The sequence below is a fragment of the Micrasema longulum genome, unplaced genomic scaffold, assembly GCF_059751315.1.
Source record: "Micrasema longulum isolate JH-2025_06_02 unplaced genomic scaffold, ASM5975131v1 h1tg002213l, whole genome shotgun sequence".
Classification (NCBI taxonomy): domain Eukaryota; kingdom Metazoa; phylum Arthropoda; class Insecta; order Trichoptera; family Brachycentridae; genus Micrasema; species Micrasema longulum.
Window position 1 is genome coordinate 1 of NW_028279376.1, and position 72,089 is coordinate 72,089.

Below are 72,089 nucleotides of genomic sequence, written 5' to 3' on the forward strand. Positions count from 1 at the left end.
TACCATCACTGTTGCAATATGTTAAACTTGTATCTTTGTTGAATTGGCGGCCTCCGTGGAGTAATAGCTAAGACACTTACACTTATAATTAGAAATCAAACACTGATTTGAGTCTACTGAACACTTTATTTTATTTTTACAAATATAAACATATAAAAATAAAAACTTCGTGACAATTGTTTCGCCTTATTAGGGCATTTTCAAACGAATGTGAAGATTATTAGGATTGAATGTCCTTATATAGTTATATAATTCAAGGTACTTAAGTAGAAAATAAAAATAATCTTATGAACTATAGCATGTACATTAATCATAATTGAGGGAAAAACCGATGGTTAAGGGTGAGGCTAAAGCTAGGGTTTCCTAGGACAGCGGTGCCCGTATTTTAACGGCCGTAGTGAACGGTGATGCAGTAGACAGCCGTCGTAAAGGTGATTAGAGAGTGGTTTCCTAGGAAAACGTGTTAAATGATGTTGATAACACCGTTTTCCTAGAAAACCACACTCTAGTCACCTTTACGACGGCTGTCCACTGCATCACCGTTCACTACGGCCGTTAAAATACGGGCACCGCTGTCCTAGGAAACCCTAGCTTTAGTGTTTAATAATTAAAATAAAATAAAGTGTTCAGTAGACTCAAATCAGTGTTTGATTTCTAATTATAAGTTTAAATATGGAGTTCTACAAAATAAACACCAAATCAATCAATAAGACACTTACACGCGAAAAGTTACGGGTTCTACTTCCGATGAAAACATAAAAAGTATTTTTTTCTAGCCTGTGTGTCTGTGCTGTAACTGGCCCTCCAAAGGCGCAAAAAAAGTACAAAATATGTGTTAGTTATTACGGGCCACGGTGTGTTTGTGGTCAAGTCGTAAACATGCAAAATATGTATCACGTTGTATTTTTGCTGCAGAAATATTTCGCAACACATGTTTTAGTTTTTTGAATCATCATTACGAGGAAAATACACTCAGGAAGTTAGAATAATGGAACCGAGCGTGATGTTTTGAAATGCGACAAATCATTAATACAATATTGCGATTTAAAATTCATTATGTGAGTCAATTTAATACTCAACAAAAGTAAATCATTTCTGTATGTACATTAAGGTAGGCCGATATTTTTTTTTCTCCGAATTTTGAAATGAAATGGGTCTAAAAAGTTGCCTTTTGGATTACTCGGAATACAAAAAATATTAACTAGGCTAAACTAGCAGTTCACAGCGGAGTTCTAGTTCCAACTCTAATGTATGGGAGCGAAGTATGGAATTGGAAAAATAATGATGAAAGTAGGTTGAATGCTGTCGAAATGCGATCCCTCAGGCGAATGTGTGGTAAAACGATGTACGATAGGTGCACAAATGTCGAGATCCGTGAAGTGTGTAAGGCTGAGACATGCATTATTGACAGAATCAAGAAAGGGGTGCTGCGTTGGTTTGGACACGTAGAGCGAATGGACAGCGAAAGAACGACTAAAAGGATCTACGATGCGAATGTTGATGGATGCAGAAAACGAGGAAGACCGAGAAAGACATGGCACGATCAAGTCCATCAAATACTTGAAGATGGACATGTCAAAAGTAGGAATAATCGGCGTGCGTGCATAAGAAGATGTATGAATGTAGAGGAAGCGAGGTCTGTATGCCAAGATAGAGTGTTATGGCGTTCTATCCTCTCTGCCTACCCCTACGGGGAAACGGCGTGATGGTTTGTTGTTGTTGTTGTTCAAAAAATATTCGATACTTCTTTTGGCCCTCAACCAGAGCTTGAAGCTTTCGAAAAAGTCGATTTTTGGCGGTAAAACGGCTGTCGTTTCGTATTTATCAAATGCGAATGTCTCAATCAAATATGAAAAAATGACTTTAAATGCTCTTCTTAATGCTTGGCAATCGCGATGGGAATCTTCACCTTCAGGGAGGGTTACCTTTCTTTTTTTTCCTTCAATCCGTCAGCGCGTAGAATCTTCTTGGGTTATCCCCGATCACTGGACTACGCAGTTTTTATCAGGTCATGGTAAATTTAATCAAAAATTATTTGTTTTTAATATTGTTGACTCCCCTTCGTGCTGCTGCGGGTATCCTATCCAATCTTCTGAACACATCCTGCGGTGTCGTCCATTTCCCCTTCTCTATGATTAGCGAATGGAGCTTCTCGCTACAATCTTTTAAAACAAGAAAAGGACAATCGAGACTTATAAACCATGGACTGAAATTATACAATAAACTACCAGACAAAACTAAACAAAAGACTCAGACAACCTTTACAAAAGATGTTAAAAATATTATTATTAACAGTAGAATGTGAATTTTAAAAGTGACAACATTTTGTTAAATGTATGTAACACGTAAGGGTTTATCAATAAAATTTAAATAAAAAAAAAATTAAAAAATCCGTGGCCCTGTTATAGATCCTGTCGGATATACAGATCTGGTGGCTTCTAAAAATAATTTCAAGGCTTTTAAAAAGTTTTGTAATCATTTCGGCGAATTGATCATGTCCAATCAATTTAATTCCAGTCAGTGAAGAATTCACTTCCCTCTCTTCTCAATCCAATGAAGTACATATTATGTACTTCTGGATTACTTTCTTTCAGCACAAAGATGCTAAGGCTACCAGATTTCAGAGAGCTCCTACGGGGAGCTTTTCTCGTTTGACAACGAGCAAATTTTCCGTGTATGTGGGCACCTCCAAGGAGACTTATGGCCTCAGATGCGGTGTGCGGTATGTGGGGGGTAAGCTGTCATTTCGTATTTAAGTAGGAAAATCAGTCCAATTAAATTTTAAAATGTGTATTAAACCTTATTAAATAAGCATCTAAGGACGTGAGTTGCACATTATTTTCTAATAAATGGGTAGCATGGTTTTAATGAGCCATTGTTTTCGTCAATATTGGCCAGGCGCTCAACGTAATCAGTTCCGCAGAGTGCAAACTTTTTGCATTTCGGTAGTTTTAAAACGTGTTCGAATTTGTAATGTGATTAAGTTATATCTTTACCAACAAAAAAATAATTTTATCAATAAAGATAATTAACAAAATGTTCAGACTTTGATAAACTTCAAACCTCTGACAAAATGGGTATAAATGAAATATTTACCGTCAGGGAGTGAGTGAACCCAGGACCTCAAACATAGTAAGCGAATGCGCCAACCTCTACAATGCGAGGTGAACCGTCACTATATTTCCTTTTCAGGATTTTCTTATTAGAGTAGCCATCGAGTCGATGACACTCTTCCCGGGTTCTGGTTCGACTTTACAGACAGAACTGTATTCTTATAAAAATATACAGAATCGATCAACTCCGTCGGAGACGTGAAAAGATCAATGTCAAAACTAAAGTATCAATCTTCCAAAAAGATGTGGCTCTTCCATCGGCAGGTTGGACCCGTATATTGATATAGAGGACAGTCAATGTTTAAACTGACTACTTAGGTACTTCAAATAAATGTATAAACATGGAAAGAAAAAGGTATATCTTACCATTATCCTGAAGCCCTTCCATCAAGACGTTGAGAAGTCCTACGACTACATTTCCATCTCCTCCGTGATCACAATCAAAACTTTTAGGGCACTCTGGTGACTTATTTCCCAACTTGGCGGGTTCGAACAGCGTCAGGTCCAAACCGTCCAAGTCACTTCTCCCCGATATTCCATCTTCATCTCTGAGTACGGATCTATAATGGTCTTCGGGACTGTCCAAAAGCTTTGGACTCCTCGCGCAGGCTCCATCGGAATTCGGATCGCAACAGCAAGTATCAGAAAACGGCTCGAAATCCTTACAGTCAAACTCACAGCGTTCAAAACTATCGCAAGAAGAGGTAGAAACGCAATCTGAACCATCGGAAATGTCTTCTTCGAAGTAACTTTTGATATCTTGGGTTCTATTGGGGAAAAACAGACTCTGAGCAAACTGTTTGTCTTCGTCTAGTTCTTCCGTTTCCGCCGTTGCTATCTGGGGAGGGTCTTCTAAGTTCGATACGGATCCTCTGCGGTCTTCGTAATCAGCAAAGCTCGAGGAATCAGTAAGGAACGATGAGAAATCAGCTGATAAATCCGCTTCTCTGCAGAAGAAAGCAGTTTTTCCTTCGGTAAATGCGAATTTCTTGTCGCTTCCGAATTGGAAGTTCGACGTAACTGTGTCTGTCATTGCCTTGGGCTTTCGAGACCCCGTGTTAGACTTTTGGAAGGTGTCTGTTGGTAGGATAGAGATAGCATTGGTGACAAGACGTGACAGACTATTAGTGGAGTTTTGATGTTTTTTGCCGTTTTCTGTGAGAGAGAGGCTCTCTCCAGCTGACAAAAGGTTTTGTCGCCAATTTGGCATTTTGATATCATTTTACATAATTCGTTCGGTTAAAGAATGTTCGTTTGTTTTCACTTTGATTCAATATAATTTTTAAGTCGTAAACATTTAGCATTTTCGTCAGTCCACTAAACAAAAAATAACCCGTTTTTTAAAGCACAAGAGAGTAGGTTGTATTTTAGTAATTTAATACGAGTTAAGAATTAGTTCATTAAAATCCATATTTATTTAGTTCGACAGCATGAATAATCATATTGAATATACCACGTTTTGTTATAGGTAAATATAAATGAAATCATATGGTACAAAACTTAAAATACGTTTTTTACCAGTCCAATAATATCAATCACGACAAAACCCAGTCAATAATGAACAAATTAAAATTAAATGTAGTAAAAACTGAATTTTACTATGGTATGTTTTAAAAACGAGGAATATTCACATAGTTTCAGAATTCAGGTTTCTTTAAAATACTCAGGCGTTTTATTGAAAACAATTGTGCTATTTTTTTATACATGAATAGTAATGTATCTTTGGGATACTTCCGTAAAAAATAAAAAAATAAACTTTTCTAAAGTCTGTTTGTAAAAAATACTGAAAATCGGCGGTGGGGAGAATCAAAAGCGCTTGTCGAACGCCTGCGGATGTTAGTATTGTTTTTTTTTTAATTTAAAATTTGATTGATAAGCCCTTACGGGTAACATACATTTACCAAAATATTTTTACTTTTAAAATTCATATTCTACTGTTGATGATAATATTTTTAACATCTTTTGTAAAGGTTTTCTGAGTCTTTCATTTAGTTTTGTCTGGAAGTTCAGGTCTACGATGTATGCAAGAGAAGCGATTTTCTGATGAATGTCGATAAATCGAATGTGATGGTTTTTGAAAAAAATGAAAGTATGACTAAATGTGAAATCCCTTTAAACGGAGTTATACTAAAACAAGTAGAGGAATTTGTGTATCTGGGAAGAATATTTACTGGGGATGGAATGACTGAGAAAGATATTGAAGGGAGGGTGAGTGCCGGGAACAGAGTGAAAGGCGCACTTAAATCGACCTTGGCAAATAAATGTTTGTCACAAGAGGCAAAATTTGCAGTTCACAACGGAGTCCTGGTCCCGTCCCTGATGTATAGGAGCGAAGTATGGACTTGGAAAAACAGGGATGAAAGTAGGCTGAATGCAGTCGAAACGCGATCTCTCTAAAAACTCTTTAACTTCCTTAAAATCAACAAATGGAAGAATTAAATAAATATGGATGATCAAACATAGGCAAAATGGTGAATGTTACACAGTGTGTAAAGTGGCCACTTAAACCAGCCAATGACAGGTCATAAGCCCTGTAAATACCTAGACTTCAATATTCCCTTATTTAAGGTATTCTCCATCCCTGTTGTAATTTGTTAATATTTTTTCCTTTAACGCAACGAAGCTTAAACCAAAACTTGGGTCGGTCACTAAATAGTACCTATATGTTTTAAATAAATTCTTTATTTATATCACAACATTTAACTAAATTATAAAACTTCCGTTCAAGGTAATGGCACTGCACGACATCACTAACACTATTTTGAATATCATAAACTTTTCTGCTGACAAAAATTTTAAATACACATTTAATCATGGTATTCACAACCACAATACACTAAACTCTTCATGTATCTCAATTTCGCTCAACAAAGTTTGGCAAAAAGTCTCTGAAAAATATTGGCCATGCATTTTTTTTTTGTAAATGCATTCTCGGCGAATGCAACCCTGGTGATGGATAAAAAAAACATAACGGTCCTAATTTTTTTCTACTGAATAAATTGAAGATTTTAAGAGCTATAAATATGCTCATGGCAAAGAAGTACATATTAGAAATCATCCTTCTTAGGATGGATTGCCTTATTTAAAAAAAGAAGTACATTTTGCTCAAAACCGCATGTAAATCAGTTCAGTAGTTATTCAGTCTATTGAGGACACATATACAAATATTGCCTTTTATTTATTAATTAATTATACGGCACAAGTGCATTTTACAATATAAAATATAACAATATAATGAGTTAAATGAGAAAATTTAAAAACAATATTAAAACATGGGTATAAAAAGAAAAATAACAAGGAATATATATGTATGTATGTCAGCATACAAAAGGTATAAAAAATATAAAATGAATAAACACCAGATCAGTAGCATAAGTAGCTTTTGCAAATTATTTGTTAATCGTTACTATAGAACATCATAAAATATTTATAGAGATGATTTAAATTCACAGAGACTCGAGTATATATATATATATAGATATAAATATATAGATAATATATATATATATATATATATATATATAGAGATAATATGTATAGATATATATATATATATATATAGATAAAAATGTTATATATTTATATAGATATATAGATAAATATATATATATATATATATACATATATGGGGGCAAAAATATATATATATATATAGATAAAAATGTTATAACTAAATGTGAGATCAGTGTGAACGGAGATATTCTGAATCAGGTCGAAGAATTTGTGTACCTAGGAAGAATGTTTACTAGGGATGGAAAGACCGAGAAAGATATTGAAAGGAGGGTGAGTTTCGGGAACAGAGTGAACGGTGCACTGAAATCTACTTTGGCAAACAAATGTTTATCGCAGGAGGCTTAACTAGCAGTTCACGATGGAGTTCTAGTGCCAACTCTAATGTATGGGAGCGAAGTATGGAATTGGAAAAATGATGATGAAAGTAGGTTGAATGCTGTCGAAATACGATCCCTCAGGCGAATGTGTGGTAAAACGATGTATGATAGGTACACAAATGTCGAGATCCGTGAAGTGTGTAAGGCTGAGACATGCATTATCGGCAGAATCAAGAAAGGTGTGCTGCGTTGGTTTGGACATGTAGAGCGAAAGAACGGCTAAAAGGATCTACGATGCGAATGTTGATGGATGCAGAAAACGAGGAAGACCGAGAAAGACATGGCACGATCAAGTCCATCAAATACTTGAAGATGGACATGTCAAAAGTACGAATAATGGGCGTGCGTGCATGAGAAGATGTATGAATGTAGAATATGCCAAGCTATAGTGATGTGGCGTTCTATCCTCTCTGCCTACCCCTACGGGGCAACGGCGCGATGGTTTGTTGTTGTTTTGATTCAACACGCAATATTTAATACGGTACCTGCTACAATTACATGTATTTTTAATAAGAAGACGAAGAAAATCGGATACACGTGTGGATACTGTGGATTAAGCTTTATGGCCATCATTATCTATGCACATGTTCCAATAATTAAAGCGTTCTGAGTTTGAAATTCAAAGAGTGTTCCACTTAGATAAAATATGATTTTATTACACATTAATCATAGACAAATGTTCACATGACCATCCATTGAGTGTTCTGGTTTTGAAATCGTACCCGCGAGTAAGTTCGTCCAAATTTAAAAATAAAAAGAACATGAAGTCTACTAAGAACTGATGTAATATAAAATACTCCACGTTTTTTATGAATTATGACATGGAAAATCGTCGTCCGTGTCCGGGCGGACGAATAATACAGTCCCGTGTGCGAAATAAAACCAGAATCCTGGACGAGCGTTTTTGACGGAATGGCTTCTCTCATGAATTTTTAATTCTTTCTTTACTGATAATATTTCGCTGATTCGAAACTTTCAAAAGTTTTCCTTCTTTTAAAAAACACGCACTATCATGGATTCAAATTAAAGATATGAACTCTTTTTTTCTATGATATATTTTGTTGCCCTTTAATAATAAGGAATATTTTAATGTTTTTTTTCAATATTTTTTTATTTCCTTTTTTAATTACTATAAAAAAATACCATATAATCTTTTACAGAAAATTTTATTTTCTCTTTCTAATGTTACACAAAAATATTATAACTGTCCATTATTTATTATGGGGGCAAAAATTCATTAACAATTTATTGAATACCCACTAACAGGCCAAGACTTGGTAGGATTTTTTGTTTACTATTTTTACTATTAATATGTATTTCATTGCTATGTAATTATGCTTTATTATTTGAATACTCTGTTTAAAAAACAAAAAAATAAAAAAAATAAAATGTACATTGACATCTTTAATATTAGTGAAAAAAAGTTCAGGGAGGGTAAAATACTTTTTCTTTAATTGCTGGTAATTTTTATTTTACCATCTTTGTATGTTTAAATTTAAGTATAATTTTTTTTCGTGTATGTATGCCTTAAAAATATTTTTGTAATGTACATAAACGTATAAAATAAAGAAATTAAAATTGTAATTAAATGTAAAGATCCTGAATAGGGAAATCGCATGGAAATAGGTCCGTCTCGTAAAGTGGTTAGCGCGTTCGCCTACCATTCTTGAGGTACTTGCCGTGCGTCATAAGCAAAAAGCCAATTTGCAAAAGTCGTAATTTGAGATACGACACTTTTTCTTTTTCTTTTTCTTTTCCACATCCGCTCCTAAGTGGAGCCTGTGGACTTCGCGAGTTGTCTCCAGGAGACCCTATCGCCAGCCAGCATTTTTGCCTCTTTCCACGTCAATCCAACGCCCCTTAATTTCGCTGAATAAAGTCTAAAGATCATCATCGACGGCCTTCCAGGACGGCGTGAGCCCGCAGCAGCGGACACTTCGGTTTAGGTTCTCCCGAGGCATGCGCAGCACGTGTCCGAGCCAGGTCCACCGCCGCATCCTCAAGACGCTCATTATAGGAGGCTGCTGCGTCCGTTCTCGGACTTCAATGTTATTTATAAAATCGAACCACCTTATACCTAATATTCTTCTCAAGCACTTACTATCAAAACTCAGGAGTTTCGTGTTTTGAGCTTTGGTAAGGTGCCAAGATTCGCACCCATATAGGAGTACTGGCATTATTCAAGAGTTGAATAATCGGCATTTCGTTGTGACCGAGTATAGACTAGAGTTCCAGACAACACGCATCATGTTAAAAGTTGCTCCAGCGATTCCTAGGCGGATCGCGAGCTCTCTGTTCTGTGCGTGCTTCCATCCTCAGTTATGTGAACTCCCAAGTATTTAAAGCTGACAAATTTCTCAATCCTCTGCCCATTATCATAGAGGGGTTGATCAGGGTCAGGACAGGATTTGTTGCACATAATCTGAGTCTTTTTTGTATTAATATTGAGACCCAGACGAGACGAGTTTTCCTACAGTGTGTCAACAATTTCCTGAAAATCACCAACAGACTTTTCACGACACTTATTTAGTATTTATAAACTTAATGCAAATTTAAAAAAAATGTAAATGGTCGCAGGTAAATACACTACAATTGAACGTAGTTATGCAGAAAACAGCCAGCCATGGAAACGTGAAACTGAGATAATAAGCACCTTCGTGAAAAGAGTGAATAAACAAATCTCCACAACAGTTGGAATGTTTTTGACTTTCACAAATGATAAACAAGGAATATATATAAAAAAAAAACATTATAAACAAGAATTTAATTATGTATTTGACCAGTTTTCTTAATTTTGAAATTCGTTAAGATTTTCTGGTGCTGTGGGTGTTTTCTGCAAATTGAGAAATACCGTTTTTGTGATTGATACCATTTTCAGAAGGTGATCAAAACAACTATTTGTATAAAAGCAGTCTGGCTGTTTTTAGCAGAACATAGAATTGACACTACTGCACCCGATAACATTAATATGTCATTTTTTTAAATTGTGGGCTGGCTGCTTTCTGCATAACTACGTTCAATTAATTGGCTCGAAAGCATAAACCTGTGTGTGTCTGCAGTGAGTTTTTGTTTGTGGATCTCTCATCATTCCCTTCCCGCACCTAATGGTGCACAGGGCACTGCATTGGAACATTGATTGCGTATCTTGATCATTTTTGTTACATGAAGGCAAGATGATCAGTATCACGCTTCAGGTAACGGTCCAGGGACTACGAAACATTCTAGTGTGAAAACACCCTTTTAAATAAATATTTCATATCAACCATGCCGGGAATCGAACCCGAGACCTCATGCATGGTAGGCTAAAGCACTGACCATCACACCACGAGGCCGACAAATAAAAAAAATAACTGGCAATAAATAAAATAAAAAAGGGTATTTTAAAAAATGTTTATACCATAATAGGCGCTCACACACGTCGGTAAACCAGCGAGAGTTCGCAAAAGTACTAAATATGTCTGACGTCTGACGATCGCGACAAACATCCGTTTTGTTTTACCGCGATTCCAAATGTGAGGTTATGTGCAGTCGCGCGTTTGTACGCACGTGGAGTGGTCATCACTGCGCCTTTTCATCATTGGTTTTATTTCACACTCGTGAGACTATGATGTCCCATAAGGCTTTATAAAATACAAGTCTTGCTTTCATTCAATATAATAATTCTTTGTCTGAAAGCTTGAAAAATAAAAAATATATATTTTGTATTGAATTCTGTTATACCTATTACATATTTATATATATAATTCCTTTGTACGTGTGATGTCACCGTACTCCTAAACGGCTTAACCGATTTACGTGCGGTTTTCAGAGAAATATAGATCTTTGAGCTGTGCGTGTTCGTAGAATTTTAAAATCTTCAATTGAATATGTAAAAAAAAGTTAGGAGCATAAATGTTATATTCATCGATCTACCGGGGTTGCATTCGAGGAGAATGCATTTGCAAAAAAATGGAAAGATATTTTTTGTGTATAAAAAAAGTTTGTTTTTAAATATTTACAAACAGCATTTGTTTTTTGTGGATCTCAATCAGATTCTTTCCTTAAATTCCTTATATTTTCTACCCATTTATTTCTTTTTATTAGATTTTTGGTAACACTAAAAAAATATTAAATTCAATACATTTTTAAAAATCGTATTCCTACATAAGTACACCACTTTGTTGGTGAGACGACCGGATTTTAACGTTTGCAAAAAGAATGCCATATTTGCAAAAATATTTGTTTTATGTTTTGGAATTCAACCATAAACAAGTGCCTACTTAAATTCAATATTTTTCGAATAGAACAATTTTTCGGTTTGGAATTTAATCACAAACAAGTACCTAGATGAAAAGTATTTTTCCAATATGATAGCAGGCAAGCCAACGTACGGGCAGGACAACGTCTGTCGGGTCCGCTAGTACATATATAAAAATAAAATATAAAAGTACTGATAAAAAAACTTGTAAAATATATTCCTCAACACGGGATTTCCCAGTGAGGAAAAAAATATAAGAATGTGTATTTATCAATAAATTGAAGTAAATCTATTTTTAAAAAAGGTCGTATTTACTATAACAGGACATAAATTTGGTTTGACTTTTTTGATTTAAGTTTAAGTTGATTTAAACGAGCACTAAATAAATAGTAGGATCTTGTCTTCATGTCCCTTATGTTTGTCGATACTCCTTTTATTGTTTATCAATGTTTTTAACTGTTCTTATATTGTAATATTCATCCCCACAAAATGTATAAATGGATAACGTCCGTTTTATAAAATATGGAAAATAAATTGTTAAACAGTATGAATATGTGTTAGATTTTGGTTTTCAAATATTCGTTTTTCAAAATATCTCGTATTTTGCTTAATGTAACTCGACGTTATAACACCGTTTCCAGAGATATTTAATATTTTAATTATTTATTTACAAATTATGTCAAGTATTTTACAAAGTATAATATACATGGATTACATTCCCAGAAGTTACTACTACTCAATTGATATATTTTTTACTGTACTTATATTTTTTCAATTGATTTCAATGTTTGTATATTTGATTATTTGTGAATCTAAATTTTCATCACATGTATTTTAATATTTATATCTTTTTTTACATTGTCTTCTTTGGAATTTTATTATTTATATTTTTTTTTCCGGATTGTTATTGTATTGCATCAAATATTATTATGATTTAACGTAATTAATTTCACTATTTATATTTTATTGTTAATTATTATGGTTTGAGATGGGCACAGCCTAGAAAGCATTCATTAATATTTAAACGAGTGAAATTTTGAATAAATAAATAAATACATTTTGGACTTTTTTTGAAAACGCGTATTTAAAATAAAAAAGAAACAGCAAGTTTAACATCTTTATAAATGGATATATCACAACAATGCATAAGCCAAAAAACTTTTTCGACACACACAAAACAAATAAATAAAACGCTTTCAAGAAAGGAGGGAGTGGTAAATCTAGGACTCAGGGAGATAAGGTCATTAACATCACAATTTACACAGACGATGCAACCATTGTGGCAGTGAGAATTCTTGATGATTTGAACATATCTATCTCAGTTAATAAAACAACAAGTGTAAATATTACGGTTTTAAAACCTCGAACCACAGCGTCCTAAACTCTGAAGTGAGGAAACTTTAAATGAATTAAACGAAAATAGTTAATTTAAAACGCCAGGTTTATTATTTTTTAAACGTTATAGATTAGTACTCGTATGAAGGGGAGATGATATAAAAAAGTACACAAAAGGTAACAGAAAAACAGTTCAACATAACAAATCTAATATTATACAGGGTTAAAATAGTAAAGGCCATTGTTGAATTAAACAAAATGCCAAATACTTTGAAAGGTTTGTTAACGTCTGTCAATAAACCGACTTCTCCTGTACGAATTTTCTGTAGTTTTATCTTCACTAAGCATTTGCGGAGAAGTTCTTTAGCAAGGCCACAGCCGACTATCGTGCCAGATCCTCACACAATAATTAGAGCAGTTAGAAGGAAAATACCTTTTGCGGTACATAAGCAAGAAAAAGCAGCTCCAATCTATGTTGAGTCGATCTTCCTAGGAATCAAACCAGGGACCTCATCAACATTACGATACGAGGCGAATTATTCTCCATTTAATTTCCTTTTTCAGGATTGTTACCTGAGAGCGACCCACATTTTTCCAAGTACAGTTTTTTTATTAAAATTTGTTGCAACAGAGAGGGAAAACATTTTTGAGAAGTGAATATGGGAGTCTAGACATTTACAGGGTTTATGACCTGTCATTGGCTGGTTTAAGTGGCCGCTTTACACACTGAGTAACATTCACCATTCTGCATATGTTTGAACATCCACATTTCGTCAACTCTTCCGTCTGTTGACTTTTGTGAAGTAAAAGAGCTGAAACCTTTATCATGCGGGTGAGATTCATCCGGCTGAACCAATTCACGTACTAGGCAACGCCTGAAAACAATTTTCCAATTTTGTATACTTCTTTTACCGGGTAGTTAATTCGACAATGTTTTGAGTATGTCCAAATGCTTGCAGACTGGCTGGATTTTCCCCCTAGGGAGTTCTTCTTGTATAAATTTTCAAAGTTTTTTGAAGTTACCTTAAAATTGCAGTACTTTCGTATCGAAGAAATACGGGAAAGGTACTGCGTTGACAACCACCCACGTGATACAAATATTTAATTTAACAGCCATAAAACAACAGACAAACGCATCCCTTTCGAACGTTTCAAAAAAGGACAAATGAGATTCGTGCATTTAAAAAAGGAACGAAAAAGGTGCGCAAGCTGTCAAACCTCACGAGGGAAGTCTTTTGACGGATACCGTACGTCATAATATAAACTTTCAAATTGAGAGTGGAATAATTAAAAAAAATAACAAATTTATCAGTTTTGAGCTAGCAACACTGCAAATTTTACCCCGCTTTATCTGTAACATATGGTGCATAGGGCACTGCACACATCAATTTCAGTTATCGCCAGTTCGACTAAGGTGAAAAAAATCCACAAGATTTCTTAGAATATATCTAGAGGAAAAATTGACATCACGAGTATAAATATAATCATCTTTCCGCATCAAATGGTGCATAGGGCACTGCATTGGTACACCAACCCTAGAAGATCATTTTTTAAACATGAAGGTAAGATGATCAATCTTTATTACGATTCAGGCGCCAATCCAGTAGCTCAATCACAAATAACTATCGACGTGCTTAAAACATGTTAAGCATTTGAGCGATCACAATAAACAATAATGAGCAAGCTTAAGTTATCGCAGTCATAAGTCAACGCGTGTGTAAATCTCTAAGTCAACGCTCGTGTCGGTTTGTTTTTTGTTTCCCTCGTAAATAAATACAGTTCATTGGCGAAATATCGGGGTTTACTATAAAAAATAATACAATATATAGCATTTGAAAAATAGTAAGGAGTATCTAATACAAAAAAGTGAAAATTAAATAAGAATTACTATGGCGACAGCGTTTCTTGACATTTGGCTTGACAACCGCCGCCGCCGGCTGAATGTAATAAATATCATGAATAATAATAAATAAATCAATAAAAATAGCAGTTTTGGAATATTTTCCATATTTACACTGGTGAAATTCAAATGTGATTGCGCAGCAAGATTATACGTCGAAAAAAAAAATGTTTTGACATTTAATAATAGGTATTCACGGATGTTTCATTGTAATCGCGAATACGATAAACAATCATGGTGAGAAATTGTTATCACGTCGCTTATTAGTACGTCGATAATTATTTGTGATTGAGCTACAGAAAATCAGTGACGTAGGTCAACATATAAAAGCACCGACGCACTGATCGCTCCGTTTCCTCTTCACCCTTGCAGTTCGCCACCTACAACCGACTTTTGACATTTACCAAGACGGTATGCTTAATTCTTCTTCTTCTTCTAGTGCCTTGCCAGATCCCCCGAAGTTGGCGATCACTACAGCGAAAGCATATGTATCTATCTTGCGCTAATTTTACATTTCGCAGCCAGGACGACTGCTTATTGATGTACTCGCCGTAGTGATTCCTGGGAAAAGATGACCAGAGTGGTTTCCCGTTGCCTTCTCTTGTATGCTTAATGATCGTCTGTATTTATCTACCGAGCGATTACAATGCCGGCTTCTTTAACGTCTTTATACGTACACTCAGGAAGATAGTAAAACGGATGGAAAAAATGTCATAACTAAATTATTTTTTTATAGCGGCAACATTTCACGCCTAGATGCTCTTATATGTTCATCATTATCATTCCCTTTCCTCACCTAATGGTGCATAGGGCACTGCATTGGTACACCAATCGCAGCGTATCTTGATCTTTTTTTGTTACTTAAAGGTAAGGTGATCAGTCTTACGCTTCAGGTACCAGTCTAGGGTCTATGAAATATTCTAGTTTAAAAACACTATTTTGCCATGTCGAGAATCGAACCCGAGACCTCTTCCACGGTAGGCCGATGCGCTGACCTTTACTCCGCGAGGCCGAGTATATATGTTAATAGGGCAGAAACTAGCCACATTATCTGCGCATCTAGACGTTCGTTTTCAAAACTGACTGTTATGTCAGAATTCAATTCGACTTCAAAATTTACTTATATCTCCCTCATATTTTTAATAGGCTTATAAGAAAAAGTGCCAACCACAGATGTATTAATATTTTCAATTAATCGTAATTAAAGGAAAAATTGCTCGGTGGAACAAATTTTTGACAATTTCAATGCGTAGATATGCCTGAAATGGAGATTTGCGACTTTTGTGCTGGCCTGACTACATATTTCAATAAAAATGCACGATTCACACCATAAAATTTTATTCCAAATATTGCATAACGCAATATTACCACAGAGATGCGGTAATGCAAATACTGCGTATAAATATTGTGCATTATGTTCATACGGTGAATAATGGAGCATTGCAGATTATGCCTCGTTTGAATTTGGAATACCGTTGGCGTTAAGAGACCTGCCGCGTCGAGAAATGTCAACATTCGAAACGGTATTTTGAACGTGCGTTCCAAATTCGAAATATTCCGCCATCAACCGGCCTCGCATTATGTAATGCAGATCGCCGTTCGGAAAGTTAGTACATTCTGCTCCGAAACGGATCAGAAGATCAAAACATTCGTCTGAACGCCAGTGATGCGGCAAACATTAATGCACAATAAATAGACAGTTTATTCCTAGGTTATACTCAGATTCACGAAATCTGCTGGCTGACAACTACTTATAAGTTCAGTGGTTTTTAAAAAATACATATTTTTTATTAGACTATTTAACTTAGTCTCCCTCGTGGTGTAATGGTCAGCGCGAATGCCCACCATGCAAGAGGTCTCGGGTTCGATTCCCGACATGGTTGATATGAAATATTTTTTATAAATTTGAACCGAGTTGTGGTGCCGTGGTAGATTGTGGACTCACGGGCCAAGGGTCCGAGGTTCAAATCCCACTTCCACAACTCGATTTCCATTTTTCCAGCACAAGTTATTTACGACTTTTAGGAAATGGTCTGAATATTTAAATATTTGAGATATTAATAAGAACTCAAGTATTTCCCTTTTTTTTAAAAAAAAATATATTTAAAGGCGTGTACCAATACAGTGCCTTATGCTCCATTATGTGCGCAAAGGGAATTATGATGATGATGATTAAACTAAGCCAAAAGTACATATTGAAAAAAAAATACGTATCGTATTATCAGCGCTACGATTTTTTAAAGTTTTTAAATTCCATCACCTGTGACGTCACAAGTTCAAGGCAGGTCTGCCGATTTGTCCGTTATTGACTTACCGTAAACCGGAAATATATCATTATCATTGGTTGATTCGGAAGAACTAGTGTCATCATGCAAAATAGCTCGTTTTTATAAAAATGACTTTTTATTTCATACGTTTTCTATAAACTTCGCCGCACAATTAAACGCTCTAATCGTTAACATTTTGTCGACCTCGGCGTGTAATGGTCAGCGCGTTTGCCTACCGTGCAAGAGATCTCAGGTTCGATTGACGGGACATGGTTGATAAGAAATATTTATTTAAAAGGGTACTAAACATTATATTTATTTAATTTCCATCACTAGTGACATTTTTTGGCAGCTGTTATTTTAATCAAGCTGTTTTAAGGACTATAGTTTTTATTTTTTATGTTCGACAATGGCAATACAAGACCTATTTTTTTAATGGACAACAATCCAATATTTCTAATTGAGCAATTTTTTTTACATATGAACAGTAATGTATATTTGTGATACTTCCGTAAAAAGTAAAAAAAATTCAAGTAAAAAAAAACGATACGTCCGAACGTAATCCGACACACCCCGACCGCAGGTTTTGGCTGATGCGAAGTTTCGGCCAATTTTTGGTCGAAACTGAAGCTTCGGTCAGTCACTAGTAAGCATTCTTCATCTGTCCTAATAGTAATATTGTGAATCGTTGATAAGTAATAATTTTGAATATCACTTTAATTAATTAATCATAATTATTTTACCTTAATTATCAACATTTTTATCATTGAACTAATTATTTTGAATGAGTAATATCTATTTTTAACATATCTTGCCTTTTATGTCATCGTAATACATAAATTCGTGGGTCTTGTAACATAAGTTCTCGGACCACTTCTCTATCTCCTTTACACTAAAGATATAGAGAACATTATCAAAGAATGTGGATTGTGGTCGCACTGCTATGCAGATGATACGCAGATTTATTTTTATTGCAAACCAGGCGAGAGAATTGTGCTTGTCAATTTAATTGATGGATGCATCAAGAAAATAGGAAACTGGATGGCTGAAAACAGACTAACATTAAACCCATCAAAAACTGAACAACTGTGGGTGGCTTCAGCCAGACGACAGAATTTGATCCAGGATACGGCTCTACCCAATGTAGGGAGTGCCGTTTTACCCACCGTTAAACTACTGGGAGTTTTACTCAATTCTGACCTATCTCTTGACGCTCAAATTAGTAGAACGATAAGTTCATGCTTCTACCAGCTGAGACAAATTAAATGCATACGCAAAAATTTGCCGGTTGATGCCGCCCGTCAATTAATAAATGCGTTTGTAGTGTCTAGAGTCGATTATTGTAATGGTATCTATGCAGGTCTACCAATGAACAAAATGACTCGCCTACAATCTGTATTGAATGCCGCAGCGAGACTTATTTTCGGAATCTCTAAGTTCAGTCATATCACTCCACTACTTCGGGAACTACACTGGCTACGTTTTCCACATAGGGTCGAATACAAACTCTGTTGGCTTATGTATAAGTCACTGCACAACTCGGCTCCGGAATATCTAAGGGAACTATGCATTCCAGATGAACTAGCTGACGTTTTCACCTCACCAAATTTAGTGCGCAAACAGCGCACTAAATTTGGTGAGCGCGCATTTGCGGTCGCAGGCCCTATGGCATGGAATGCTTTTCCAGCAGAGGTGCGAGGCTGTGAAAGTGAAGTGATGTTTCGGAAAAAACTTAAAACCCACTTGTTCTCTAAATCATTTGAATAAATCCGTAGCACGTGACAACAAAATAAATTATTTTAATTAAATTACAAATTTAAAAGCTTCAATTAAATTAACTTAACAATAGAATCACCATGTAAAGCGCCCTTGAGGTATTTTATTACGAAAATGGCGCTATATAAGTTATCCACAATAAATAAATAAATAAATATCGGATTTCCTTATACCAAGCTTACTATGGAATATCTTTACCCGGTACATGAAAAAGTTTACTTATAAAAATATTTACGACCTAGAATCCATACTGCGCTCATTCCACTGTTAGTTTTTTACTATGCCACATTTTTGCATACATTTATAAAAAAAACTACCGGTTAAAGTTAGACGCTAATGGAATATCAATAGAATGGAAAAATCCAGTGAGAAAATACGTTTGCATGAAGAAAAGTCAGACCGCTTTTCCTATTAAATCAAGCCTGAAGAAACATCTCCTTTCTCTACCTTGATCTTAACTGTCACACGTATTATTATATAACTTTTGATTCCATTTTCGACATGTTTTATACATTTTTATTATTTATATTTTTCTATTATTATTTCGTATATTTTTCTATTTTTATTTTGTATATTGTTTTGATTATTTTGCATATTGTTTTGATTATTTTGCATATTGTTTTGATTACCTGTATATTGTTTTAATATGTAAATAAATATTTTTGATTTATATATCGAAGAGTCCCGACTTAACACGGAATTTCCTAACAAGTCGGGATATAAAAAACATATAATTGTGTCTATGTAAAAATGTGTATTTTGTGAAGAAAAAAAAAACCCCTTTTAAATTAAAGACTAGTATTGTAGTAGCGAAATTAATTCAAATGTAAACACAATAGCCCTTAAAATATAGCTTGATTAAAATGACAGCTGTCAAACTAATGTCACTAGAGATGAGAAATTAAAGATCACTGATCAAATCGATTTTATCAGTTTTTTCAGGCAAACATGAAACTCTGTTTCCGAAAATTGATAAAAAACGCAAAAACAAGCCTATTATAGTGTGTTTAAGACAATTATTGACCAGAAAATAAGACATTCATACTTTTTTCATGAACAACATCACATGAATTGTATTTTTATTCGGTCAATTTACATTGATCAATTTGTCCTATCTCTACAATTTTTACAAAATTATGTAACCTTGCAAGAACTTCGTTTTAAAACTGATTTTATACATACATGTTGATTTATATGTCAAGCATTGTATTACATTGTAAGCAGATACTAATGATTTTTCGTGTCAATATAAATCACTCCTTAGACGTAACTACAAAGTTATGTCGTCACTTTTGCTGACAACTGTCATTCTAATCAAGCTATATTTTAAGGACCATAGGTCTATTTTTGTATCTATGTTATTTTTCTCGTATAAGTTTTGTATCTAAAATTATTTAAATGACACTTTGGTTGGTTGGAAGAAATTGCCATTTGGCAATAAGCCCACCAATGTACAAATATGCATCTATAAAAAGTTGAATTCTAAAAAAACGTAGTTCCCAATGCACCACTGGGTGTGTATACTTATAGCAGTGGCAAACGGTGATTTTATTTACAAGTAAGCTGTAGTACATACTATAATGAAAGTGATATATACTAGAAATTGCTATTTTTTCTGTGGTTTTATTTAATACAACAACTCTCATCTATGAAATCAACTCAAAAGACGCCGACGTAACTTCGTAATATAATGTGTAGCCATATTTTTCATTAATTTAACACAAAACTTAAATATTTTTTTATGAAAATAGCACAATAAATTCAGTCAGTATTAGGTATTCTCATTACGATTGATTGAATGTAAACTGGGCGATTTGTTCTAGAAATTAATAATGCCAAAAACTGCCGCGTCGAGCGCCACACGTGTTGCGAGTCATATGTCAAAAGTATCATCTAAAAGAAAAATAGTCCCTGAGAAATAATGTTTTTGGAATCGAGAAGAATTTGTGTAATCTGCAAGTTTACTCTACGAGAAAAATCCCACCACTGAGTTTAAGATGTTCAAAATATAGTACACTTATTTGTATGAAGAAATAAGCTGGAGTAATCGGCTAGTTCCTTGGCTCATTGCTGGCGCTGGGCGCGCTTTATTAATATTTTTCTTTATATTTTGAGAAAAATACAAACGATGGAAACGATTTATCAGAAATAATAATTATTCGTTTGTTTTTCTGTAAATAAAGTAACCGTAAAACATTTTTATGGATAGTCAAATATAATGGTAAGCTGCGCATAATCGCTTCTATACACGATTCGCCCCTGGTATATAGGAAAATGATGCTGGCGTTATATATTTGGATAGTTCATTCAATATCCGTTCGCAGTTGGCATATTTAATGACAAGTTATAAAACTAGTTATAACCGTTACAAAGATCGAATTATTTATCTGCGAATTGGTAACTGTTGGTTGAAGATGTGCTATAATTTCAATAATTATTATTTTTACTATACTGCCGTGAGGAGCTGAAACCACCGTAAGTCACACTTTGGCATTTTTGAGGTATTTATTGATTCGCAATCAGCATTTGCGGATGATTTAAACTATTCTTAAAGGTGACAACTTCTGTAGATTTTCGTCTTCTCCAAGCGGATATATCTAATATACATATCTGAATGGGGAAGGCGAAACAAACTTGGGTTTAATGTTTCCAAGTGTTCGGTCACGTCCTTCACTAGGGCCCAAAAAACTCTTTTTTTTCGCTACAAAATGAATGACCAGAATCTGATACGAACATCGAATATTAAGGATCTGGGCGTTGGATTTGTGAGCACTCTGACATTTCATGAACACATAGAGACAATCAGTGCTAATGCATTGAAGATGTTGGGATTTGTTCTGCTCACTGCCAGGGTTTTCGAAAATACCCGCGTACTGAGAACTCTTTACAACTCCTTGGTGCGAAGTAGGCTCGAGAGTGGCTCGATGATTTGGGGGCCACATGAACTGAAGTACTCTCTTATGATAGAGAAAATCCAAAAGAAGTTTCTGAGATATCTCTCCATGAGAGAGTGCGGGTATTATCCTCGGCTCTACCCGACCGAGTTTCTCCAGGGTATGCTTGGCTACAACAGTTTAGAGACTAGAAGGAATGTGTATTCGACTACACATTTTTATCAATTGTTGCGCGGTATGATCTATAATTCTGAAATTATGATGAGCATTGGTTTGTATGTTCCTGATAATTACCTAAGACAGCGTCAGCATAGATTGTTTCATATTCCGATATTCAGGACCAACCTGCCTATGGTTATGCCTGTTGGAAGGGCTACCGCTATGCTGAACAACATCGCTCTGGATATTGATCTGTTCCATGTATCCTAAGGGGTTTTCCGGAGCAGGATTCTTCTACTACTTTGACATGAGTCTCTTTCGTGTATTGTTTTTCTTTTTTATAATATGTACGTATTGAATATATTTTTGTAATATATATGTTACGCAATTATCTGTGTTTTAAAAAAATACCTACCCTTGCAAAACATCAAGTTTTTAGCCAATAAATGATTAAAATACCATTATATACTTAACGATAGAAGAAAAGTTATAGACCTTTTAAATTTATTCAAAATTGTAAATTCAATATGGGATTGCCTTGAACTGTTATCTCTCATCAACTTCAGGGTGCCTGGAAGAATGACTAGACAGGTTCCACCGTTTTGTAGCAACAATTCACGGACAGAGTATACTTGTAATGCCGAATTGAACAGACTTCATGAACTCGGCAATAGTTATTCCCACGTATCGGATATATTTAGTGTAGGGTATTGTTCCTTTAGAACAAACCTTTTGAACTTTTTCAAAGATGGTGAATGGTAATTATATTTATTTATTTATACATTTCATAATATATACAATTTTTTGTTCACTTTGCCCAACTGTATAAAACAGTATTTACGATTTTCTAGTTGTATTACTTTAAAATATTTTATTAATTTATTTATTTTTTACATTTATTCTTAAATTGTTTCAACTTTCTACTGAATATGTAAGATAATTAATTTTTAGGTTTATTTATTTTATAATCTTAGGTAAAAGGAAATTGGTTCTTCATTTAAAAAAAAATATTAAGCCAAATATGTTAGTATTATCAATTTTTGTAAAAGGCAAATTTGTCGTTTATGTTAATAAAATAAATAAATATATTTGAAGCACTAACTTTGTGGTTATTTAGTATAATAAAATAAATAAAACAACTTTGTTTTAACCACCAATTTTTTATTTTTTATTCTACATTGGAAAAACTAAAAGAAACTTCAATATTAAAATAAAAGAACACTTAAGGTACCTAAATATTTTATTTTTTTCTGAATTCGCAAACCATCTGATAGAAAATAATCGTAATTTCAATAGACACTGGATTAAAAGCACTTCATGTTGAAAATAAAATATTAAAATTAGACAATTTGGAAATCTTAGAAATTAAAAAAGCAATTCATATTTTTTTTTTTAAATTACGAAATAAACAATATTTATTTTAGTCCACTCCTGTCTAGTTTCAAAAATATGCATCTCAAATTACAACCTTTTTGAAGGAAAAAAATAGTAGATTCATTAGCTCCACGTGTCGTATTTAGTAAACATGGATAAAATAAAATAGGAAATAATTTATTAGTTACGTAAACCTTGACAAAGAAGCTTGTTTGCTTTGAAACCGGTAATTGAAAAAAAAAATTGTGGTTAAAAACAAACTTGTTTGATTTATTTCAAGTATTTAACTAATTATATCGTTATTAAGTGTTAGTTTATTTTGAGGCATTGACAAAGGAAGATTATGTTTTGAAACCGGTCGGCATATTAAGATTTTACACAAAACAAATAAGTAGTTACATTGTGTGATGTAGTATTTGTGTTTGTGCTGTTATCATTTTGTGTGTTTTAAAAGGTGTGTGGAGTATAGTAAGTGGAATGTGGTCTAGTGTGTCTAAAACGGGAGTAGATTTTGTTTAGATAAAAAAAGTTAATGATTATTAATATCAATTAGACCCTATTGTGCAGCTTTATTATCTATTAATTTAACACATAGCTTATATAAAATTTTATTAAAAATAGCACAATGAATTCAGTCAGTATTAGGTATTCTCATTACGATTGAAATGTTAACTGGCCGATTTGTTCTAGAAATGAAAAATGCCAAAAACGGCCGCGTCGAGCGCCACACGTGTTGCGAGTCATATGTCAAAAGTATCATCTCAAAGAAAAATAGCCCTTAAGAAATAATGTTTGAAATACTGTTTTCCAAGTCGAGAATTTTCAAAGAATTTGTGTAATAAAGTATAATCTGCAAGATAACTGTAGGAGAAAAATCCCGCCACTGGGTTTAAGATGTTCAGAATATAGTACACTTATTTGTATGAAGAAATAAGCTGGAGTAATCGGCAAGTTCTTTGGCTCATTGCTGGCGCTGGGCGCGCTTTATTAATATTTTTATTTATATTTGGAGAAAAATACAAATGGTGGCAATGATTTATAAGAAATAGTAATTATTTGTTTGTTTTTCTATAAATGAAGTAAAACATTATTATGGATAGTCAAATATAATAGTAAGCTGCGCATAATCGCTTCTATACACGGTTCGCCCCTGTCCTCTAGTGAGGTGGCATTTTAGCTGTCCTTCCAACTTTTGGGAGGTTTTCCACAAGATTAACCCCGTGAGGCTGATTATGCAGTCAGAGCAATATAAGGGAGTCTGGTGGTGTCTATTTTTTAGACGTGACGTTACCAATCGCTTACTTCGCTGTCTACTCCATCTTATGGTGTCCTCAGCCTTACATATTTATCTTATCCTGGTGTTGCTCACGTGATCTCTTAGAGTTTTGCCTGCTACCATCCTCAGTGTCTTCATCTCGTAAGTTCTCAAATCTGCCCTAGCTTCAGCCCCATATGTTATTGGTCTTACGCATGCTTTGAAGATTCTCATCTTACTCTTAACAGCCATATCTTTATTTTTCCACTTGCGAATTTCAGAGGAATTTTAATTTGAAAATAGCCAAACTAATATTGCAATATGAATCAGAGAATGCAATACAGAAATAAAGACTTATGGATGATCTTTAAGTGTTGCTTTGCAATAGCGTGTACATACGTGGTAAATATAATATTATTTTAGGGTCACAAAAAGCCAGGGGCGTGTTTTTATGTCTTGTACGTACTGTCTACTTTAGGAAAAGGTCAAGACAATCATAATAATTGTAAAATACTCGCTAACAACTGACCATCATGTACGAAAATGTTGTGTTATGTGTCAGTTAGGCAATATTTAAACCGTCATCATGCAATTCGGTCATTCAATTTAAAAGTAAGACCCCCAAATAACAACGCAAGAGATAATGATTTCTCGACAAATAGTTAGAACTTCCTTAGCACAGAGACAATACTCCTACATAGGACAAAAGCTTTATAATATAATGCCAGAGTCATGGAAATGTTGCAAGAACCACAAGCTAAAGAGGTTGCTGACTACTTTCCTTGGAGAAATTGGTCGCAGGGAGTCTGAGGGGTTAATGGCGGCTGTTAGATGGCCAACACATGTTTTAATTTAAATTGTTAATATATTTTTAGTTTTTTACTGATTTAATTTTTAAGATCCTCATGACTTTTTAACTTGTTTTAACAATGTATTTATTTTTTAAAATTTTTATTACATCTTTTACTTTATTTTTTAATATGCTGTTTTTTTTTTCTTTCTTTAAATATGCTTTTTGCTATACAACATACATTCATTTTTTTATTATGACTTTAAATATGTTTCTTACTATGTATTCTGTTTTTATGTTTTCACTGCATTTATTACTTTGTTTTAATAATTTATTTTTTTGCTACGTTTTTTTTACTACATTTTTTACTATGTTTTTACTAGATTTTTACTATGTTTTTACTACAATTTTACTATGTTTTTACTACAATTTTACTATGTTTTTACAACAATTTTACTATGTTTTTACTACATTTTTTACCATGTTTTTACTCCATTTTTTACTTTGTTTTTCACTTTGTCCTGTATCTTTATAACTGCTTCTATAAATTGATTACTGTTTTTTTATATTTTTTTGACTGTTTTAGAACCGGGTAAATAGCCCTAGTTAGACAGTCACAGCAACTTTACATAAATTATAATTTTGTGTATGTAATATAATGATAATAAATAAAAAATAAAAATAAATGAAATGAGGAGAAACATTCAGTGTGCAGAATAAAACGCGTATAAAGGGGTCACTAATTATTTTTATTGTTTACCTTCATTATATTTTTTATAATTAGAAATCAAACACTGATTTGAGTCTACTGAATACTTTATTTTATTTTTACAAATATAAACATATAAAAATAAAACTTCGTGACAATTGTTTCGCCTTATTAGGGCATTTTCTATAATATCTTCACCACTATTAAACATATTTAAATAGACTGTTATTCTTCACTTTGTTCCTTTTTGTACACGCTTATATGACGCGTAATTAATTAATAGATGAATCATGTTACGATTGCATTGATATATTTTGATAAGAAATTCTTAAAAATAGAAATATTGTATGATAATACATTTATGTTTATATAAATTTCCTCATAATATTTCAATCATGTTTTAAAATTAAAATGAACAGCAACCTGTTATAATATTATTGATATTTTTTTTTTTTTTTTTTTTCGACAACAATTATCTAAATTTACAAAACTATAAGGCTTCATTAATTATCTCACAATACATACTTGTATGTCAATAAATACTTATTTTCCCCGAAATTCAAATATAAATACCTAAATTCCCCATTACCTATTAAACACTTATCCTCACCCTTAACCATCGGTTTTTCCCTCAATTATGATTAATGTACATGCTATAGTTCATAAGATTATTTTTATTTTCTACTTAAGTACCTTGAATTATATAACTATATAAGGACATTCAATCCAAATAATCTTCACATTCGTTTGAAAATGCCCTAATAAGGCGAAACAATTGTCACGAAGTTTTATTTTTATATGTTTATATTTGTAAAAATAAAATAAAGTATTCAGTAGACTCAAATCAGTGTTTGATTTCTAATTATAAGTTTAAATATGGAGTTCTACAAAATAAACACCAAATCAATCAATATTATATTTTTTGATTGAAGGAAATCGCTACGAGGTAAAAAAAACCAGTACAAGATACGATACATATGTCTAAAGCTTGCCCACTACATACCGCACACCCCTTCTGAGGACATGTCTCCTTGGCGGTGCCTACATGCGCAGAAAAAATGCTCGTCGCCGAACGAGAAAAGCTGCCTGAAAGAGCTCTCTGTAATCTTGTAGCTTTAGCATATTTGTGCTGAAAGAAGGCAATCCAAAAGTATATAATATGCACTTTATTGGATTGAGAAAAGAGGAAAGTGAATTCTTCAGTGACTGGGATTAAATTGATTGGATCAATTCGCCGAAATGATTACAAAACTTTTTAAAAGCCTTGAAATTATTTTTGAAAGCCACCAGATCTGTATATCTGACAGGACCTGTAGCAGGGCCACGGTTAGTAGCGAGAAGCTCCATTCGTTTATCAAAGAGACGGGGTAAGGGCTAAGACCACAGAATGTATTCAGAAGACTAATTTATAGACAACTGAAGACAACTCATTTGACTTCCTATTATAAAACGGGCCGTCGGCCTCGTGGAGTAATAGTCAGCGCATCTGCCTACCATGCAAGAGGTCTCGGGTTCGATTCCCGACATCAATTTAAAAGGGTGTTTTCACACTACAATATTTAACCTTAGTAACCTAATTTAGTGCATGTTCGGACATGGTGGTGTTTGCATCCCTTTTAACTGTGCATGATTTTTTTTTTTTGTAAACACTTGTATACTGCGGTGGTGGTAAAGGTGAAAGTGTATTTTAGCATTTGCATGTTGGTGTAGTGAGTGTTCTGACGAAGAGACGGGTACGTCTCGAAACCGGTAGAAACAAAAAGTCGGTAAGTGGTTATATAGTAATTATTACTAACATTAATAAAAAAACATGTTTGAAAGCCGCCTTTCAAGACGGACACAATGTTCCTTGAAATTAATCGTTCTTACATAATTATTATAATATATTCCATCCTTCTATTCTGTGAAAACTAAGAGCTAGTCAAATACAAAAGGTTGTAAAGAGCATTAATTCAAAGACGTTAAATAAGAAAGGACCAAATCTCGAGCCTTGAGCAGCTCCGTAAATGAATTGGCTGTCGTTAAACCTTTGTCAACTTTGTGACCTTTACGAACTGCCGCGCCGTCTAATACATTCCTTCGATTCTAAAAAGGAAAGGGATAAAATGTACACATTTTATACATTTCTTTTATGTTTAGAAGTCTTTCAGTCTTTTAAACGTTTAGCGGGCATACCATAAGATATATTCATACCCGAAAAATAAAATTAAAAAAACCTATTTAAGGTTCGTAGTTTAGAGATTATTCCAAAAAATCTTAGCAATTAGATTTAATTTTTCAATATCAATAAAAACGAAAGAAAAATAATGGGTGTTCAAACACAAAAAATAAAGAATTTTAATTACGCTCAAACGTTTGTAGACTGAATTTTTGATAAAAATGTATGGCAACAGAGAGAAAAAATAATTGAGAAGGGAATATAGAAGACTAGGAATTTGCAGGGCATATGAACTGTCATTGACTGGTTGTAGTGGCCAGTTAACATACTGTGTAACATTTATTATTCTGCCTGTGCTTAAATACCGACATTTCTTGACATTTAATATCTGCTGTCTTTTGTGAAAGTTTTTTAGTGTTTTTAAAAAAGCTGAAAGGTTTATTGATGCGGATGAGATTCATCCGGCCGAACTATTTCACCTATTAGGCAACGCGTAAATATAATTTTCAACTTTAAACCTTTTTTATACCAGTCAGTTGAGTCAACAATCCTCTTAAAAAGAGTTAACATATGGAAAGGTTGAGGAAATGTGGATTTTCAACATAGGTAGAATGATGAATGCTACAAAGTGTGTAGCCAATCTTCCACTAGTAGCCAATCTTCTTTTTCAGCCTTATTCTCTCCACTGCTGGATGGCGGATGGCGGCCTCTTCCAAACGTCTCCATTCCTTCCTATCACCCGTTTTCATCATCCACGTTTTACCGGCAATAGAGGAAATGTCGTCGTCAAATTATTTCTTCATTTCTTACTTTGTCTTTTAGACATACACCGAGCATCTGACTTTCCATGGATCGTTGCGTGCATTTCGATTTTCTGGCTACGTTTTTGTGTTACAGACATGGTTTCTAGTCCGTTTGTTGTCACCGGCAATTCGCACGATTCATATACTTTTCTTTTTTAGCATATAGGGGGCTTCTTTATTTTCAAAAATATATTTTAGTTTGCCGAAAGCAGCCCAACTCTCCAACCAACCTCCTAGTAGCCAATGATAGGTCTTAAACCCTGTAAATGACGACCGTACTATTCCATCCTCAAAAATATTTTCCCTCTCCGTTACTAAAAATATTAACAATATTTTGAGTTTGTCCAAATTTTTGTAGACAAGGACTGGATTCAACACCCTGGGGAGCTGTTTATATTAACATATTACAACAGAGATGAAGAACATTTAAGAAAAGGTAATATAGAAGTCTAGGCATCTACAGCGCTTATGACCTGTCAATGGCTGGTTTAAGTGGCCACTTTACACACTGTGTAACATTCACCATTCTGCCTATATTTGAACATCTATATTTCCTCAATTCTTTCATCTGTTGATGTTTGTGAAGTTAAAGAGCTGAAACCTTTATTTATGCGGGTGAGATTCATCTAATTGAATTATTTCACCTACATACTAGGCAACGCCTGAAAATATTATTTTTTCAATTTCTATACTTCTTCATGGACCAGGTAATTTATCAACAATATTTTGAGTTTGTCCAAATTTTTGTAGACAAGTGCTGGATTCAACACCCTGGGGAGCTGTTTATATTAACATATTACAACAGAGATGAAGAACATTTAAGAGAAGGTAATATAGAAGTCTAGGTATCTACAACTTCACAAACATCAACAGATGAAAGAATTGAAGAAATATAGATGTTCAAATATGGCCAGAATGGTAAATGTTACACAGTGGGTAAAGTGGTCACTTAAACCAGCCATTGACAGGTCATAAGCCCTGTAGATGCCTGGACTTCTATATTACCTTCTCTTAAATGTTCTTCATCTCTGTTGTAATATTTTAATAAAAATATTAAGATTAAAAATAAACTAGTTTATTCGTTTAATTAGTACCAAGATATGGCGAAATTGTAATTGGCGTACGTTTTTTTATTTGGCTTTAATAAATGGAAAGTAATTTTTGATGATATTTTATCGTTAAATCTTATAATAATTTAAATTTAGAACGAAATGTCATAAATTATGAAGAAAACGGCTGGTTATTAATTCATGTTTGGCATATAAAACTACCACGCATTCATTGTGAACAATTACTTATTATGTAGGCTAGTCGCTAGTGTGAAGTTTAGTGGTAATTCTTTTTTTTAAAGAAAAATAATTCATGCCGCAGTGAGTGTTTTTAAACTAACTCTTATCTTAAGTTATCTTTTAATCTTCATATAGTTAATCTATGTAATGACTCCCTTAAGATGCTTGGTTTTGTTCTTAGAAATGCCAAGATCTTTTCTAACACTCAGATTATGAGGACATTGTATAATTCCTCGGTAAGAAGTCGTTTGGAGTTTAGTTCCATTATTTGGTCGCCACATGAGACTCGATCCTCTTTGACGGTGGAGAGAGTGCAGAAAAAAATTCTGCGCTATCTGTGCCTAAAAGAGTGTGGATATTATCCTCGGCTCTTCCCAACCGACTTTTTACTGGGGATGCTAGGCTATCAGTCATTATGGAGGAGGAGGGACGTTCATTTGGGTGTTCACTTTTTCCAGGTGATCGGTGGTCGCATACATAACTCGGAAATTCTGATGGATGTAGGTCTGTTCGTACCTGATAACTATCTTCGACAAAGACAGCGTCGATTGTTTTACCTACGGCGATGCAGAACCAACCTGCCAATGGTTATGCCGGTTGCAATGTTCTAAATATCTGAATAAATAAATGAAATAAACTCTGAGAAATCGCGGTCTTGCTCTTCTTCAAACAAACGTATTCCCGTATTTTCTCCTTGGATTAGGGTAAAGCTTCAATAAAAAATATCTTCAGAGTCCCAATCAGAACTATCTCCCTCGGTGTATTTGAAAATCTTAATGTCAAATCTATAAAACAACTTTATGTAAAAGCTTTGTAACTATACGCACGTAAACATTATTCTCTACCTTCCGTTACAAATACGAGAGTTACTAGATACTCCACCCTGATGCTGCAAAAAAAAATTATATATATACAACCTTCGGTCAAAGAGGATTGGCCTACTACTCGGTTAAAGTGTACAATCTACTTCCATTATCCATAAGGACAATTAGTAAGTTCTTACAATGTAAAATTGCTATTAATTGCGGAGGTGGGTTGCGCACGGATCAAGCCAAATAGGTAAAATGTGTGTACTGTTTATGATTTTTTTTCTATTGGTCTATATTTATTTATTTATTTATTTATTAACGGACATTGTCCATGTATACAATTTATAAGGTTTAAATATTACAATAAAAGAGTAGTTTAAAACATTTAAAGAAAAAAGAAAGAAGCATTGACAAACATAAGGGACATCGAGACAAGATCTGGACTATTTATTTAGTGCTCGTTTAAATCGTTGTAAACTTAAACCAAAAAAGTCCAGATCCTGTCTTGAGTTAACAATACGACAAAGGCGGGTCATTGGAGAATTTAGGCCATAGTTTGTTCTATGCTGATCGATGAACAGTACTTCATTGTTTCTAAATCTACGAGTCGGAATATTGAATTTATATAATTTGGTTATGTTTTTTATGAATATTTTTGTTTTTTATTGTTTATTATGTTAATTATAATTAAGTTAATTGGATAAATTACGTTTTTTTTATTGTTATTATTATGTTAACTTTGTTAAATAGCTGTTTTCTATACTTCTTCATGGACCAGGTAATTTATCAACAATATTTTGAGTTTGTCCAAATTTTTGTAGACAAGGACTGGATTCAACTCCCTGGGGAGCTGTTTATATTAACAGATTACAACAGAGATGAAGAACATTTAAGAAAAGGTAATATGGAAGTCTAGGCATCTACAGGGCTTATGACTGTCAATGGCTGGTTTAAGTGACCACTTTACACACTGTGTAACATTCACCATTCTGCCTATATTTGAACATCTATATTCCTTCAATTCTTTCATCTGTTGATGTTTGTGAATTTAAAGAGCTGAAACCTTTATTTATAAAGGTGAGATTCATCTAATTGAATTATTTCACCTGCATACTAGGCAACGCCTGAAAATGTTATTTTTTCAATTTCTATACTTCTTCATGGACCAGGTAATTTATCAACAATATTTATAACCCTTTTCTTATATGTTCTTCATCTCTGTAGTAATATGTTAATATAAACAGCTCCCCAGGGAGATGAATCCAGTCCCTGTCTCCAAAAATTTGGACAAACTCAAAATATTGTTAATAATTTATTAGTTACGTAAACCTTGACGAAGACGCTTGTTTGCTTTGAAACCGGTCTGTGGGAAAAAAAAAATTAGTGGTTAAAAACAAAGTTGTTTTATTTATTTTAGTACCTATGTAAATTAATTAAAAATGCCTGTCTTTTTCTTCTAAGTCTCTTAAATGAATCATGGAGCCTACGTTTATCATGCGTTCGTTTGATTATTACATAAAATATTGAATAACAAAGCGCATACTGTTTATAAAATTGCACTTTTGACGGATAATTTATTCAATATTATTTTATTTTATTAACATAAACGGCATATCTGCCTTTTACAAACATTTATAATACTAACATATGTGGCTTAATATTTTATTTTTTTAAAAACGTAAATTTCTTTATACCCAAGATTTATGAAAAAAAAAATAACCTAAAAATTATACAGCATATTCAGTAGAAAGTTTAAATAATAAAACATTCTACAGTAATACAACAAGAAAAATATAAGCACTGTTTCATACAGCTGGGCAAAGTGAACAAAAAACTGTATGTATTATGAAATGCATGAATAAATAAATATAATCAAAAAGTTCAAAAGGTTTGTTCTATAAGAACAATACCCTACACTAAATATATCCGATAAGTGGGAATAACTATTGCCGAGTTCATGAAGTCTATTTAATACGGCATTACAAGTATACACTGTCCGTGAATTGTTGCTACAAAACGGTGGCACCTGTCTAGTCATTCTTCCAGGCACACTGAAGTTGATGAGAGATAATAGTTCAGGGCAATCCCATATTGAATTTACAATTTTGAATAAATTTAAAAGGTCTATAATTTTTCTTCTATCGTTAAGTTTTAACAAATTTAATGTTCATAATTTAAAAATTCATGACTGATTCTAAGTTTAAAATTTGTAAAACGTAAGAATTTTTTTTGGACTCCTTCAAAAGAATTTTGGTGACAGTTGTAGTAAACAAACAAAACAAACAACAAACAAACCATCACGCTGTTTCCCCGTAAGGGTAGGCAGAGAGGATAGAACGCCACAACTCTCTATCTTTGCATACAGATCTCGCTTCCTCTACATTCATACATCTTCTCATGCACGCGCGCCGATTATTCCGACTTTTGACATGTCCATCTTTAAGTATTTGTTGGATTTGGTCATGCCATGTCTTTCTCGGTCTTCCTCTATTTCTGCATCCATCAACATTCGCATTGTAAATATTCTTAGCCGTTCTCTCGCTGTCCATTCGTTCTACATGTCCAAAGATTTTGTCGATAATGCGTGTCTCAGCCTTACATAATGTACGGATCTCAACATTTGTGCATCTATCGTTGTAGTAAGGAGTCCATATTGTAGAGTTATACTCTAACTGGGTTCTCACTAATGAAGTATACATCAACTTCAAAGTGCCTATGTTTTTGAATTCCTTAGTCATAAAATAAACATGAACACGTTCGACCTCTCCCAAATAGTGTAAATGTTATCATAATACGGAAATTCAACAAAACATTGTAATTATAAAGCATATAAAAGATGTTATTTGTCAATATGAAAACAATTTTAAGCATTTGAGTCAATATTGTGCATCAATGTACTTGGCCGGATACAGAAAAATACAGGAATTTCACGTGCACAGTGCATTTACTTTACTACATTGAAAGAAAGGTGTCATTTCAATCAAGTCATCGATTTTCGTTAAATTATATGCCTGGTTAAGAAATAACAAAGAATTTCACATTTTAGGTTCCCATTTAAACAATTTACCCTATTTAGTACATAAATAAATTATTATTGGTGATGTTTTTATGAATAAATCAATTCAACAATGTTTTGGCGTATATCGAAATGTTTGCAGAGAGGCTGGATTTCCTCCCAAGGGAGTTATTTAATAATAATAATAAAAATAATCATAGTATATTAACAAAATAACAATTACTTTATCTACTACATACACACTTAGGTAATAGATTTCTCTGGATCATGTCTAGTCTGCCTAACTAGGTATGACCTGTTTTAAGGCAGACATTTTTATGCAAAAATAAATAATAACATGACTACCTGCTAGTTTATTTACTATACACCTTTACAATATTAATTTATACCAATTATTAGTTAAGAATATATTTTGGGTAAATTTTTCGATTTTTCTCGACCTAAACACAGTAACCAATTTTTTAGATTTTTTAAAAATTGAATCTGGATCATGGTTTTACAATGTTCGGGTAACATAATACATATTTTGGGGCCCAGAAACCTGAAATTTCTTTGCCCGAATTCAGAGTTTGTGATAGACCCCATGACCCATCCTCTAGTTTGACTTCTGGTAGTGTGGGAGTGTTCCTTTTAAGATTTAGTAGAGTAATTTGCATTCACAAACATTATTATTCTAAAAATATATAATTGCCTTATACTTAAAATCACAAATTCCTCAAATAAGTTGACGCTGGGGTACCTGAAGGGCTTTTTAAAAAAATATTTAAACTATTGATTTTTGAGCAGATTTGAGAGGTTTTTAATATTGATTTATTAGTGCCTCCCCATCCTATTATGCCATAAGTTAAAATTGAATTATATAAAATATAATATAGTTGTTTGAGTTTTATTAGGGATAAGATGTTACGTATCGACTTGAAGATATGGGAAGGTTTTCTAATTTTGATCTTTATTTGTTGCAATAGTGAGGGAAAACATTCTGAGAGAGGGATATGGAAGTCTAGGTATTTACAGGGCTTATGTCCTATCATATTCACCATTCTGCCTATGTTTAAACATCCACATTTTCTCATCTGTTGACTTGTGAAATGGAACACATTCTGTTTAATGTACTTCATAGTCCTAACGCTCCTATATACCTGCGTGAAAAATTTCAACGCTTATCAGTTCATGGATTACCTCTTCGTTCTGATTCTCAAAGCACTCTCTTAATACCCATCCACAATTCCTTTTTCTTCTCTTACTCATATAGCGTCCATGCGGCTCGACTGTGGAATCATCTCCCATCCACCATCAAAGATGTTACTACGGTATCTCTGTTTAAATCACGTCTGAAGAAAAATCTCCTTTCTTTTCTTTAATCTCCCCTCCTTTCCTGTTTCCTCTTTTTTCCTTTTTCCCATTGAGTATTAGTATTTATTTATATACAAATACAATTATTTATATTTTTATATATCTTCAGCTATTTTTTACTTTTATTTTGTATGGAATATGTTTTAACTTGAATTATAAAGCTAAACCAATTATTTTATTGGTTAGTTAGAAGAAATTTCCATTTGGAAATTAGCCCGTCAATGTACAATTAACATTATGTGCAAAAAGGCAAATACAAAAATAAAAAAACACGTTTTCGAATCTCGATAGAGCTGAGCTGGCTTTGTAATTCATAGGTAGATATTTATATATGTACGGAAAGTTAACTATATCGTCTTGGGAACTATCAAATGTCGTATCAAAATAATATTTAAGCTGACACTTTTTGTTTTGATTCAGATCATAGAACCGTATTGAATCAGACCTATTTAAAATTTTATTTAAGTAGGGAACGCGGAGTAAAGTTTCGGCGTCACTTATTGGTTGAATTCGATCATATGACAACAGAGACGACAAGTTGGTAGAGCATACCGAGGTAGGTGTAGGATTTTTAATTCATTTACGTTATTTTTTAAAATTGGATCGTAGGTCATTTTCGTATTTATTTAGTTCGTCAATAATGCATAATTATTTTGCTTTTTTTATAGTTTCAAGGATTATAAAAGCACTCTTCCGAATCATTGACTTCGTAAGACAATACCTACTGTCAAACTTAGCATGAATAATATATTAAAGAATCTGTCAATTAAATTCAAGTCGTGGCTTAGTAAAGATTTTAAATAAACCGAGGAAGCCCACGTCAATTTGATTTTTAAAATGAGTAATACAGTAAAACTCAGTTTATCCGAACTCGTCATCCAGTAGCGCAATCACAAATAACTATCGACGTGTTGATAAGCGACGTGATAACAATTTCTCACCGTGGTTGTTTATCGTATTCGCGATCACAATGGAGCGTCCGTGAACACCTAATATTAAATGTCAAAATATTTACGTTTCGCTACGTATAATCCTGCTGCGCAATCACATATTTCAATTTCACCGGTGTGAATATGGAAAATATTCCAAAACTGCTATTTTTATTTATTTATTTAATATTTATCACGCTACTCATTGCATTCAGCCGGCGGTTGGCAAGCCAAATGTCAAGAAAAGCAGTCGCCATAGTAATTATATTGTAATTTAATTTTCACTTTTTTGTATTAGATACTCCTTACTATTTTGCAAATGCAATAGATTTTATTATTTTTTTAGCAAACGCCGATTTTTCGCCAATGAACTGTATTTTTTTACGAGGAAAACAAAAAACAAACCGAATGAGCGTTGGCTGAAAAGTTAATGTTTTGACATTTAATATTAGGCGTTCATGGATGTTGCATTGTGATCGCGAATACAATAAACAATTATGGCGAGAAATTGTTATCACGTCGCTTATTAGCACGTCGATAGTTATTTGTGATTGAGCTACTAGGCTTGGAGGGCGAGAAATTTTCACGGGGACCCGTCACAATAGATCTTCACAAGTAGCAGAGACGTCAGGAGCTTGCATTGCACTGACCCCCCCTCTAAGAATCAGAATAGAACATATTATTTCGTATAGATTCGTTGGATTTCAATTAGTGATTTGAGTTTAAGTACTTATACAAAAGTACAATGATTGTTTTCAACCCTTTATAGGACAAATATTTTGTGTTGATTTACATATTGCATAGGTACCTAACAAAATATGTTTTTTAAAAAGATAATTAACCTATTGATTGCATTTGAAATAGCTGAGTGGAGACTGATCTAACAGTGTACGTTATTACGATGCTTTTGTGAGATGAGACATGTTATTACGAAATATTAGAAAATAAATAGGTACCTCAATTTTGGTGGTATGTTTATGTATCATTATGTTCAACGTGTCCAGACTGATTTCAAATAAGTCTAAACGTAAACTTTTTATATCTAGTTCCGTTTGTAAACATATTTTGAAGATTTTCGTTATTATGGTAGTGCATTATAATCAATTAAATGAAATTTTAATATGTCCGTATTTATAGTAATGCCGTATTAGATTCATGTTCGTAAATAAATATGGAATTCAACATGACAACGTAGTTACAAATTATCGTATTAAATCAATGCAAATGTAGGTATTTTAAATTCAAATTCAACCATTTCAAACTCAAATTGACTTTGCACCGTAAATTCATGCACTTAAAAACAGTCGTGCACTTAAAAACAGTCGTGCACTTAAAAACATTATCACAATTTGTAGATAACACAAAACTGCATTTAAATCACCTCAAGTAAGGCAAAGATTATTGCTTTGTGGTAAAATTATTCAAACATCTGCACACCGACACTTCGAACGCATTGTAAATTTTGTTTTATGAAAAAAGTAACAAATGACAAGCGAAAACATTTTTTCGAACTGTCAAACGCGTTCCACGCCGGGCGCGACACACACGACGACTTTCCGAACTAGACTGACATGAAGTTGGTCAAGTTAAAGTTGGTAGCCAGTTTCATACAAGAATCCGAGATGCTGATAGGCACATCATAAAAATTCCATTTACACCACATAATCTACGAAAAGCGCCGCGCGACTGATTCGGACTTTTTTCACTATTGTGATGAAGATTCTCATTTCTGGTGGACTGAGATGTAATTCCAGAGTTAACGGGTTGGCGAGGCGAATGAAAGGGATAGAATGTGTCACGTGACTTTCAAATCGAGGCGCTTTTGACAGTTAGTAGCAAGGAACTATTGTATAAATTAAGTTTTGTGTGATATGTGTGTTTTTTATGTGTATTTTGATTAAGTGGTCTCGTTTTGTTGTTTTGGTTCGTTTTTTGACAGTAAATAAGGGATTTAAAAGGGGGAGAGGTCAGACAGCTGGACGCGAGACGCGACTCGCTCGGACCGTTAGCCGATGGAACGAAACGTAAAATGGATTGAATTAAAATATTAATTCAATGGATTCAGAGATGGTCAGTCAGAATTTTGAATAACAAAAGCATGTTTTTAGGGTTGGGCCTGTTGCAATAATATATATGTTCACACACACATTTCAAATAATTATTTCACGAAGCTTAAACAACATTTTCATTTGTTTACTAATCAACAAGAGTTTTTTTTATTTATACATATACAGGGTTCTTTAGACCCTGTCACAACCGAAACCACGATAATCAGTATAGGCAAGAAGACATATTGGCATATTTAAAAAAACAAGTGGTTGCTTACTTCTGGACGAGAGAAGCGAGGGAAGCGCGGCGCAGTATCGGACTCCCTCTTCCCCCTCCTCATTTCACCTCTGCAGAAGTAAACAACCATTTGCTTTTTTAAAAAAAATATTTTTTTAAATCTTATTAATTCTAAAAAAAATAATGAATGTGCCAATATGTCTTCTTGCTCATACTAATCAGCGTGGTTTCGGATGTGACTAGGTTTAATGAACATCCTGTATGTACGCCAACGGGTGATATTCAAATATTCCAAACGCTCTCGCGACCGCAGAAAACACTTTTATCTCGCGTATTTACATACAAAATAAAAGTGTTTTCTAAGGCCGCGATAGCGGTTCAGAATAGCACCGCAGGCCTAGTAATCATTTTCACAAGGACGATGATATATCTGCATTACTAGGTAAAAAAAAAAAATGACTTAATATGATAATATAATGACCCTAACGGGTTTTAAAAAAAAAACTTTTTTTTTTTTTTAATTTGTCCAAAGTTTTGTAGACATGGGCTGGATAAATATACTACAATAGAGAGGACGAACATTTTAGAGAAAGTCTGGGCATTTACAGGGCTTATAACCTGTCATTGGTTGGTTCAAATGGCTACTTTACACACTGCGTAACATGTCTACGAACATTTGGACAAACTCAAATATTGTAATGAAACCAACTGGTCCAAGAAGAAGTTTAAAAATTGGAAAATTGTTTTCAGGCGTTGCCTAGTATGTGAAATAATTCAGTCAAATGAATCTCTTCACTACAATAAAGGTTTCAGCTCTTTAACTTCACTAAAATCAACAGATGGAAGAATTGAAGAAATATGGATGTTCAAACATAGGTGAAATGGTGAATGTTACACAGTGTGTAAAGTGGCCACATAAACCAGCCAATGTCAGGTCATAAGCCCTGTAAATGCCTAGACTTCCATATTCCCTTATTTAAGGTATTCTCCATCCCTGTTGTAATTTGTTAAATATATTTATCTTCATAAAAAGTCATTTGTGTCGTGTATACCAATGGTACCCCTAGGGTGCGATAAATTAATTAATGAATAAAAAATATTGCAGTCAATTTAGCCTCCGTTCGGACAATATGCCCCCATTTTACTGCCGGCCGACATCTTGAATTCCATAGACACTCCCAACTCCCAACATATAGCTGCGTCCTCTTTTCTCCCACTATAACTTAACTTCTCTTCATAGTAATATTATTATTAATGGTAACTGCTTATATACGATTATATTGAAACTCCGTCCGCTGTAGGTCAATTTCAGACGGATCGTACAAATTCACACGGGACGGTAAATTAATGTTTATTGACAATATTTTTAGTTTGTCAAAATTTTTGTAGACAAGGACTGGATTCAACTCCCCGGGGAGCTGTTTATATTAACATATTACAACAGAGATGAAGAACATTTAAGAGAAGGTAATATAGAAGTCTAGGCAATCTACAGGGCGTATCACCTTTCAATGGCTGGTTTAAGTGACCACTTTACACACTGTGTAACATTTACTATTCTGGCCATATTTGAACATCTATATTTCTTCAATTCTTTCATCTGTTGATGTTTGTGAAGTTGTAGATACCTAGACTTCTATATTACCTTCTCTTAAATGTTTTTCATGTCTGTTGTAATATGTAAATATTAACAGCTTCCCAGGGAGTTGAATCCAGCACTTTTCTACAAAAATTTGGACAAACTCAAAATATTGTTGATAAATTACCTGGTCCATGAAAAAGTATAGAAATTGAAAAAATAATATTTTCAGGCGTTGCCTAGTATGTAGGTGAAATAATTCAATTAGATGAATCTCACCCGCATTAATAAAGGTTTCAGCTCTTTAACTTCACAAACATCAACAGATGAAATAATTGAGGGAATATAGATGTTCAAATATAGGCAGAATGGTGAATGTTACACAGTGTGTAAAGTGGCCACTTAAACCAGCCATAGACAGGTCATAAGCCCTGTAGATGCCTGGACTTCTATATTACTTTCTCTTAAATGTTCTTCATCTCTGTTGTAATATGGTAATGTTCATTGTATTTTAACTAATTTTTATTATAATAAAATAAATAAAACAACTTTGTTTTAAACCACTAATTTTTATTTTCCAGCGACCTCGCAAGAAGCTTGTTTGCTTTGAAACCGGTATTAAAATTAGTGGTTTAAAACGAAGTTGTTTTATTTATTTATGGTATTATAATGAATAGCCACAAAGTAAGTGCTTCAAATATGAACTTTATAATTTGTATTATATTTATTTATTTAATGGCAGGTAAACGCACAAATAAGTACACTATGATACCGAATAATCTCCACGCGATTTCCCATTGCAGTATTTTTACCTGAGAGTAACCGCCGAATAAATTAACTTATTACAACAGAGATGAAGAACATTTTAGAGAAGGTTATTTAGAAGCCTAGGCTTGTACAGGGCTAATGGCCTGTCATTGGCTGGTTTAAGTGGCCACTTTACACACTGTGTAACATTTACCATTCTGTCCATATTTAAACATCAATATTCCTTCAATTCTTTCTTCTGTTGATGTTTGTGAAGTTAAAGAGCTGAAACCTTGATGTTAACAGCTCCCCGGGGAGTTGAATCCAGTCCATGTCTACAAAAATTTTAACAAACTCAAAATATTGTTGATAAATCCACCTGGCCCATGGCATTTTCAGGCGTTGCCTAGCATGTAGGTGAAATAATTCAATTAGATGAATCTTACCCGCATAAATAAAGGTTTCAACTTTTTTAATTCACAAAAGTCAGCTGATGGAAGAGTTAAGGTAATTTGGATGTTCAAACATGGGCAGAATGGTGAATGTTACACAGTGTGTAAAGTGGCCACTTGGCCATCCTCTTAATGCCTAGACGTCCATATTCCCTTCTCAATTTTTTTTTTCCCTTTCTGTTGATGTAAATTTAAATATCCTATATATCATAATTGCAGACGAGGAACTGGAATCCCAACCGTCCATGCGTTCTGTAGCTGCAAGACGTGCTGGGATATTTATTTATTGTACAGCGCCCTTGAGGTGATTTTCACAAAAATGTCGCTTTACAAGTTATCCAAACATATAATGTGGATTCGGAAGATATGTGTAAAATCTATCCTGAGATTGAAAAAAATGTGAAATTAGGACGACCTCAAAATATTTAACAATAACTGGACTTCTCGCAAATTTGCAGAAATCGTATGAAAAATACGCTTCCCCGACTAGTGAAACTAGTGAAGACAAGAAAAATGTTTTTTTTTCACATAAGTTGTTAGTTTGTTTATTTAATAACCTTAAAGTGTCGCGGAAGTTCACAAGATGGACCCTTTCTCACGCAATTATCTGCCTACTCATATATGTACATAGGCGTAACCTGCATACACTTACAACCTACAACATACACGGTGGATCGAAACTACAATGCTTAATGGCCTACAGTTTCTGCGCCACAGAACTGCGTTGCGAAAAAAGTGACGGTCCCTACGTATTATCGAATCAGCATTTTCTGAGGTTTACGGGAGAGCAAACACTTCTTCTTGAAGAAGTAGTGCCTTGCCGGGTCCCCCCGACGTTGGCGATCACTACAGCGAAAGCACATGTATTTGTCCTGCGCTAATTTTACATTTCGCAGCCAGGACGACTGCTTGTTGATGTACTCGCCTTAGTGATTCCTGGGAAAATATGACCAGAGTGGTTTCCCGTTGCCTTCTCTGGTGGATTTTATGTCGGGGTTACCTTCCCTTAGCTGGTTGGTTTTGGTTTTGAGGCGCCAAAAACTCGCATTTCATCCTCTCGTTATCTGCTGTGATGACGCCGTCATGAGTGTGATCCCATTGCCCGGGGTTCGCGACGTGGACGCTAACGAGTTGGACTAGTCAGTAGTGTTGCCGGTGGGATGCAACTGGGCGTTCACAGCATTTTATGGAATCACATCCTCCAGCGCTATAGTCCATAAAATGTAAGATTATTAGAATGACAACTGTCAAACTCAAATTAATTAGTGATGGGAAATTACTACTCTTCATTCTCAGGTCAATAAAACGGTAAGTGCTGGTTTCTTCCATCTCCGACAGATCAAATCCGTGCGGAGAAATATTCCTATAGATGCAACTAAAGCTCTTGTAAATGCTTATGTCGTTTCGCGTCTAGATTACTGTAATGGAATATACGCAAATCTCCCAAAATATCAAACTAATAAACTTCAATCTGTTTTCAATGCAGCAGCAAGGCTTATTACGGGAGTAAAAAAATATTCTCACACCTCACAACATATTCGAGATTTGCACTGATTAAAAAGCCCAGAGAGAATAAAATACAAGCTGTGCAGGACAGTATTCAAATCCCTTCATAAAATGGCTCCAAAATACCTATCAGACCTTTGTATTAGGGAAAATACATGTCAAAGAAAATCTACTCTTAGGTTAGCATTTGATTCAGGAAGAGGAAAACTTGTTGAAGTCCGGCGCTCCCCAAACACTAGATTTGGAGATCGTGCTTTTGCCGCCGCCGGCCCCTCTGCCTGGAACCATTGCCTTCAAACTTACGAATCATCGACAGTCCCAGTCAGTTTAGATCCCAACTAAAATCCCACTTCTTTAAACTATCATACCCTCAATTTTAAATCTGGAAATATAATGTATCACTTAAGTTTAGTTAGAATGTAAGTTTACATATACAATCGTAAAGCGCCCTTGAGGTGATTTTTTACAAAAATGGCGCTATATAAATCAGCCAAATATTATTATTATTATTATTACTGATCACTAACCATGTAACGATCAAATCGATTTTATCAACTTTTTCATGCAAACATGGTTTGGACACTCTGTTTCCGAAAATTGATTTTAAAAAAAGCAAAAACAAGCCTATTATAGTGTGTTGAATACAATTATTCACCAAAAATAAGACATTTATAATTTTTTCGTGAACATTATAAAACGATTTTTTTTTTTATTCGATCAATTTACATTGATCAATTTGTCCCATCCAGAGATGAATCCAGAATATAACATCCAGAATATAACCTTGTAAGAACGTCGTTAATAATCAGGTTTATTTTACTACAATATTTGAGTTTGTTCAAATGTTCGTAGACAAAAGACTAGATTTCACCCCCTCGGGAGTCATTAAGATTAACAAATTTCAACAGGGATGGAGAGTAAAAAATCAATAGTCAAATATTTTTTCTTGTACATGAGTACATGAAAATAACATTTTTATATGTATAAATTGTATGTATTTATTTGATTTGTAATATATTTTCTTTACTAACTTTGTATACTATGTGGAAATCTGTTATTAGTTCTGAGTTTATACACTATATCTGTTTGTTTACTAAAAATATGAATGTAGAACTGTTGATTTCCCAAATAAAATAAAATAAATAAATAAAATACTGTGTCCAAAAGCTTCCGAATTATTCCCCCCCTGCACGACATCTTGCCTGCGCGCATGCGTAAAGTGGCCGCGTAATGTTGCTAGACCGCGCGCAATATATTATATTCCCTGCCTGGCTTAGAACTTAATTTTTTACTTGTACTTGAAATAATAAAAAAAAGGCAATTGATAAAGCAAGTAATATAATATGGAAACTTCACAGGTCCATTAGAATTAATCTAATTTTGTATAATCTAAAACTTTGAAATTGTACTGTATTTTTCCTGTATAAAAAAAATAGTATGAACACAAACGTTGATTTTTTAAAAGTGCTATTTGCTATTTGCCACGGTGTTTCAGATGCACATATCATAGGAGTACCACTGAAGACAAATTGCACACAGCAATTATTACAACCTCCATAAATCCGTTAGAAAATAATTCTAAGAATTGTTGACAAATTAAAATCGTGAAGTTGACAGTATTTTTTCCCATTTGTCAGGCCACTGACAGTACGAGTTCTGGAATAATAACGTAAAACATAATATTTGAACAGTTTATTTTTATAATGTCATAGTTTCAATATAATAGATTTCTCTGGAATACGTACTGTCTGCTTAGCTACATGTGGTCTTGTTCCTTTCCCCTTCTCTATGATTACCGAATGGAGCTTCTCGCTACTATCCGTGGCCCTGTTATAGGTCCTGTCGGATATACCGGGCTCAATCACAAATTACTATCGACGTGCTAAGTATTTGAGCGATCACAACGAACAATTATGAACACGCTGAAGTTATCGCGGTCGCGTCGCAAAACGCCACACGTCTTCAACAATGGTTTCTTTTAATAGCTTTCTCAATTTGATTCAAAACAAATAAATAGCATGATAAATTGTGAACAAAAAATAAAACTAAATTATTTTACTTACAGTTTGGGAATATTCTCCATATTTACACCGGTAAAATTAAAACATGTGATTGATTATGCGTTGCAAAACGTAAATATTTTTAATTTTTACATTTAATATTAGGTGTTGCCAAGCATCAAGTTGAAGTATGACAATATTAAAACAATATAATAATCCCGATCGATAACTTCCGATACGATAAACAACCACGGTGAAAAATTGTTATCACGCCGCTAATTAGCACGTCGATAGTCATTTGTGATTGTGCTGCTGGTGGCTTCTAAAAAGAATTTCAAGGCTTTTCAAAAGTTTTGTAATCATTTCGGCGAATTGATCATGTCCAATCAATTTAATCCCAGTCAGTGAAGAATTCACTTCCCTCTCTTTTCCTAATCCAATGAAGTACATATATTGTACTTCTGGATTTCTTTCTTTCAGCACAAAGATGCTAAGGCTACCAGATTTCAGAGAGCTCCTTCGGGCAGCTTTTCTCGTTTGACAACGAGCGAATTTTCCGTGTATGTGGGCACCGCCAAGGAGACTTATGTCCTCAGATGCGGTGTGCGGTATGTGGTGGGGAAGCTGCTGTCTGCCTAGCTAGGTGAAACCTGTTTTGAGTCAGAATTATTTACGCAGAAAAAAAATATTTGCCAAACTGAAATAGTACCAAACGACGAATTAGGCCCGTTTTTATTAAACGTTTTTGCAACGAGTGAGTGTGTATCCGTTTCTTCAGGGCTTTTGTGAACGACCATTTTTAAAGGTACCACGAAAACGGGCCGGTGAGAAACGGGAGCCCATGTGGACGATCCGTTTATTCATACAAGCCCATACAAAACTGTCCGATGGACAATGGGAAATTGACAGTTATCTATAATAATTTATGATAGCCGAACGAGAAAGATGCCCGAAGGAGTCGCTGTAATCTGTGGATTTATTTTGCGAATATCTTAGCCATTCAAAAGCAATTGCAATTACATTGTATAAATCATTTGTAAGTAGTTTGCTTGAATTTAATTATATAATATGGTCTCTTAATTATAATATTTATATAACGCGGATTGAATCGGTGCAACGTAATTTTTTTAAATCGTTAATATTTAGAATCGGATAAAATACTTTCATAATCAACTATTATGATCGTCCAGAGTACTTTCATATCTTTAGTTTAGAATTGAGAAGGATTTTGGATTATTCTTTAATACATTAGGAAGATTATTATAATTTTTAACACCTTTGAAGACAAAGCTATTTCGACCATGACTTGTGTGGAATTTAGGAATTTTAATATTATGTTGGTATCTCAGTGACTTATTCATTTCAAATTCTTTTATTTTTTCCTTTTTATATATTTGTATAAAAATATGTCAATCGAAGCTAAACTGGCAGTGCACAACGGAGTTTTAGTCCCAACACTTATGTATGGAAGTGAAACATGGAACTGGCAGAGGAAGGATGAAAGCCGAGTGAACGCGGTTGAAATGCGATCTCTTAGACGAATGTGTGTGAAATCAATGTATGACAGGGTTACGAATGATGAAATTAGGCGAGAGTGTAAATCTGAGACAAGTATAATTGACAAGATTAAGAAAGGGTCTCTGAGATGGTTTGGTCACGTAGAACGAATGGAAGACGAGAGAATGGTAAAACAAGTATATATGGCAAAAGTGAACTGCAACGTTAGACGAGGATGACCAAGGAAGACGTGGCATGATCAGATAAACCAAAATCTTAAGTCTGGTCATGTCAAAAGCAGACAGAACCGAAGGGCAGGTATGACAAGATGTATGAATGTGGAAGAGGCTAGGATTGTATGCCAGGATAGACGCGTGTGGCGGTCCATTCTCTCTGCCTACCCCTACGGGGAAATGGCGTGATGGTAGTAGTAGTAGTAGTAGTGTATAATAGAATTTATTTTATAAAGAGTGTCTACTGTATGAACCTTAAATATTTTATATAGGCTTTCCGTAAGAGGGTTTCTTTAAAATTACTTGAGTAATTAATCTTTGTACTATTTAGGGAGGGTTTAATATATTGGCATATGCACCAGTGGCGAATGGTGATTTTATTTACAGGTAAGCTATTAAAAAATATCATTTATTTGTACCTACATAGAAGGTACATAATATAATGTAAGTAATATATACTATAAATTGATATTTTTCTGTGGTTCTGTGTGATACAACAACTCTCATCCATGAAATCAACTCAAACGATGTAACTTCGTGATATATTATATTATATAGATATATTATCCGTTACTTTAATATATAATTCATTAAAATATAAATAAAAAAATACCACTATGAATTCAGTCAATATTAGGTATTCAATTGAAATGTCAACTGGCCGCATTGTTCTAGTAATTAATAGTGCTAAAAACGGCCGCGTGGAGCGCTTTATATCCTGCAATATGACGCATGAAAGTAATTATGGTCTTATGTCAAAGGTACCATCTCAAAGAAAAATAGTCCTTAAGAGACAATGTTTGAAATACTGTTTTCCAAATCAAGAATCTTCAAATAATTTGTGTAATCTGCAAGTTTAATCTAAGAGAAAAAACCCGCACTGGGGTTAGTACATTCAAAATATAGTATACTTATTTGTATGACAAAAATAAGCTGGAATAATCGGCTAGTTTCTTGGCTCACCGCAGGCGCTGGGCGCGCTTTATTAAAATTTATATTTATATCAGGATAAAAATACAAACGGTGGAAATGATTTAAAATAAATGTTCATTATTTATTTGTTTTTCTGTAAATAAAGCTACAGTAAAACATTATTATGTTTAGTCAAATATAATAGTAACCTGCGCATAATCGCTTCTATTCACGGTTCGCCCCTGATGTACACCTTTATGATTTATTTTATAAAACTTACGAAAAAAAAAAAAAAACATAACATAAATTAAACATTTGTGGAGCAATTTATTCAACATTGGTTTAGGCGAATGAGACAATCCATTTGACTTCTACCAAGCTTCACTGTCCATTTTTTTATAGCCTTTTTGAATATTTTCTCATTTCTAATTGTTTTAATATACAGTGGAGTAGGTTATAGATTTTAATTGCATAGTACTCACAATCCCTTTGTCCGAAAGTGGTATTAGTATGTATTTGTTCAAGTTGTCTTTGTGTTATTTTTATTTGTTTTTTTATTGATTATCCTTCTGTCGAAATCATGGGCATCATCACCATTTTTTTCGACTGTGACTGTACTTTCGAATCATTACAAGCCATAAAAAATATACACTTGATATACACTTGCCTTATTTCTTAAATTCAGAACTCCATAAATAATTTAATATTGGAATATAAAGAACTTAAATTACTTCAATGTATATTCTGATTTTAAATAAATTATTTAGGTATCATAGAGTAACAATGATAGAGACTTAACGATGGCGTGTTGAAGTGTATGCATCGTTAGGTAGATTCGTGATGGTAGAATTAGTATTTGTATAAAAGTATCGTGTTAGTTTTTTTCAACATAGTTAGATTAAAAATGTTGTTAAAAATATTCCGTGTACGGCCTTGAACCTGTGCTGTGGAACACAAAAATAGCTATCAGCCTCGGATAACTTACTATGTAAAATAACCAGAGATTAGATATCTTTTATTAAAAGGGCATTTTTATTTAATTTATTCAGAGGTATTTAAAAAGATTTAAACTATTCAACAAGCCCAGCAAATGCATATTTTATAGGCTCAAAAATCTTAATTCTTTTTTTACTGATAATATTTCATTGATCCCAAACTTTCCTCTTTTTAAAAAACACGCCCCATCCTGGATTCAAACTAAAGATATTAAAATTTTTTCATTGATATATTTTGTTGCCCTTTATAAACAAAAACATCAAAATAACTAACTAACCATCACGCCATTTCCCCGGAGGGGTAGGCAGAGAGGATAGAACGCCACACCACTCTGTCCTGGCACACTTCCTTTGCTTCCTTCACATTCATACATCTTCTCATGCACGCACGTCGATTATTCCGACTTTTCACATGACCACTTTCAAGAATTTGTTGTACTTGATCATGCCATGTCTTTCTCGGCCTTCCTCGACTTCTACAACCAGACACATTCGCATCATAAATCTTTTTAGCCGTTCTTTCATCATTCATTCGCTCCACATGACCGAACCATCGCAAAAGACCTTTCTTAATTTTGTCGATAATGCTTAACTCAGCCTTGCATTCTGCTCTAATTTCGACATTAGGGCACCTATCATTCATTGTTTTTCCGAACATTCGCCTGAGGGATCGCATTTCAACAGCATTCAGTCTACTTTCGCCCCTTTTTTTCCAACTCCATGCTTCGCTTCCATACATTAGGGTTGGTACCAGAACTCCATTATGAACTGCTAATTTAGCCTCTTGCGATTAGACACTTATTTGCTACGACAGACTTTAAGGCACCATTAACTCTGTTACCGGCACTAACCCTCCTTTCAATATCCTTGTCCATATTTCCATCTCTAGTAAACATACTACCCAGATATACAAATTCTTCGACCTGTTTCAAACTATCTCCATTATACTCCCAAAATATTCCTTGTAATATACAGGATGTTCTTTAAACCCTGTCACATCCGAAACCACGATGATCAGGATAGGCAAGAAGACATATTAGCATATTAAAAAAATATTTAGAATGAAGAACATTTTCAAAAATAAAATATTTAAAAAGACAAATGGTTGCTGACTTCTGCAGGGGAGAAGCGAGGGGGGCGTGGCCGCGCGGCTGACAGTGTATCAGACTCCCCCCTTCCACCTCCTCGTTTCTCCCCTGCAGAAGTAAGCAATAAGTTGTTTTATTTCATATTTTATTTTTGTAAATTTTATAAGTTCTAAAAAATTATTTTAATGTGCCAATATGTCTTCTTGCTCATACTGATCATCGTGGTTTCGGGTGTGACAGAGTTTAAAGAACACACTGTATAAAATAAAAAAGTACCTTCTAATCTTTTACAGAATATTTTTGTCCTCTTTCTTATATTACACAAAAGTATTATACCTAAACAATATTTTAAGTTTGTCCAAATTTTTGTAGAAAAGTGCTGGATTCAACTCCCTGGGAAGCTGTTAATATTAACATATTACAACACAGATGAGGAACATTTAAGAGAAGGTAATATAGAAGTCTAGGTATCTACAACTTCACAAACATCAACAGATGAAAGAATTGAAGAAATATAGATGTTCAAATATGGCCAGAATGGTGAATGTTACACAGTGTGTAAAGTGGCCACGTAAACCAGCCATTGACAGGTCATAAGCCCTGTAGATGCCTAGACTTCAATATTACCTTATCTTAAATGTTCTTCATCTCTGTTGTAATATGTTAATAATATACCTGTCTATTTGTTGAAGGAGCAAAAAATTCATTGAAATTTTTTGTATACCCACAAACAGGCCATGCCTTTGTGGGATTTTTGTTTACTATTTTTATTATTAATATGTATTTTATTGAAATGTAATTATTCTTTTTTTTTTTAACATTCTGCTTTACCTCTTATGTATATTGTAAAAAAAAACAAAAAATATAGTAATGAAAAAATATTTAAAAAGTCGACACATTTCAATTCGTGATTATTTTTTTATTATTTTTTTTATTGATTTTTTTTTGTTTTTTTACAATAAACATGATAATAAAACAGAGTATTAAAAAAAATAAAGCATAATTACATATCAATGAAATACATATTAAGAGAAGAATAGTAAACAAAAAATCCCACAAAGGCTCCCAATCAACTCCCTTGACTTCAATAAAAAAAAGAAGTTTTATTTATAATTTGTTTAATTAATATTTAACTAATTATAAATAAAACGGATTTTATTTTATTTAAGACAGGGCCTAACATCCAGCATCCGATCTTCGCCGAGTACGTACTCGGGATCAATTACTATGATCGGGATTAATCAAATTGTACGGCTGACCAAAGAATCCGGTTGTGCCAAATAAGGCAAGCGACTAGGTTAGCAAGGGTTGACAGTATAATATGACCTGTGGCCTGGTGCCACAGAGTTCCAGATAAGGAAAGCAAGTTGGTTCGCTAGGAGAGCCCTGAGTAGGTGTTTGCCAAAAGTACCAAGAAGATAGGTAAGCAGAAAGGCTAGAAGACGACCCGGATTACTCCGACTTCTGGAGCTCGGAATCCGCCTTATAAAGGCCGAAATTAAGGGGGACGACAAATTTAAGGGTCTTGCGGGAAATGGGGTAAGCGCGGGTGGTTTAGGGATGTCGGAGGGCATCGCGTTCGAATACGAGTGTATGCAAACCTATTGCACATGTTAGAGAAGTGGTTAATACGAGATAACTATATTATTTATTTATTTGACGGACTTGCAGTCCATTCTAACAATGGTAAATACAATTTCTTATAATAAATACAAGCACCAATAAAATAAAATACAATTAAATCAAATTAAAGCTAGGACAAAAAAAAAATACTACCTGAAGACAAGATCCGGTCTATCTTAGTGAATTTTTAAATCTATAAAGACTTACACCAAAAAAGTCCAGATCTTGTCTCGAGTTTACAATACGACACAATCGGGACATTGGTGCATGCGAGCCATGGTTTGGGCTGTGTTGATCGAGGAACAGCACATTATTATTTCGCAACCGGCGGATCGGAACATTGAATGCCACTTATTCCAGCAACGATGGTACATCAATAAAGCCATTTAGCAAATTAAACATAAATGTGAGTCGATGTTATTTCTACGTTTTTGTAGACTTGAGATTTTTAACATTGACTCCATTTCTCTGTAAGTGTAGTCTCGCCTCTCGAGGCCAATCATCCATGCTACTTTTCTTAGCAAACGGTGTTGCACCTATTCGATATGATTTATCCGGCCTACATAGAAGGGAGACCAGATCACGGATGCATATTCTAAAAGAGGACGAACAAGTGAGCAATACAGTGTTTTAACCGTGAACATATTAGTAAAGTCACTAGATGTCCTGCTAACAAAACCCAAGAGTTTCAGTGACTTGTTAATCATAGTATCGATATGTTCATTACACGTAAGTTTACAGTTCATGATAACTCCGAGGTCCTTAATAGACTTGACTACATCTAAATTAATATTTTCAATTTTGTAATCAAAGTAGATAGGTTTTTCATTATATAAAAAGACATTTATTTTACATTTTTTAATATTTAATTGTAGATAGCTGGCTTTGCACCACATATTCAAAGAACCAATATCCGATTGAAGCAGCAAACAGTCATTTGTATTTTGAATAATTTTAAGAATTTCACTGTCGTCCGCAAAGAGTCAAAAACGAGTAAAGGAGAATACATTTGCTACATCGTTAATAAACAAATTAAAAAGAAGGGGTGCCAGGTGGGCACCCTGGGGTACACCTGATGAAACATCGATACTGCCTGATAAACAGTTCCCAATCCTAAAGTTTTGCTGTCTTCCACATAGATAAGATTCAATGAATGACAATAACGGGTCTCTTAATCCAAGAGCATGTAATTTAGCAATAAGAATTTTATGGTTAACTTTATCAAATGCATTTGCAAAGTCTGTGTAGAGAACATCATCTTGCTGACCACTCTCAAGTGCTTTGGTAATAGTATGTGAATATTCCAGCAAATTTGAGGTAGTTGATCTAGCAGTTCTAAATCCGTGCTGTTCCTCAATCAGTACATATTTAAATAGTGGGGTATTAATTGTTGTAAGCGTGCCATCGGTTGGCGCGCCCTGATTGGTGCATAAAAATGTTTATTCGTTCGCAGCACAATGCTACAATTAATTTAATGTTAGTAATAAATATTATATTCGTGGGGATTAGTATAAAGGTAATTGCAGAGCGTACTGAAATAGTTTAAATTAAAATAAAACGGATGCAGACTATTATTTCAATCACTATCACAATGAAAAAAATCCGGCGCGGCGTGCAAAAAGTTAGGTTTTGTAACGCCTATTTTCGATACACGGAAGTTTTAATTTTCCAGAAAAACTATTTCACTGAGTGATGCTAAAATTTTTTAAGGTTTAAAATTAAACAATTGTGTGCCTATAAAATTTCTGCGAGAAACTACTTTAACGTATTAAAAATAAATTCAAAATAGTAAGTCGGCCATCTATTGATGAGTAGAAGAACTGCCGTCGGAAAGGTTGTTAAAAATGAATAAATAAATAGTGACATCTATTAAACCGTACTTAAAGCCGTAGCGAGCCAATATTCGAACCAAATTTTAGTTCAGAAAATATCCGCTAGATTACTAAATGGCACAATACATCTTATTTGTTTTTACACCATCTTCTCTTCTGAACCTGTACGCAAATCGTTTTGGGTCATGGCTTCTGAGTAATCTGAATTTTAGATTCATTACGAAATTGGATAATGATATCATTAGATTTACAAACAATGAGTTCATACAATAATTACATTCTGCTTTCGGAAAATCTGTTTTTAAATGTCAATGACTCGAAAATCACGCAGGTAAAAACACGAATATCCACATTATTACAAATACATAATGTTATGTTAACTAATTTATCTTCATTAGATATTTAAAAAAATATAATATAGTTGTTTGATGTAGCTACAAATAAATTACCTATATTTATTCGTAGCGTTTTAATCACCTGGAAAAGAATAAACATTTTTTGCTAGAGCAAAAACCATTCAAAAATATATTTGTTGTTGACGCTCCTTCGTTTGTATTTCTGTCTATAAATAATTCATAATATTACTACTGTTTATGTAAGGGCGTGGTTCCTAGTTCAACATTACAAGGCTGTTCTTATTTTTGTAATAAATTTATGTACACGTCTTTTGCCTCGCACGTTTCGGGATATAACACAATTTGACCGGCGAAATAGCAAAATGGGCATATTTCATAATCCTTTTCTAACTTGTGCGAATAATCTTTTAGGAATACATTTAAAAATAAATACAACCACTTTTCTTTTATTTTTTCTCGGCTAAGCACCCAAATTTGAGTGATACGTTATTATTATTTTTTATTTTTATTTTACAATACGCCCATAAGGCATTTACAAAAAATATACAGTTAAGTACAAACATAGTAAGTAATAATTTTTAAAATAAACAACTCTTTCTTTTTTTATGCATATTTTTATTTATATAGACACAAAAAAGTATGCTGCAATGCAAAATAAAAGGTGAAACTTTGCATTGTAAAAAAGAAAAAAAGATTAATATGTAGATAAGAAAAATGTTAGAATTGAAAAGCAAATTGTAAATAACTTGTAAAGAATTTAAGCCAAAAAATGGTATTAAAAAAATAATGTTAAAAACAAATAATAAAAATTAGTATACAGTAAGTATAAATAAGATAATATAATATACGGTACACAAAAATATTTGATAAATAAATTTCAGAAAGATATTGTTGACAATATTAAACTAGCTAATCACAAGTAAACAACTTCTCTTGTAGAATCTATTTATTTATTCAGACAGTTTATTATACATTATTTGAGACCTATGTCCTAACTCCATGGGACTAGACGTCCTGTGTTGAGTTGGGACGAGCAATTAGTTGACAGAGACTAACACAGTTAGTATAAATAAATTTAAATACTAGCTTTTGTAAAAGAGAAAAAATAGTTAAGTTTAGTCGCTAAGCAATAAGAATTTTCCCAATAGAATGACATATTTTTCGGGATAATAAGTATCCAATATGATTTCCGGTCCAGGGCCTCGATTATGATGGGAAGATAAGGACATACCTTCACCATGACGGTATAGTTGAAGATAAATTCTCTCGAGTGATTGCGAAGATACACTACCGACCCCCACTTTCAAGTTTAGTATAGGTTCATCGATATGAAACAAGGGAAAGCGTACGTGACAGTACACACATCTACGCTCTTAAGTGACATAGCTATAGTATGACATCATAGTTGAAGATAAAATTCTCCCGACCGATTACGAAGATACACTACCGATATCCCCAACATCAAGTTTTCATAGAAGTACATCGGTTTGTACCGACGGGTCTACTACCCCTCGATACATATCTACATATTAAAAGTGTCGAAAATTTTGTTCCACCGATCAATTTTTCCTTTAATTACGATTTATTTAAATTTTTAATCGTTCTGAGGTTGGCATTTTTTTTCTTAAAAGCCAATTAAAAATATGAAAGAGAAATAAGTCAATTTTGAAATAGAATTAAATTCCAACATAACTGTCAGTTTGATAAAACGAATGCATAGATGCAAAAAATAATGTCGCTAGATTCTGCCTTATTAACATATAAGAGTATCTAGGCGTAAGAGAGATGCCACTATAAAAAATAATTGATTATTTTATATTTTCCATCTATTTTACAATATGTCTGAGTATACGTGTCGAGACGTTAATGGAGACAGCCTTGTAATCGCGCAGTAGATAAATACAGACGATCGTTAAGCATACCGTCTTGGTAATTGTCAAAAGTCATAAAAAAATCATGTTTATCCGAGCATTTTTTACTTGAATTGGGATTTATTGAGGTTTATAATTGCTTTTTATTACAGAAGCCTATTTAAAATATAAATGAGAACTATTTTTAATGTTAATGAAGTAAGGAACGCGCACTAAATTCTTGGGGTCATTTTTTGGTTGGACTTTATCATATGACGTCGTAGAACGTACCGAGAAAGATACAGATAGTACACAGGTTAAGCATACCGTCTCGATATGTACAGATGAAGATAGCGTTCATAATTATAATGGACTCAGTATTGATGTGGACATTTTTAACTGCACGTTGCATTTGTACAGGAAATTTCTTCATGGGGTCGATTATTTGGGATAGTTGCTGAATGTGCATCTTGAGTGGTTTATGCTATGTATATGTGCCGCATGTAATGTATATGTTTGTGTATGTTTTATATGTGCGTTCATGTGTGTGCGTGGATGGCTCGGAGTGTACATTCGGTATTTTTATTTATTTTAATTTATTACCTCCATGGAAAACGCAAATGTTAACAATTATTCTTTTCTCACTTGAAATTTTTTTTTTGTCACATTTAATGTTTATATCTTTTGCATAATTTATGAAAACTTAATTGGTCTTTTTATGTTAAAAAAATGTTGTTTTTAATACTTATTATGTATGACTGTATGTTTTCTGAATAAAATAAAATAATATAATTGAGGTCACGTCCTTCGTTACCATTCTTTCGTCATAATAATAATAATGTTTGGATAATTTATATAGCGCCATTTTTGTGAAAATCACCTCAAGGGCGCTCATTCACCTCAAGGGTTTTTTTGGCTCGTTGATTGCACAATTTTAGCTATCAGTTTCTAGTAAAATAAACAATATATTAGAAAAAATACTTATACAGTTCCCAAAATATTTCCAATAAAAATGAGAACTGGCGTAGAATTTTTTATACATCAATTCATTTTCTAATAATATAGCACAAATTTTACCTAACAATATCAGGCCAGCTTTTTATACTAATAATAACATAGGTAAAATATTAACAAATTGTAAAGATAAGGATGATAAATTAAATCATTCGGGAATTTATAAATTAAATTGATTAAATTGCCCAAATTTCTATATTGGAAAAATTTAACGTAAATTTAAAGTTAGAATCAAAGAACATATAAGATGTCTGAGTAATAATAATTTTTCAGAATTCGCAAATCATCTTATATCCGAAAACCATGAATTTAATCAAGAAACGTGTGTAGAAATTTTGCATGTCAATAAAAATGGTTTTCGTTTAGATAATTTAGAACGATTAGAAATTAGTAAAGCCATTAATCAAAAACTTCAAATAATAAATGATCAATTAAATTTAACTTCGAGTCCTCTTTAAAACTATTCCCGTTATGATTTATTTTATCTTCTTTCTCTCTCTTTCTTTCAATTTTCCGTCTCTTTCATACAATATTTTATTATATAAATAGCAACGCGTGTAATTATAAGTTAGTTAAATTCCTGACGATGAGGTAGTAACCTCGAAACCGGTCGAAGTGTAATTAAAAAAATTAAGTGGTTTATACAAATTTATAAACAAATAAGTGTAAAATGTCATACCACAAAGTGAAAAATGTTTTTGATAACAATAATAAAATATATTATAAAGTGAGTGATATTTGATATCTCCGTTAAGAAGTAATTCTTCCGTATCTCGGTAGATGGCGGCTGTTCATGTTACCCCAGCGTGGATATTATCTTCCTTATAAAATTGACTGATGTTTAAAGATCGCTCTCTCCATAGAGTGCAGTACTGATGACCATGTAGTCCAGAGCTCCGGGGACTGCTCCGGGTCCAGGTCATCCATTCGTTCTACATGGCCAAAGCGTCTTAGTAACCGTTTCTTAGATTTGCACTCTGGCCTGATTTTATTATTACTAGTACCACACTAAAAATAGGTTAAATAATCAAATATAGTAATTCGCTGTAACCTTTTTGCCGACGATTTGTCAAACAGCGGTAGCAGTGCATTATTGATTTTGTTACTACCCTCTTTTTAGCGCCCCCTTTTATCTCCGCTTTTATTATTGAGTTGTTCGACTCTGTGCATATCATTGTTCGCAGTTCTGTCCCTTGGGGTGGAAGGGGCCCTAGAGAATTTTTTTTATTTTTCATATCACAATGGGTCATAAAAATCTCACCTCGAAAATAATTTATCTTTATTAGTAATAAAGCCGTAAGGCTAAACTGTTTTTGTATCACTTTTTTATTGTTCAATTCACAGGTTTTTAATAATTATTTAAGAAAATAACAGGTAAATATAAGTTTAATGACATTATATTAAAAGCAATACAACAGTTATTGAAAGTTAACAGTATGTGAAAAAAAGCAAAGTAATATTTTATTTCATAAACATAAACGGCAAATAAGCCTTTTACAAACATTTATAATATTAACATATTTGGCTTAATATATATTTTTACATGAATTACCTTATACCCAAGATTTATAAATATAAAAAAATTAAACCAAAAATTACACGAGATTTATATTTAAAAAATTAACCTAATAATTGTGCAGCATATTCAGTAAAAAGTTTAAATAATAAAACATTCTACAGTAAAACAACAAGAAAATCATAAGTACTGTTTCACACAGATAGGCAAAGTGAACAAAAACTGTAAATATATATATTATGAAATGCATGAATATATGTATATAATATAATATATAATATGTGTGCCATATATATGTTTTGTTGAATTATTTTTTGTGTTTCTGATCCTATATTTGTGGTGATATACACATTGTCCAATTATTGGGATAGTAAAAAGAACAGAAGTCTTTGATAAAGAACAAAATTAATGATATACGGTCAAAGCACCGGTAAATAACCATTGGTTAATAAAACACAATACAATAAGAATTGCTACATGTGTCCAGTCAAAAAACTTTAAACACTAGAAACTATGACAAAAGCAGTAGGCGGACATATATTTTGGTAAGAAACAAATCTATCAGTTTTGAACTGTGAGTTGTCAAAAGGTAATAGTGCGTCTTCCCGTTATTGTTCTGAGATTGATAGTGTTTTTATGAGGAAAGGTGTGGTAAGTGTTTTGTTTGATGCTATTTCTTATGCAATTTTTTGAATATTTCCATATTCTAATGTGTTAGGGTGTTTTATAATTTTATGATTTAACTAAATCTGAGTATTATTTTTACTGGGGTAGTAGTGGTCATTCACTGGTGATTCTGCTATTTTTTTAGAGTAATATTTATCATAATTGTAATACTTGTATTTCAATAAAAAAGTAAAAGTACTTGAAAAAATTATGTGTTTTTTATTGTTTCCTTTTATTTTATACGCTTAAATAATGAAATCTATACCTTTAATGTGGATTTCACTACAAGCTGAACCTTAAACGGTCATTCATTGGTGCTTTTTTAAAATATTATTTTTAAAATTTTTATTCCAGTAAAATGGCTATAAAGTGCAGAGCCAATTCTACCATATAAACATGAACATAAATATAAATATAAACAAAAATATAACAATAAACATAAATATAACGATAAACATAAATATAAACATAAAATAAAATAAAAACAACCTACAATGCTTTCATACTTCCACACTTTGTATATGGATTAACAATATATATGAAGTAAACAAATGCAAGAATCAATACAAAGAAACAGCTTTAAAAAGGGTTCTCTACTTTATTCATATTGTAATTTGCTTTCATAATGAGGAACTTCAGCCCTACGGGAAATTGGATGCAAAAAAAGTTTTCTTACGCGGGGTAAAAATCAGAGCATTAAATTGTACTGCAAAGTTTCTTGAAAATGTACAGAAAAAATAATAAAAAATATATTGATAAAAACGCACTACTTTAAATGACGTCACTGGTTCATGTGAATCCGACCTATGATCTGAGAGCTATGGAAGATTTCCGGTATGCTTGTCGCTTCTGGACCAATGGGAAGAACTGAATGAGAATAAGCGGAAATGAACCTCTGACGTTACACGCGGAGTTATTTCAGAAATACAAAACTTTGAAAAATCGTAGCGCCGATAATACGATATATAAAAATAAAAAATAAAAAAATTGACTTAGTTTGACAGTCTATTAAAAAAATAAAATTTTAAAAAAAAACCACTGAACTTCCTCATTGCACATCAATACAATTAAGGTGATTCTAAACAAAAATATAAATCTAATTATTCATAGATGGCGCTTTTATAAATTTTTATTCAAAAATACAATTTTTACGTTCATTTTCATTGGAAATTTTGCAAAACTTGGTTTGCGCAAAGTTTACACTATATTGATTGTAACAAAAACAATAACAATTTAACAAATTACAACAGGGATGGAGAATACCTTAAATAAGGGAAAATGGAAGTCTAGGCATCTACAAGGCTTATGACCTGTCATTGGCTGGTTTAAGTGGCCACTTTACACACTGTGTAACATTCACCATTTTGCCTATGTTTGAACATCCATATTTCTTCATTTCTTCCATTTGTTGATTTTAGTGAAGTTAAAGAGCTGAAACCTTTATTGCTGTGAAGAGATTCATCTGACTGAATTATTTCACATACTAGGCAACGCCTGAAAACAATTTTTAATTTTTAAAGAAGAATTGAAGAAATATGGATTTTTAAACAAAGGCAAAATGGTAAATGTTACAGTGTGTAAAGTGACCACTTAAACCAGCCAATGACAGGTCATAAGCCCTGTAAATGTCTTGACTTCCATATTCCCTTATTTAAGGTATTCTCCATCCCCGTTGTAATTTGTTAATCTTAATGACTCCCGAGGGGGTGAAATCCAGTCTTTTGTCTACGAACATTTGGACAAACTCAAATATTGTAATAACAATTCAATTTAAGTCCTTTTCACAAAATGTTGTACAAAACAAAACAAAAAATAGCTTATCTTATTCTATGTTTTTTGCACGCCGCCATTCTTCGCAGAATTTATTTTTTTGGGAGCGAACGTTCACGTCAAGCAAATTGCTATTGTCACAAGGTCTTGTCCGAACATGTTCATACGAGGACAATGCTAATCACTGTTCCGCAAATATCGCCTGCCCGTCTATCTCACTGGCGATGTTTCGAGACAATTTGTCGTCTTACAAATTGCTTTTTACACGTGAACAATGGTCGAGTCCCGGAACAAAACAATATTGCGTTGTCTACGTGTGAGCGGTATTTTAGTGAGTATGGCGTGGGGAATGTTCTGCGTGTATATTACAGTAAATTGTAACTATCTTTGTGCGTCCATTATGAGTCCAAATCGCGTGTAATCGCCGTAAAATCGGCGACAAACTCGTAAACTGCACAACGTTTGCTTTCATGTCGCCATTAAAATGGCGTCTGTGTGCAGTGGGTGATTTAGCCCCGTCGCGCTAACATTGTAGTGTACCATCTAATGAGAGAATTGAATTAAAATAATTATGTTATCATCTTCATCATTCCCTTGTGCGCATCTATAGGTGCATAGGGCACTGAATTGTAACTCCATTTTCAGGGTATCTAGATCATTTGTGTTGCAAGTAAAGAGAGATGATCAGTAGAGTAGGCCGATGGTGTACGAAGTTTTTTATTTTTTTAGACACCAAAGTGATATGGGTCTAAAAAGTTGCATTTTGGATCACATTAAACGTAAAAAAAAAATCAAAAAATATTTCATACTTTTTTGGCCCTCAACCGAGATTTGAAGTTTATAACTGCCTGAATATTTTGTTAATTATCTACATTAGTAAAATTATTTTTTGTTAATAAAGATATAACTTTGTCGTCCTCGTGGTGTAATGGTCAGCGCATCAGCCTACCATGCGAGAGGTCTCGGGTTCGATTCCCGACATGGTTGATACGAAATATTATTTAAAAGGGTGTTTTTACACTAGAATATTTTTATAGTCCCTGGACTGGTACCTGAAGCGTAAGACTGATCACCTTACCTTCATGTAATAAAAATGATCAAGATACGCGGCGATTGGTGTACCAATGCAGTGCCCTATGCATCATTAGGTGCGGAAAGGGAATGATGATGATGATGAAAGATATGACTTAATCACATTTCAAATTCGAACACGTTTTAAAACTACCGAAATGCGAAAAGTTTACACTCCGCGGAACTGATTCCGTTGAGCGCCTGGCTAATATTGACGAAAACAATGCTAACGATTTATTACAAAACAAGGTGCAACTCACGCCCTTGAATGCTTATTTAATGCACATTATAAAATTGAATTGGACTGATTTTCTTACTTAAATACGAAATGACAGCCGGTTTAGAGCAAAAAAATTACTTTTTCGAAAACTTCAAGCTCTGGTTGAGGGCCAAAAGATGCATCAAATATTTTTTAGTAATCCAAAAGGCAATTCTTTAGACCTCTTTCATTTCAAAATTCGGAAAAAAGAATATCGGCCCGCCCAACTGATCAGTCTTATTTGTGATGCGCACGGATCGAAGAGTGGATCAGACCGAATGAGTAAAGTTTTTATTTTATTTATATTTTTTTAGTTTACACGGCACAAATGCCTTTCATAAACGTAAGCATAAATACATTTAAACTAGTGTTCTATTACAAAATTATGAAATAATTCAAAAATAATATAGTTATTCTCGTACAACAAGTTTAAATATCCATATATCTTAAATTCTTATATCTATGAAATAAAAGAGCTTTTACCTTTTTCTGATGTTGACAGATTTGAGTAGTGGGAAGAAAAAACACCGTAGTTACCTGAAAAAAAGAGAAACAAAAAATTCAATAAACGATTGGGAATGCACGATAAATTAAATATTGGATAGAGAAGAGTTTTTCGTAAATTTATTTATTTATTCACACTCTTTATCAAAATACAATTCCATGTTCACTTTGCCCAGCTAACAAGGGTACAAACCCCGTTCCAAGCTAGGCAATTACATTTTAATATATTATAATAGTTAACAAATTAATATAGAGCACAGACAAACAAAATATAAACTTATTCGGATACACATTTTGATTCATATACATACAGACATACACATATATACACACATATATATATATATATATATATATATATATATACATGTGTATATATGTGTATATATATATATATATATACACATATATACACATGTACATACACACACACGTACATACACCCATGCGTATACACATACATACATTCATAAAAACATAGACAATTTATTTATGCGAAACTTTATGGTTGTCATCTATAAATATATATTTTTTTAATTATTCCTTATTTTTTATATTTTATTTTTGACATCCAGTAAGATTCTCCAATCCGTGGCATGCATCAACTTTTCTGACTCCCTACGACCAATGTCATGAAAGAGCGAGGTCAACACCTTCCGTAACTTGACAACACTCCCGTCTTTCCAAGGTTCTGGCAAAAGGTTATGGACCTTTTTGCCTACGTAATAGTGTTGTCTCGATGCCAGAACAGTGTTGACCCCTTAACTTAGTATCAGATCCCTATTAGAGTATCTTGTATTATGGTTGTGGTTGACGCTTGGGTAAATGTCTCTATTCATGTGTGTAACCGCTACCGTTCTCAATATATACTGTTGCATAATATTATGTACTCTGAATTCTTTGAAGAGAATTTTGAGTGGTTAATTTACTTCACGCCTATATTTTACTGGTATTGGTAACGAAAATATGAAATTAATTATTCATAAATGGCGCTTTTATATTTTTTTTATTGAAAAATGTCATTTTAACGTTTATTTTCAATGGAAATTTTACAAAACTTGGTTTGCGGAGACTTTACACTGTATTGATTGGTAACAAATACCGTAACAATTTAATTTAGCTCCTTTTCACAAAATGTAAAAATGCAGAAGAATTATCATTATTTTAAATCGGTGTCTACTTGTTACAGATAGGAAAATAACTTTTTTTTTTAAATGCGGAATTAGTTCATTTTTGAACCAACACCAGGTCAATGTACTTTCTCTGTGTGACAAATCTGGTCACCCTAATGTGTATATACTCGGGGTTGGGGGTACAGACGAACTAAACTAGATGGCCCATTTCATACGATCGTAAAAATTCCACACGGCACGATAAAATAAGATCGGATGGATTGATTTTTCATCATTCCATGTCCGCTCCTAGTTGGAGCATATGGTGCCCGCAAAGAGCCTCTATCGGCTGCAAGCTCCTGTGCGTCCTCCCAAGTCAGGTTCGCGTCTCGTAGTTCTGACATGGACTACCAACGAATAGTCGGCAAAGAACGTCCAGGACGACGAGAACCTGGTGCCTTGTAAAGTAGGCAAGCGCGGTTAAGGCTCTCATATATTATAAGATAATAACAAATTTTAAAATAATTTTGTCGGCTGATTATCCGTTTTCAGACCCATATTTATATATATAATTCCTCTGTACGTGTGATGTCACCGAATTTCAGAGAAATATACATCTTCGCGCTGTGCGTGTTCGTAGATATTAAAATCTTCAATCTTATATGTAAAAAAAAAGTAAGGAGCATAAATATTTTATTCATCGATCTACCAGGTTTGCATTCGAGGAGAATGCATTTACAAAAAAAATGGAAAGATGTGTTTTTAAGTACTTAACAATATATTTTCTATACTTAAGAATAAACAAAGAAGACTAACTTAATAAACAGAGGTAATTAACAAAGTGTTCATACAGTTTTAAACACTATGTATTTATGTTTATAATTAATCTATGTACATCTGTATAATTTATATTGCATCACATGTCATTATAATTTAATCTAATTAATTTTAGTACGTATTGTTTATTATTATGGATTGACAGGGGCACAGCCTAAAAAGCCTTAATAAGTTAATTAATATTTAAACGAGTGTAATTTTGAACGAATATATAAATAAAAATACATTCATAGCGCCTTCACCGTACACTGCGCAAATTTCGTGAACAGCTTTATTCCCCGATTGAACGCGAACAGAAGTCTACTTGGAATTCCATTTTGAAGGCTCGTAATCAAATAAAATAATAATAAATAATAGTAAAAACATACAAGTCAACAACAACCCATGTTAACGCCTAATACATATGATTTTCTTTAAGGTGCGTTAAAATTGGCAGAGAGTTTTTTAAATGCATGCTAGGCCTCAATTATGATGGGAAGATAAAGACGTCATACCTTCACCTTGACGGAATGGTTGAAGATAAATTCCCCCTAGCAATTGTAAAGATATACTACCTACCCCCTTCAAATTTTGGGGAGGTACATCGATATGAATCAAGGGGAAGCGTACGTCACGGAACACATATCTACGCTCTAAAATGACATAGCTTCAGTATGACGTCAAAGTTGAAGATAAAAGTCTCCCGACAAAGGTATAGTATCGATACCCCCACAATCAAGTTTTGATGCAAGTACATCATTTTATACCGAGGAGTCTAGAACCCCTCGATACGTTTATCTACGCATTAAAAGTGTCAAAAATTTTGTTCCACCCAGCAATTCTTCCTTTTATGATTTATTAAAAAATTTAATCGTTTTGAGCTTGGCACTTTTTTTCTTAAAAGCCTATTAAAAATATGAAAGAGAAATAAGTAAGTTTTGAAGTCGAATTAAATTCCGACATAACTGTCACATTAATAAAACGAACGCCTAGATGTGGAAATATTGTCGCTAGGTTCTCTCCTATTGACAAATGAGAGTATCTAGGCGTCAGACACATATTATATGCGTCAGAAAGTTACCACTCTAAAAAAAATATGTAGTTATTATATTTTTTCCATCTGTTTTACTATCTTTCTGAGTGTATGTATCGAGACGTTATAGGAGCCGGATTTGTAGCCGATCGGTACAGATCGGTAGATACATACAGACGATCGTTAAGTGTACCGTCTCGGTGATTTCCAAAAGTCATGCAAAATTCATGTTCAAGCGAGCATTTTTTGCTTGAATTGGAGTTATTGGAGTTTATAATCGCTTTGAAGTGAGCACTTTTTATTATAGAAGCCTATTTAAAATATAAATAAGAACTATTTTAAATGTTAATGACGTAAGGAACGCGGAGTAATTGTTTGCGGTCATTCCGTTGGCTTGTTTCGATCATATGATGTCGATATGACAAGTATGTAGAACACACCGAGGTAAGATACATACAGTACAGAAGTTAAGTATACCATCTCGATATATACAGATGAAGATAGCGATCATAATCGAGGCACTGGTAATGCGTGGGTGATGCGTGTTTGGCACCCCCGCACTAGAATTTCGGGGACCTTCATACTTGACATCCCTCACAGCACAAAACCCAGTTAATTTATTTCACAAGAGAATATGTAATACTCGTAGGAGGGTCGACAGAACTTTCACATACCCTGTTACGAGACTCTGAATGAGGGGCTTTAATAATAAATTAAAGCAAAGCTTTTTATGTAACAAGAGTTTTCCAGGCCAGACCGCGAAACTTTAGAGGAAAATTCCTCATGATAAGCTTTAAAAAAAATCTATTTTTTTTTCCTTAAAAGTCATTAAAAAAATAAATATATACAGGATGTTCTTTAAACCCTGTCACATCCGAAACAACGATGATCTGTATGAGCAAGAAGACATATTGGCACATTAAAATAAATTTTTAGAACGACTAAAATCTTAAAAAATAAAATATAGAAAAAAACAAATGATTGCTTACTTCTGCAGGGGAGAAACGAGCAGGGAGAATGGAGTGTGATACACCGTCAACCGCACGGCCGCGAGTTTTTTTTTGTTTGTTTTTTTTTTAAATTTATTCGTTCTAAATAAAAAAAAAAAATGCTAATATTTCTTCTTGCCTATACTGATCATCGTGGTTTCGGATGTGACAGGGTTTAAAGAACACCCTGTATATTTATTATCTCAAAATGGAGTAAATCTTTGATTTCTCGGACTAGCATCCCTTCCGCAAACACCTACCCCTCTCCGACAAAAAAAGTTGCGATAAAAACGTATTTGACCAACGATGCGATACGCACCAGACGCGGCCAGGGTAAGCGGCTGGGTAGGAGAGGGGTAGGGGTTTGTGGAGGGACTGCTTGTCCGAGAAATTAAAGATTTACTACATTTTGAGATTACAATTTTTTTTTAATGACTTTTTGGAAAAAAATATTTTAGGATTTTTTTCAAAACTTACCATAAGGAATGTTACTCTGAAGTTTCGCATTCTGGCCCTGAAAAACCGTGGTTATAATGTATATGTTTCTTGTTGTTTTGTTAAAAAAAATGTACATATTAAACAACCAGAAAACACTTTATTACAGGCTAGAAAATTCTATCACGCAATCGGTCTTCCGGACCTCGTTTTATCAGCCTTACGGGCCTCATTTGATCGGCTGATAAGGATCTCGGGCAGCTAGAAATATCGCCGCTTTGGACCTGACAATTTAAATTTTATTGTTCGGAGCAATATAGAATCTGAAACTCAAAACAATGCTACAAAAACCACACAACATTTACAGATATATGAAATATCTACGCAAAATATTTGATTAGTAAACGATTAAAATTATGAAGTTTATTTATTTATTTATTTAACACTTTATATACATATACAATTTGTATAGGCATAAGGGTGGGCATATTGCCGTAGGGCCATTTTTCCTACCTACCCAAACCGTTCAGTTTGAGAAAATTACAAGTACATGGACATATTGAATCTTATTAACAAAATAAAAATGTATAAAAATAAACACTATACTATGAAGAGAGGAGAGGGGATGGGAAGGAAAGAAGAAGGATAAAGGAACAACTTTAATATTTAGATAGTGACATTTCAATGTTGACTTAAATGTAAATAAAGAAGGGGTATCTAACATTAGTGGGTAGATTATTCCACAATCGAGCAACTACTACTGTGAAAGAGAAGGCAATAAACTTAGAGCGATGAAAGGGTATTAAAAGGGTTCTCTCGATACTAGAACAAAGAGATAGTCCGTGTTGTGATAGAGGTTGGAAGAGCTCTCTCAGATAAACAGGCGAAGTGTGATTATTTAAAATATTAGTTTAAAATAAAAAATATATTGTTAAAAGTTTAGTGATTTAAAAAAAACATACTTGTAATATACTATTAAACTAATCCAAATTTAAGAAAAATATTTATATGTATCGTATAATCGCTATGATTTTTTAAAGTTTCGCAATCATGAAATTACCCCGCCTGCGACGTCACAAGTGCTCTACGGTGAGTTCTGCTGATTGGCGAATTGGCTTCCCGTAAACCGGAAATCACAACACCCTATCATTGGTTGATTCATAAGAACTCGTGACGTTATTCAAATTTTTTTTTTTCATGCATTTTTGAGAAACTACGCCATATAAATAAAAGCTCTAATTTTACCGCGTGTAAGAAAACATTGTTTATAGAATAGTGAACAACCTGAAAATTTTCAAGTGGCGTATTTTTTAATTTTGTCAGAAAAGATAATATCATTTTATACCGTGGGCGTGGGCAGATAGATAAAGATGAGCCTCTGACTTAACTGAAGAGTAACAGGGTGACTGGAACTGAACCCGCCATAGCAAATTTGCACATAGAGGAGGTCATTTGATAATTATTGGACCTTACTTTCCGTAGTTCAAGTTGTATAAGAGATATGTCAATTTTTATCCTTTATTGAGATTTTCCCATAATTTAACCTTCAGCTAGGTCCGCTAGTCGTACTTTTTATGGTATTTAGCTACTTTTTGATGGTGCTGTACATAAAAACCTCATTTATGTAGAAAATTAAATTTTTTAAAAATTGCGAGAAAACTAATGACTTCATTTTACCTTGCATGCCGGTCTTAGAACTGACTTTCTCCAGCCAATAGAAAGCTCTACCTTGCGTTAGATTCTCATTTGATTTATTAGCCCTAATATTATACCAAAAATAGAACGAGCATAGTAATAAATTGTCACCCCTCGGGAAATAAGGCGCAAGTGCCATTCACAACTGCAGGCAATTATTACCCTATTTAGTAAGGAAATCAAGGATGGGGTTTGTTCATAAATGCTTTTAATATATTAATTTATTTAAGTCTATTTATAATTGCAATAAAACCAGAATTCAGACGCTTTAGCATGGGTTCATAAGTTCGTTCGGATTCCATTGAACTATCTTAAAATAACCTTCAATATTATTACATAAGTCGTTTTTTTTTTAAAAGTATAATAATAAATGTACTTATTTATCATATATATCGTGGGTATACTGGCAAAAAGCTTTAACTTTCAAATCCCTGTTTTGAGATATCAAGCATTTAAGTTTTGTTATAATTTTACTCTTTTATATTTTAATTAAATATAGTGAGATGTTAAGTGCTTATTTAAGAAAATGATTTTAATTTTAAGTTTCTTAATTTTATATTAAGCCTGAATAAAATACCGGGTATACGACTAAACCTTAAATCTATTTTTAAAACTACAGATTTATGAAATTTAATATGACTTAGTGTATTTTGCCAGTTTGTAGAGCGTTAAAAACTTTACAAAACTGCATCATTAAGTCAAATCCGCATATTTTCGAGTTAACGTTTTTTGCCAGTATACCCACGATATATATATATATATATATTGTTTTTATTTATTATTATTATTATTCATTATATTTGCATATTTTATTTGCAGTTTCTGAATTACTAGCATTTCTTAACTTTTCAGTTAATTTTATTCTATTGCTGGGTTTTTTTAATGTGTACACTTTTTAAAATATTTTTATTTTATTTGGGATTTTTACAGCTATTACAAAAAAATAAGTAGAAATATATTAACAATACTAGAGCCAATTAAAAAAATCCACCGTAAATTTAAAAATACATATATTTTTTTTTTGCACCACAACAGCCTAGGAGGCCCAATTACAGTGGTGAATTACAACACAGAACACCCAGGCTTGAGAAAAATCGGATTTATTTTTTGTGTTCTCTCTCACCTGGAATCGAACCCCGAACCTTCCGTGTGTGATTCAAGCGTCTTGACCACTACACCACGGAGTCCCCCAAACATAATATAATATATAAGAAAAGAGTTTACGTAATTGTATGTGTGTGACGTCTGTATTTATGTGTGTGTATGTAAATGTGTGTCTGTGCGAATGAATGAGGGAGGGTGTGTTTTACACTCGTTTAAATATAAGTGAACTTATTAAGGCTTTTTAGGCTGTGCCCGTGTCAAGTCATAATAATTAACAATAAAAAATACACAGTACAATTAATTAGATTAAAATATAATAAAATGTGATGCAATATAATAACAATCCAGAAAAAAGGGAATAAGTAATAAATAACAAAATTCCAAAGAACACAATTTAAAAAAGATATTTACACATAAATATTAAAATGTAAATCATAAATTATACAAATTTAGATTCAGACTGCGGATTCAAGGCGCAACATCATAACTTGAATTTTTATTTTGAAATTTTACTTTTAAAGAAAGTTAAAGATATGTTATTAATATCAATACAATTTAATTTGTGATTACACATATTGCAGGTTCTATTTAAAAATTAATTTTGGATTGATTTATTTATAAGGGAAATAATACAGTCTTTATATAAAACAAGGTACAAAAGAACAATTTAAAAAAGTATGAGCAATTACAGATTTCACACTAATTTATTATGAATGCAGGAGGAGAGGTGAAAAATAATTGAATTCTAAAAAAGTAAAAATATTAATAATAATAAAAAGTACATAAAAGGGAGAAGACATTGTATAGCTTCAACTCTACTTTCCTCCCTCTCTCTCTGCTTCCATGAACATTTATATTTCTTTGTAAAAATTCACAACCAACAATAATTTATTAGATGCAGGTAGTAGATTCTATCATTCACATTCTATCACTTCTTCACAATATTTTAAATAATCCCACTTCGCCTGTTTATCTGAGAGAGCTCATCCAACCTCTTTTACAACACGGACTCTCTCTTCGTTCTAGTAACGAGAGAACCCTTTTAATACCCTGTCATCGCTCTAATTTTCTTGCCTCCTCTTTCACAGTAGTAGCCGCTCGATTGTGGAATAATCTACCCACTAATGTTAGAGACGCCCCTTCTTTATTTACATTTAAGCAAAGATTGAAATGTTACTATCTAAATATTTAAATTGTTCCTTTATCCCTCTTCCTTCCTTCCCATCCCCTCTCCTGTCATCATAGTATAGTGTAAATTTTTTTATATTTATATTTATTTTTGTCAATCTTTGATTTTAATTTTTGTATAAAATTGTAAGATTCAATATATCCATGTATTTATAATTTTCTCAAACTGAACGGTTTGGGTAGGTAGGAAGAAATTGCCTTAACGCAATATGCCCGCCCTTATAAGGATATATATTGTATATGTATATAAAATGACAAATAAAATAAAATAAAATAGATGTATATATGAATAAGTATAAATTAAGAATCGAAATCAAAAGTTAAAATTAAAATCAAAAGTAAAACTTCAAATTAAAATTTTAAATTAAAATTAAGTTAAAAGTTAAAATTTAGTGGAAAATTTAGATCTACAATTGAATCGAGTAAGAAGGATGCGTCAGAGATTTCTGGTCAATTTTCTGATCTGTATAATACAGCTTTATGCGGTATGCAGTACACCTTCCTATTGGGGATGTATCCAGACTATTAATACGTTGAGTATTATATTCAGTACACGGGTAGACAGTTCTTGTCGCGTAAGTTTAATAATAGCGACAGGGGAACGCTGTTACATCCAACAAAAATATCCACAGATTGCAGACGGATCAAAAACATAGATGTGCAGCGAGATATATAAATGGGCTTCTTCAACTTTGGATGCGAGATCCATTGAGTTGGGTTGCGGTCCCGTGGTAGCATTTTATAATAAGTCGTAAATACTTATTAGGAGAGACAGTTTTAATACCAAACCCCTGTCGTATTTTTTGTTGTTCTTTACGTACACTTTTTTTGGTAAATCATATTTTGTCAAAGGAGCCTAATGTCTCTGGATATGAACTGAACGAATATTTTTGTACCGAGACTGCCTGGCCGCCGAAAAACAAAGTTGAACAACGCCAGGGCCGCGATTATGAACGGCTATCTTCACCGGTATAAACTGAGACGGTAAAACTACTATCGATATTTATGTACGAAAGTGAGTATATGTGTATGAAAATTCAAAATATCTTCGCCGAAAACCGGTAATTGAAACCGTAACCGGTAATGTTTAGAAAAAAAAATGTAAACGGAAAACTTAATTTTACTTTGTAGATAAAATTGAAGATAAATTTTAACTTCCCATCAGAATACGTACCATGGGCCTCAATTATGATGGGAAGATAAAGACGTCATACCTACAGCTACAGACGGTATGGGTGAAGATAAATTCTCTCTAGCGATTACGAAGATATACAACCGACCCCCTACCTTCAAGTTTTGGGTAGGGACATCGTTGTGAAACGAGGAGAAGCGTACGTCACGGTACACATATCTACGCACTGAAATGACATAGCTTCAGAATGACGTTATAGTTGAAGATAAAAGTCTCCCGACCGACTACTAAGATACACTACCGATTCCCCCACCATCAAGTTTTGATGTAAGTACATCGGTTTCTGCCGACGGGTCTAGAACCCCTCGATACGTTTATCTACGCATCAAAAATGACAAAAATTTTGTTCCACTGAGCAATTTTATCTTTAGTTACGTTTTACTTAAATTTTTTATTGTTTTGAGGTTGGCACTTTTTTTCTTAAAAGCCTATTCAAAACATAAGAGAGAAATAAATAAATTACGAAGTCGAATTAAATTATAACAAAACTGTCAGTTTCCGAAACGAGTGGCTAGACGCGAAAAATAATGTCGCTAGATTCTGGCCTATTAACACATAAGAGTATCTAGGCGTAAGAAAGTTGCCGCTTTAAAAAAATAATTAGTTTTATATTTTTTCCGTCTGTTTTACTATCATCCGGCGTGCACGTATCGAGACGTTAAAGGAGCTGGCTTTGTAATCGCTCGGTAGATAAATACAGACGATCGTTAAGC

The 72,089-nt window shown here is 33.3% G+C and overlaps 1 protein-coding gene across 1 annotated transcript; it reads right to left on the bottom strand.

Annotated features, from left to right (window-relative positions):
* Window positions 1-3,479: 3,479 nt before the first annotated feature.
* Window positions 3,480-37,625, bottom strand: LOC148272722 (uncharacterized; the record flags this gene model as incomplete). Its single annotated transcript, XM_088239652.1, has 2 exons — window positions 37,438-37,625; window positions 3,480-4,430 (listed from the first exon to the last, which is right to left on the bottom strand). A coding segment is annotated over exon 2 (844 nt), but the record flags the coding sequence as incomplete, so codon positions are not given.
* Window positions 37,626-72,089: the final 34,464 nt, after the last annotated feature.